The 67,454-nt window shown below is 43.2% G+C and overlaps 7 protein-coding genes, 1 long non-coding RNA gene, 1 other non-coding gene and 1 pseudogene across 11 annotated transcripts; 3 read left to right on the forward strand and 7 right to left on the reverse strand.

Moving 5' to 3' along the window:
• Positions 1-8,250: 8,250 nt before the first annotated feature.
• Positions 8,251-9,091, reverse strand: LOC144707842 (uncharacterized). The gene has a single exon (XM_078581090.1). The coding sequence runs from the start codon at positions 8,674-8,676 to the stop codon at positions 8,251-8,253; it is 426 nt and encodes a 141-aa protein (XP_078437216.1). The 5' UTR covers positions 8,677-9,091.
• Positions 9,092-10,100: 1,009 nt separating this feature from the next.
• On the reverse strand, positions 10,101-12,570 carry LOC144707512 (sucrose-phosphatase 2-like). Of its 2 annotated transcripts, none has more exons than XM_078580649.1 (9): positions 12,368-12,570; positions 12,202-12,266; positions 11,822-12,121; positions 11,641-11,742; positions 11,359-11,553; positions 10,974-11,267; positions 10,641-10,827; positions 10,491-10,537; positions 10,101-10,407 (listed from the first exon to the last, which is right to left on the reverse strand). In XM_078580649.1, exons 1-9 carry the CDS (start codon positions 12,507-12,509, stop codon positions 10,318-10,320), a joined length of 1,422 nt encoding a protein of 473 aa, XP_078436775.1. In that variant the 5' UTR covers positions 12,510-12,570; the 3' UTR covers positions 10,101-10,317. The 2 variants fall into 2 exon arrangements, with proteins under 2 accessions (XP_078436775.1, XP_078436774.1); XM_078580648.1 differs by having other exon boundaries at positions 12,202-12,269.
• Positions 12,571-12,621: 51 nt separating this feature from the next.
• Positions 12,622-15,882, reverse strand: LOC144707510 (pentatricopeptide repeat-containing protein At5g06540 pseudogene; annotated as a pseudogene).
• A 3,312-nt stretch (positions 15,883-19,194) lies between these two features.
• LOC144707545 (transferring glycosyl group transferase) lies at positions 19,195-21,498 on the reverse strand. The gene is made up of 2 exons (XM_078580716.1): positions 20,204-21,498; positions 19,195-19,574 (listed from the first exon to the last, which is right to left on the reverse strand). The coding sequence occupies exons 1-2, from the start codon at positions 21,496-21,498 to the stop codon at positions 19,325-19,327; spliced, it is 1,545 nt and encodes a 514-aa protein (XP_078436842.1). The 3' UTR covers positions 19,195-19,324.
• A 132-nt stretch (positions 21,499-21,630) lies between these two features.
• Positions 21,631-22,522, reverse strand: LOC144707546 (uncharacterized). The gene is made up of 2 exons (XM_078580717.1): positions 21,862-22,522; positions 21,631-21,795 (listed from the first exon to the last, which is right to left on the reverse strand). Exons 1-2 carry the CDS (start codon positions 22,468-22,470, stop codon positions 21,631-21,633), a joined length of 774 nt encoding a protein of 257 aa, XP_078436843.1. The 5' UTR covers positions 22,471-22,522.
• Positions 22,523-26,532: 4,010 nt separating this feature from the next.
• On the reverse strand, positions 26,533-34,067 carry LOC144707983 (kinesin-like protein KIN-12G). Its single transcript, XM_078581272.1, has 20 exons — positions 33,785-34,067; positions 33,252-33,407; positions 33,085-33,168; positions 32,672-32,791; positions 32,360-32,473; positions 32,066-32,158; positions 31,429-31,518; positions 31,195-31,265; positions 30,695-30,769; positions 30,515-30,602; positions 29,907-29,965; positions 29,748-29,811; positions 29,607-29,672; positions 29,285-29,449; positions 29,108-29,212; positions 28,641-28,876; positions 28,330-28,540; positions 28,160-28,222; positions 27,971-28,050; positions 26,533-27,892 (listed from the first exon to the last, which is right to left on the reverse strand). The coding sequence occupies exons 1-20, from the start codon at positions 33,992-33,994 to the stop codon at positions 26,650-26,652; spliced, it is 3,393 nt and encodes a 1,130-aa protein (XP_078437398.1). The 5' UTR covers positions 33,995-34,067; the 3' UTR covers positions 26,533-26,649.
• LOC144707985 (uncharacterized) lies at positions 27,863-28,621 on the forward strand. Its single transcript, XR_013582610.1, has 3 exons — positions 27,863-28,003; positions 28,154-28,246; positions 28,363-28,621. It is a non-coding gene; the product is annotated as an uncharacterized LOC144707985 (long non-coding RNA).
• Positions 34,068-34,144: 77 nt separating the features above from the next.
• Positions 34,145-34,216, forward strand: TRNAG-UCC (transfer RNA glycine (anticodon UCC)). The gene has a single exon. It is a non-coding gene; the product is annotated as a tRNA-Gly (tRNA).
• Positions 34,217-34,390: 174 nt separating this feature from the next.
• Positions 34,391-37,324, forward strand: AMP1 (Peptidase M28 family protein). 2 transcript variants are annotated; one of them, XM_078581273.1, is made up of 8 exons: positions 34,391-35,471; positions 35,549-35,791; positions 35,879-36,031; positions 36,111-36,212; positions 36,285-36,372; positions 36,455-36,538; positions 36,618-36,706; positions 36,793-37,324. In XM_078581273.1, exons 1-8 carry the CDS (start codon positions 34,482-34,484, stop codon positions 37,243-37,245), a joined length of 2,202 nt encoding a protein of 733 aa, XP_078437399.1. In that variant the 5' UTR covers positions 34,391-34,481; the 3' UTR covers positions 37,246-37,324. The 2 variants fall into 2 exon arrangements, with proteins under 2 accessions (XP_078437399.1, XP_078437401.1); XM_078581275.1 differs by having other exon boundaries at positions 36,111-36,182.
• Positions 37,325-56,262: 18,938 nt separating this feature from the next.
• On the reverse strand, positions 56,263-57,285 carry LOC144707843 (uncharacterized). The gene has a single exon (XM_078581091.1). The coding sequence runs from the start codon at positions 57,283-57,285 to the stop codon at positions 56,263-56,265; it is 1,023 nt and encodes a 340-aa protein (XP_078437217.1).
• Positions 57,286-67,454: the final 10,169 nt, after the last annotated feature.

The raw sequence follows: 67,454 nt of genomic DNA on the forward strand, positions 1-67,454 counted from the left end.
TGGCATCTTCGTGGTGGTTGAAGACAGTACTCCCACCCTCGACGAGGGAGGGGACTGCACCACCATCATTTCATCGGATTTAAGTTTACGAAACCGATCGTGTGGATTTGTGGTCAGATTTTTCCCTCCCATTCCCAAACCATTCCCGCATCCCCCACCCATCGTCGTCCATCCCGTATCCTTAGCCGTCAGCACCCATTCCTCTTGTTGTCCTGCATCACTTTTCCTCGTCAAACCATTGTTTTGTATGTGTTTTATTTTTGTGTTTTAAGAGGGGCCCCTATGCTAATGGGCCCTCTCTTATGGACCCTTTGTTAGATAGGGCCCATCACCATCCCTATATAAGGGATGGAGAGGGTGCCCTAAATTTCAAGTCTTGTTGAATTTTTGAAAAAGAGTTCACGATTGTGTGAGAAAAGAAGAGGGAGAAGAAGAAGAAGGAGAGGGAGGAAGAAGGAGAGGAAAGGAAGGGGAGGCAGCGCCGCCGACCACCACCAGCGCCGTCGCTGCGCCGTTGCCCATCGCTAGCTGCCACCACCGCCGTCGTCTCCTCTGCCCGCGCTGCCGCTGCACCGCCGATGCGCCGCCATCACAAAGCCCTGCCGTGTCGCTCCCCTTCCTCCTCCGCTCCCACGTCACGACTCCTGAGCCACGACAATGCTGCCAGTCAAGCAACACCATTCCCGTCTCCAGCTCAGCCCCAGCGACTTCGCACCGGTTCTTGCAACGACAAGTACCACGACTCGGGGACGACGACACCGCAGAGGTACCTTGCTCCCCTCGCCCGCTAGTTAAATTATCTTTTGTCGTATATCTTTCAATTGCACTCCACCGCACTCGGGTTAGAATAGGTGAGAGGATAAACGGACACGAGAGAACCTACCAAGTGTTTTCCCTAGGTACAGGACGAGCTCGTCCGTTACGTGAGAGCACCCATAGACTCAGTACCTTCGGCACCGTAGACACCGTCCTCGCTCTGACGAGGGTCAGGAGGTCATCGTTACCATCATCGCTTGCCCACCCCAGAGCATGGAGCTTGGCGAACCCCACGAGTCGGGGCCCGCACGTACATACGCCTAGGAGTCTTCGCATCACTTAGTCGCATCTCCGTAGATCCAAACCTGATGGAAGACGTCTTCGATGTTGTTCGCAATCACCCCAATATTTTAACAGCGCCTCAATACCCGATCGGATGAGGTCCGGCATCACACCGGTATCCAAGCATCGCCTCGGTACCCTCGAGTGGATGTCACCAATGTCATCCTGCATCAGATGAGTAATTCAGATTTTATCATTTCTGACAAGCAGCAGAGTTGGAGATGGAGTATGTGATGTGAAAAACTTAGTCTACCAATGACGATAATCTAAAAAAAGGACAAAGATGCGAGTCCAAAAAATATAGAGATCACAACAATCTCACCATCACGTAGCAAATGGGACGAGTGGTGATTTATATTCATGAAAGAACTACCCTCAAAATGTTTCACTCAAAACTCCTTCTAGATCAATACATATCTTCACTTAAAGTTGCAGTAACCTGAGCCATTCATTCTCCTTTCTCCTCGATCACTATGGTGGATTGCCAGCATGGGACAAAATTTTAGGAAGATCAGAAAAAGTCAAAATACCCATTAAAAATATTGAATAAATTCACAATTATATTAGTGTGATAAAATCATAATACTGCCCAAAATTGGGGAAAAATATAAATGCATTTTAAAAAATCCAAATATATATTTTATGACTCATGAAATTATTTTATTAATGAATTTAATATCATAAAATTCCAAACATAATAATTGGGAAAAACACAATTGGATTCTAAAAATATAATAATAGCCTAAATGTATTTTAATAAATCTAAATATGTATTTTATGATTAATAAATTACATTATTGAGTAATATACTTTCAAAAAGTTTATAAAAGTACCACAAAATTTATAAATATATGTTCATTATAAAAATATTATAGACCCCAAAAATATTCAAATATATCTTAATTTAGTTTTTTAATTTTATGAAGTCCTTTTAAATAGAATAAAATTAAGAGAACTTCAACTTTATTATAAATTTAATAAATCATTTTATGCTTTAATAACATGCATTAATGATCATTCCAATTAATATAGAAACATAAATACATGTAATATTATCAAAAGTAGCATTTTTGTGATTATTAATGAGATAGATGTGTACAACAGCTCAGCCTGTATTCAAGCGGATATGGCCATTTTTCTGGTGAAAGATAAAAAGTGAACACTTGTATCCAGAGTTGAAAGTTTTTCAAAGGTATTCATATTGGTGTCAGCAATGAGTACACCTCTTGGAGAGACTCTCCTCTAACAATCATGTTGTCGTCAACTACAAGCAATGTTGTTTGAGAGCAAAGCACATCAAGATACTAATGTTGAAGTGTTAGTGATGAGGCAAGGATAACATCAACAATGATACTAAGCAGTAGGACAAAGATAGTGATGAGGAGCCAAGGGTTTATTAGCTTGTACATTTTTTACTTAAAGATAATGAACGATTTACACCCTAGTTTCTTTAATGATCGGGAAACGTGATGCAATAGCTCAGCTTTATTTATGTAGAGGTATATTTAGAAATTCATTTATGTCATGTATTTCTAAAGCTTTATATTTTTTTAATATAAATTAAAAAATCATTTCAATGTATTATCTCATGTTTATATAAATATTTATTAAAATATTAGTGAGAATCAATACTTAACTTTTCAACCTAAGAGGGGAGTGAATTACATTCTCTACATATATTTTTTATTTTTTTAATTAACCTAGGGTTTTTCTGCCAAGGAAATGAGTTAGAGGAAATGGGAGACACAATTACTTTTTTCAGACAGCTTAGGCTAATCCGTAATGCTGTTTAGGGCTATCTATCTTGAGGTGATGATGTACTCTAGCCATGTTTGTATGAATGCCCCCAAGAAACTCACTTGGAAATAGGGCTGAGCGATGATACCAAAGAAAGGAAAAAGTTGATGAGGCTCTGTCATCCTCAACCACCAAAGTCTTCCATGGAACGACGTTGCTTGACCTACTTCAACTTGGCCCCCAAAGCCTTAACCTAACTGACCACAAAGATATAGCAAGAATAATATATTTCTGAATAATAAATTCTCCTCAACAACACTTAGTATAACTACACCTTAAGTAGTATTTAAAATAGGGCCTAATTTCATGTATTTCTACAGGAATATTTTTAGATCAGAAATTTATTACGTCAAAGATAAAAATTTGCAAATGTAATTATGACTTCCCTGCATAAATACCTCCATGTTTCTAGGCATTATTTCCTCAAGTCCTCTTCTCTTTCACATTTTTATTTAGATGAAATGCCTTGATTCATATTTGACCTTTGGTACTTAAAACTAAGATATCTTCTTCATTTTTATCACAAGTTTGACTTTGTGTAAAATTTGAAGGCCCGGCCTTCTTTCTTTTGAATTTATAATCCACCTATTCCATAAACCACGATTCCAAGTTCTACGGACTTGTATTTATGTCTGAAACAAATATACTCCTGAAGGAATGCTGAAAAACTTCTTGAAAGCTGCTTCGGGGATTGAAAGATCTCTATAGCTTTTGGACTGCTGTTTTCAAAGGGCAAAGAGAAAGGGATATTGAAATTAAGGCTCAAAACAGTATATATGGACTTAGAAATCTGTAAGGGTATAATGGTGATTTTTCAACAGTCCAACAGTAATATGTATTGATTATGATTAGACAATATGAAACAGTAATCCCTTTAATTTTAATTTTTATATTTACTATTTTTTCATAAGGTCAAAATACATCTCTAGTAGTAAGAGTAAAACCTAGCCATTATGCAAATGATTTCAGCTTTAAAATAATCTGAAACTCTCAGGTATGTTTATTACACTATTCTAATCAATATATCACTATTGGATAGTAATAATCCTATTTAATTAATTTTCATTAAATCATCAATGAAAAATTCAGACGTAAATACCTGAGGGTAGTAATTAGGAATTTGAATAAGTTGTTAAACCAATAAAATGAAGTCAAATTATAAAAATATTTTAAGATTGTTACAGAATATGTGTATCTTCATGTCATAGAAAATACAAGCTCTAAATACATAGTTTGACTAGTTCACCGTAATGTCAAATTAAGTAGCCTTTTAATATAACTACGTGTGTTATTTTCTTCACTTACAATCAGTCAACTAGTTGACTGAGGACCTATTGTGATTTTTCACAACCCCTATTGAGGCAGGCATCACTTTGAATGTTCATCAAAACACATATTGACACATTTCACAAAAATTCCCTGAACACTTAATCTTCAACATGAATTATTATCCACAAAGTGGTGGTGGATCTCAACTATTATAAAGGTAATATCAAAATTTAAAGCTCTTATTATATGATTCATTTCTATGTAAAGCCTTACTTTAAAGCTATTAAATATTTACTTACACATTTTTTATATTTCAAATATTCATTATTATGTACAAAGTGGAGTAAGTCAATACTTGTGAAATTAATTTCAAATTATCAGTATAATATAAAAAAATGTGTGTCTATGTAATATATAATGCTTATAAAAAAATTTAACATTTTTATAATAGGAATAAATAATATTAATTCTACTTTAAAGTCGAATTTTAATAAATATAATTTCAATTTTTCACTTAAATAAATTATTTTTGTAATTTGCAGTGAAATTTTACGTCAAAAATTTGCACCACACATCACACATGACAGTCGGTGCAATTGAATTATTTTCCATTGCAAAATTTTGCGCACTTAATGCAAAATTTTCCAGTGCATTGCACGATCATCTCTGCTGGAACTTTCATGATATGAATAAAGGTATAATTAATACTGATGAATATGTGAAGCATTTTAGATCAGTTGTTGAATCTCTTGAGCTAGTCCTTCAACTTTTAAGTAAAGCATCTATGATCTTCATCTTTTTTGGATGACTTGGGACCAAGTGTGCCCCATTCGTAACATCAATTCTCTGAATTTTGATGAAATTGTGAAAATATGATGTTCCATCCCTACAGCCAACTATTTCCACAATTTGGATACATGGATAAAAAATGTCATCAAATATTTGCAAGAAAAATCCAAATCTGGAAGCATGTAAATCAAATAGAGCCTCAAATGTTTCAACCCCGCACTCTACCTTGATAATTTGGCAGAACATAAAATCAAAATGTGATAAATCTGCATCAAGTCTACCATGTAAATGACCATCTTCAAATTGGTAATGGTAAAGGTTTGAATAAATCATTCATTCTTTATTCAAGAATTTCAAGTTTTGATAAAAATTATTAATCCATTAAGTTTTGCTGTTTATAGGATATTTAAATAATTACATTTGGCTTTATCCTATAAAAAGGATAAATGATCTGTTGCATACTTCTATAGAATTTCAAAAGTGAGTAGAAAAGTGACTCACCTCTAGAATTCAATACTTAAAATTGGATTAGGGTGGAGAGTATCAATCTCTCCATGCTGACCTCAGTAAACAGGCCATAGCTCACAGAGTGTCTTTTCCACACACACCTGAACAAAAGGGAACACCCCCTTACAAAATAAATCACCATATGAAGTGGTATTTACTATAAACCTGATTACTCCCTGCTAAGAAATTATGATTGATTGTGATATCCATATTTGATATTTTATTCTCAGCGCAAATTAGGAGCAAAATATTAATTTTTTTGTTTTTGGGATATAGTTCTTACAAGTTTTTTAGTTATTGACGTGATATTTTCAATGAAACTTTATTCCCATTCTCTTCTATTTATAAAATAAATTAAAATATTTTTTGGTTCGGATCCCATCCTAGAGATGTATCATGAAACATTTTCATAACACCTGAAGATTTGATTGACAAAATACAACTTTTATTGAATCAACCTATCAAAATGTTGACTCAAGGTCATGTGGCCACCATTCTACTTACGATTTCTAACATTCACACATCTATGTCTATTCAAACACCTACTCCTGGTCAATCATATTATTTAGAAACATCATGAAATTCACCCATACCCATGCCTACTAGAATCTGATCAAGATATACACGCTGCCCAAGATCCATATCTATAACCACGGATTATCTCAAAGCCCAAAAATCTTCGAGATTTCTACTTTCAATAGGGTTTAGTTCTTTAAGTCCTGTCAGAGTCAGACTTGTACCAGAACTGAAAAATCAAAGTCAAAATTGTTTACATACTTTTCTGCTAAATGTCCTCTGACATATTGCCTTAGAGTTAACAAATTGAGCATGAGTAAACCTACTTCATTTTGTATTGCATAAAAAGTAAAATAAAAACTATGAATACAGAGTTCAATGTTTTTGACAGAATAACACATCAAATTTGGTTCCTAGGAATCCAAATTTTCAAATTATAGGATGAAATGGGTTCATAATTTAAAGTGTAAAAACAAAAAAAGTGACATTAATAAATAAAAAGAACTAATGGTTGCAAAAGTATACAATCAATAAGAGGGATTGGACAATTACTCTTTATATACTTAATCCATTTATTAAACATACTATTTTTCGGCTATTACTCTTTATAGCTATTAGTAATGAATGGAAATTTCATCAGCTAGATGTCTCAAATGCCTTCTTACATGAAGGTAACATGAAACTATAAATGTGTAACATCCACCTGGTTTTAAAAATCCAAATTACCCCAATCATGTCTTCCATCTCAAGAGATAAATATATGGTCTAAAACAGTCGCCTAGAGAATGGATCACAAAAGGTAAACTCATGCTTTCTAGCTCTTGGTTTTGTTAGATCAAATACATATACATATTTTTTAAAATGTTCATTATGTTGATCAAAGTATTATTTTTATTCCTGGTGATAATATCTGGATTATATGTTCAAATTCTTCTGAAAATTAAAATTCTGATATTAAAAGGGCTCCATGTTATTTCAATCAATTATATCTCCTCAATATTACACAACCATGGAACATTGCAAGTCATCAGTCACTACATGTGCCTTATCAATATCTTCTGTTATTCATGATACTTTAATTTATTCTACACACTATACGAAAATCGTTGGTTCACTTCAATACAACTCACACTGACTCAACCAGAAATAGCCTAAGATGTAAAATTGAGTCAGATAATGCATTCTCCCGCCAGCAATGACTAGAAATCTTTAAAACATTTAATTTTTTATTTAAAAGGAAGCATCCTAAGAGGTTTACTAATTTATAAAGATTCAGATTTATTCGTGAATGAATTTAGAGATGCATATTGGGCAGGGGATCACATGAATAGTCCATCAATAAAAGCATTTTTAGTATAAATTGGCAAGAATATCATCTCCTGAAATTCTAGGAGACAAAAAACAATTGAAGAGTTGAACACAAGGCCTTAACCAATACTGCTTCCGAAATCCTCTGGATGTAGTCTTTGTTGAGGAAAATCAAGATGAAGCTGAATCATAACCAATTCTATGGTGTTTCATGCTAGAAGGAAACAAATCAATATTGATTTTCAGTTTTTCTGGGAGCAGGTTGCAGCAAACTTTCAAACTAGGTTTGTCACCAGCGAAGGATGCTCTAAAAAACCACACTCCGAAGGTCGGTTAGCAATAATCAGAGAGAGGGCAAAGAAGGAGGGGGGGAAGGAGAGAGAAGCATATTGAGGAGTCCGTAAGTAGGAACACAATCAGCAATCCACTCAAAAACTGTCTCGACCAATAGGATTTAATGTAAAAGATTAGCAAGTAATGAATGAACTTGTACCCTATGCTCGTTAAGAGAATAGGAGGCCAGGATTCAATCGAGGTTCAAATATAGTTAGGATTAAAAAGATAGATGGTCAAGATTCAGTCTAGATAGGATCATAGGAAACACGTAGACGCTGAGGAATCAATCTAAAACGTAGTCATTTGAGATGTCATTGCGGCAACGATTAATTCACGGAAAGTTTTTTTGATTTACCTACTATATTTTTAATAGGAGCACGAACATATATGTCATGAAACTGTGTGCAGAATACAACGATCCCTTAACTGTCTCTCTCTATCCCGACCTCTCCTCCCCTCTTCTCTTCTTTCGTTGTTCTTCTTGAGTCTGTTTGATTCTTTACAGAGCTTTCTTTCAGGAATATATATCTGCGGAGCTTCTCTCTCCTCACAGTGTCTCCAGTTCTCCACCCACAAGGGAATGAATAATTGCATGAAGGAAGAGACGAGGGGGAAGTCACTTTGGGTCCGCTAAGATGCCCGTTGAGACGGGCTTCGCCAGAACCCTCCTGCAGTGAACTGCCCCCACATCTTCTTCTCCATCTGCGAGACCTCCATTTCAGGCGTGTTCTCCGTTTCTTGTTCCACGTATTGGCCACGGCTCACGAGGCCTTCTTTGTGGGTACTACTGCCTTGCTTTCCGCCATCTCTATCGCTCATCATCATCTTCTTCCTCTGTGTCTGCTGACGGCTGAGGAAGAACCGCCGGTAGAGCCGCGTCGGCAGCTTCACGGTAACGAGGGCCACGAGGCTCAGAAGGCCGCACGGGCAGCAGCAACAGACTGCAGCGCAGTCCGCCGCCGCCCGGCCCGCCATCTCGGCGCACAGAGCGCCCCCTGTCACGACGGCGCCGCCGAGAAGCGCCGTGCGGCGCCGCCCGCGGGATGGCAAAGACATGTTGGGCAGCGCCTTGAATGGTCGTCGGAGAAGAAAAAGTCCGTCTTTTCGCTGCTTGGATATCCAAATTTACACAAGTAACAAAACGCTACAAGGGAGAGGAGATTGCGCACCGGCAAAAGATCGCAATTCTTCTTCTTCTTCTTCTTCTTCTTCTTCTTCTTCTTCTTCTTCTTCTTCTTCTTCTTCTTCTTCTTCTTCTTCTTCTTCTTCTTTGCCGTTGTTAGATTTTCTCCCTGTTTAGGTGACGCATATCGTCAAAGGAACCGCTCGCTCCCTCTGTGGACTTCACGACGGTTTCCCGATGCCAGTTGCAACTTGCAACGGCACTCCACAGACGAGAGAACGGACGTCACTGATATTAGATAAATACTCTCGAAACAGATATGAGAGAGAGTGCAAAACGGTGTGTCTGGGCGTTCGTCTAGCGACGTGTCTAGGTACCCATTTACAAAAAAATGGCGCGGCTAGGGTACTTAATTGTTTAATTAATACTGCAAGCTTTCTAAATCTTCATGTTCCGTTACAATATCTTATTTGGACATAAATTCACAAAACCTAGTTGACGTTTCTTTTAAAACTTTAGGTTTAATGTTATTTATCCTTTTTTTATTTGTCACTTCTTTATAATCTCTTCATTTGTATTTTTTCATCAATATTTACAATATTGCATAATTACATTATTACTCACCTGTATTGTCTAAACTTCTTTGAAATATTTTATTTTATTATTTATTGTTTCATTCTCATAGGGTTCTCTTTGTTTTATAATGTTGTGACGGTACCTTTATTATTATTTTATTTCATATATTTTTATTAAATAATTAACAAGTACAGAGAAATATAGCAAGCGAGATATATACAGAGTGAGAGTAAGAGTGAGAAAGAGAGTCATAGAAATAGAGAAAATGAGAGATAGAGTCATACAGATAGAGAAAGGGAGAGATAGAGAAAGGAGGAGAGAGAGAGTCACAGAGATGGAGAAAGAATGCGAGAGAGAGTCATAGAGATAGAGAAAGAATGCGACAGAGAGTCATAGAGATAGAGAAAGAGACAAGAAGAGAGAGTCATAGAGAAAGAATGCGAGAGAGAGTCGTAGAGATAGAGAAAGAGTGAAGGGCGAGAGAGTCATAGAGAAAGATTGCGAGAGAGTCATAGAAATAGAGAAAGAGTGAAGGAGAGAGAGTCAGAGAAAAAATGCGAGAGAGAGTCATAGACATAGAGAAAGAGAGATAGAAAATGAATGAGAGAGTCATAGTGATAGAGAAAGAATAAAAAGAATCATAGAGAGAGGAGAGCGAGATAGAGATAGAAATAGAGAAAGATAGAGATAGAAATACAGAAAGAGAAAAGAATGGAGAGAGAGAGAGAAAGAGAAAGAATAGAGAGAGACAGAAATGTTAGGGGCGGTGGCGGTGGCGGTGGAAGCGTTAGAAAGGGACATCTTCTCTTCCTCAACTCTGGAATATGATTGTATAATGCGGTAGAGAGAAATCTAAACGTACAGAGAGAAAGAAGAGATACATAGAGAAGGCGAGAGAGAGAGAGAGAGAGTATATGTGTGTGTCATAGAGATAATAGAGAAAGAGGAGAGATTGATGGAGAGAGAGAGAGAGAGAAAGACAGTTGCGGCGAGGAGGCCTAGAAAACCCAGGCGGCGCCGGAGGCAGCGCAGCCGTCCAGCCACGTCTGGTGCAGGTGAACCAACTCAAAGCCGCGGGCGCTCTCCGGCTGCAGCCAAGCAACCACGCCAATATTGTAAATAGGGACGAACCGCGAGAGATGTGGCTAGCTAGTTCAGACAAGTAGTGTACCTTGGCCCTCAGCAGCGCAGTCACCACGCATCCACGCCGCTCGCCGCCTGCGACGAGCCCCACAAAAATGTTTTAAGGGACTTGGCACCGCAATAAACCACGAAGGTGAACGCTCTGGAATTAAACAAGGTGGGCTTTTCATAAAACTACCGGAATAGGATTCCCACTTGTGGAACTTGGCCAGCCAGGAGTCTGCGCAGATTTCCGATAGCGAGAGCCTGTCCACCCACACTCGCCGCCCTCTATCCTCCGCAACTTCTCCTCCTTTCAAGCCGTACAGCGCTTCTTCAAAGCTCCTCTCTCCCCCCGACGGATAGACCATCGACCCAGATGGATACTATCCCAAGCCCCCCCAAAAAAAATGAAATTTTTAGACAAGACGAGAGAAAATAATACACGGGTAATTCCTCTTCTTCTTCTTTCTCTTGGAGTTACTTGTCGTTGAATCTTAAAGAATGATGGGTTTAGAGTGTAGAGACTTACGCAGATGTCTTTCAAGACGTGGGCGAGTCGAGAGGAGTCTTCCTCTCCGCGGAGCCATCGCTCGTAGAGAACGTAGAGCTTGACGATTTCTAGACCGGGGCTGAAGCTGCTCTTCTTCTGCGCCTCGGCGCAGAGCTCGGCGACATCCCTCGGCGACAGATTTGGGCCGAGATTGAAGTGGCCGATGGCTTCGATGATGCCGGCGGCGCATCTCCCCGACGCGTGCACTAACTTGGGGTTGCTTCGCCCGTTGTCGGCGTACCACTGAAGCAGCTCCTTCTGCGCATTCTTCACCTGCAAATCGAAATCTCGCCCTTCAACCTCACACTTCGATCAAAAAAAAAAATCGCTTCAAATCACGCGGGTTGGAGCGAGTCGCTCTCACCATGACGCCATGGACGTCGGGGACGGTGAAGAGCTCGGCGTCGTTGCCGGAATCGCCGCACGCCAGAGTGTTCAAGGGCGCCCGCCCGCTCGCCTTCAACTTGTTGAGAAGATAAGCGAGCGCCTGCCCCTTGCCGGCCCCCTTCGCCAGAACGTCCAGGTCTTGACCCCCGCTGTAGATAATCTTCACGTCCAACTTCGCCCCCGAACAATAATCGATCACAAATTAGATCACTTGCATGAAAGGTAACGATAGCAGAAGCTGGCGACGGCCTGTGATTACCCCGTGATTCTCCAGAGAGAGGAGAAGAGCTCTGGTGACGGCCTCGGCGTCCCCCTCCTGAACGTAGAAACTGACCTTGTGGGGACGCTGCTCCGTCTCCGGCTGTCGCAGGAAGAGAAGAGTTAACACCAAGAGAAGAGAGTTTCTCTTGGTAAAGAAGAAGGAAGTTGAGGGAAAAGACCTGCAGGGAGAGCTGGGGAAACCTCGCGGTTTCTTGAACGACGATGTTTCTATCCCAACCTCGGTTCAAGTACTCCTCCCAACCCTCGTCCACTGCCATGGCCTCGCCGTAAGCGATCTCCGTGCCGACGGACATGATGGTGATATCAGGCGTGAGGAGAGGCTTCTCCCGCCTCAGTTGTTTGTACAGCGTCGGGGATCTTCCGGTGGAGAACACGAGCAGGGAGTCATGGCGGTACTCGGACTCCCACAGCGCGTTGAACCGAAGCAGCGACGCGTTCTCCTCGTCGTGGTGATCCACCTGACGGAGAAAAAGACCGTCTTCGATGAAAGGGCGAGCGGATTTCCCCAATCCACAGGGCGATCGAGGTCGTTACATACCATGGTGTGATCGAGGTCGGAGACGATCATGAGACGGGGCGAGCCGCTGAATCTGTCCATGGCGGCTGCTGCAGATCAAATCAGAAGGGGAATGCACCAAGAAGAATTGAAATGGGGAAATGGGTATGATCAGGAGAGGGAGTAGAATCGGCGAAGAAGGGGTTACCGCGTGGAAGAGGGGCGAGCGTCCAATGCGGAGAGAGTGTGCACGAGAAGGGGGAGATCGCGCAGTTATAGGCAGGAGAGGAGAGGCCTCGTCTCATCTCTCTTGTAACGACTCGCGCCGAATCCTGTGCCGCATATCCCATACCTCATCGGGGCTTCTGTTCTCGACACGTGGCGGGCATCGGCGAAAGCTGCAGGAACTCGCAGCCCACGGCGGAATTGGGGACGTCCCCCCCCCCCCCCCACCCCGCCAAAAAAGAAAAAACCCATCTTTTGGATGTCGTTTTTGGGTGGCGTTGGATTGGCGGTGGTCTCTTCTAGTCGTCCGTCTGCAGAGCGCTCTGTCCGGGCTGCTTGTCGACTCCCCGCCGGCGCATGGCGGCTCTGAGCTCGGCGGCGAGGTCCCAGCGCTCGGCGCGGGCCAGAATGTTGGAGGCCAGGACAGCGTGCCCGCCGGGGTCGGCGGGGAGGTGAGCCAGGAGCTTTCCCGCGGCGGTGGAGTCTCTGTGGATGGCGCAGGCGCCCAGGACCGCGCCCCAGACCGAGCCGTCGGGGGCCATGGGCATGCCCAGCGCGAGCCGCTCGGCCTCCTCGACCCTCCCGGCCCGGCCGAGAAGGTCCACCACGCACCCGTAGTGCTCCCTCCCCGGCTCGAGCCCGTGGTCCCTTCGCATGCTCTCGAACAGCTCCAGGCCTCGATCGACCAGGCCGGCGTGGCTGCAGGCGGAGAGCGCGGCGGTGAAGGTGATGGGCCGGGGAGCGATCCCGGACCGGACCATGGCGGCGAAGAGGTCCAGCGCGTCGCCGGCGCGCCCGTGCGCGGCGAGCCCGGCGATCATCGTCGTCCAGCTGAGCCAGTCCCTCGCCGGGAGCCGCTCGAAGGCGGCGAGCGCGGCGCCGATGTCGCCGCACTTGGCGTACATGTCCACCAGCGCCGTGCCGAGAACCCGGTTGAGGGGGATGTTGTGCCGGGCCATGTACTCGTGGGCGCGGAGGCCCTCGCCCAGCGCACCCAGGCCGGCGCAGGCGGCGAGAACTCCGACCATGGCGGACTCGTTGGCCTTGACGTTCTCGCTCGTCATGGCGCGGAACAGGTCCAGCGCCTCCTTGAAGCGCCCCTTCTTGGCGTACCCGCAGACCAGGCAGCTCCAAGTGGCGGCGGTTCTCTCCGGCATTTCGTCGAACATCTGGCGGGCGGCGACGAGGTCACCGCAGTCGCTGTGCGCCTGCGACATGGCCGTGAGGATGACGACGTCGGGGCGCGGGATCTCACGGAAGACTCGGAGGGCGGCGGCGGCGTCACCGTCGCAGCGCGCGTACATGCGAAGGAGGGAGCTCTGCGCGAAGGGGTCGGCGGAGAAGCCGCGGCGGAGGAGCTGCGCGTGGGCCTGGCGCCCGGTTAGGGCGGAGGTGGACGCGGCGCAGGCTCGGAGCACGAAGGGGAAGGTCAGATTGTCGGGGCGGAGCGCGCGGCGGAGCAGGCGGCGGAAGAGGAGGAGGGAGCGGCGCGGGTCGGCGCCGTGGGCGGACCAGCCCCTGATCAGGGCGTTGTGCATGAACAGGTTGGGCCGCTCGACCTGGGAGAAGACCCTGTCGGCGTAGGCCATGAGAGTCGGGCCGGTCGCGGCGGCGTCGTCGGGGGAGTTGGTGGGAAGGGGGTCGGCGCAGAAGGCGAGGAGGCGGCTGGCGCAGAAGACGTCGGCGAAGAGGTGGGCGCGCAGCATGTGGGCGTGGATGGCCTTCAGGTGGGAGAAGGCCCTGCAATTCTCGAGGACCAGCAGCAGTCTGGGGCTCTTCAGCCCCAGCGCCCTCGCCACCAGAGGGGAAGAAGAGGAAGACTGGTTCATTAGCCACTCACATCCATTGAGGAAGAAGAAGAAGAAGAAGCGTGAGGGAGAAACAAGTAAAGTTCCGGATCGTCCGAGACGTTGACAATGGACGGGATGAGACGAAGTTCGTCTAAATCGTCGGTTCGTCCTGTCCCATTTTTCGTCCACGTCCCGGCCCGTCCGAAACTGTTCAGTTCCGGCCTGACAGGCTGATGGACCTGTCACGCTCATACTATACTCCCACAGGACAAAATAACCATCCCGTCCCCCGTCCAAGCCCCCCGTCCGTGGACGAAGCAATCATCCCGTCCAGGCACGGGCAGACAATTCTTCGTCCCATACATAATCCGAAGCCCTGGATGGGATGATTTTTTTCATTATTGTGAGCAAATCATAATGCCCCCTTAATACATTAACCCTACTGTGCACTCATCTACTAGAGATGGGAGATTCCTTGTTCAGCGGCAAACAATGAACTAACAGGTCAAAATCAGCGTTCGTGCTCTTGTTTGATTAGATCATGTTTTTTCGTACGATTCGCAAACGAATGAAGCTTTTTCCCATACCTATTGACAACTATTATTGAAAAGATGATAGATAATATCCTTGCTTGGTGCTAGTCAATGAGGTCAACGTCCAACAAGGAGATGAGAAAGAACAAGAGACGCCATTGTTGCGAAGGATGTAAAGGCCATGTTGCGAAGGATGTAAAGGCTGAGAAAGGTCAAGAAGCTGTCAGTGCCTCCGAAGTGTCAATGTCTGAATTTCTTCAACTCAAAGAAGAACTCGAGAAGTTGAAGAATATGAACTCTAGTGCACCGAGTTCATCCATGGCATGCTCTAGTAAGAGCTTTGCACTCCTTGGATCTACTTCTATTTTTCCGAAATCGAGTTGGCTTTTAGATTCTGGAGCATCCAGTCATATGACTCCTCATCGATCTAAATTTTCGACATATTTTCCTAGAAGTAACCTACCTAAAGTGTTTACAGCAAGTGGTGACGGATTACCCGTAACAGGGATAGGCACTGTTTCTATTCATGAGTTGGGAAAGATACATAATGTTCTTCATGTTCCACAAATTCAAGCTCAACTTTTTTCTCCTCAACGCTATGTGAAAGATACACCAACTATACTAACTCTTAGTTCTGATGGTTGTTTTGTATGGGACAAGAAGTTGAACCGAAGGATTGGCTCAATTGAGGAGCGAGATAGCCTGCTTCACGTGGCAGATTACTCACCTACTGGATTGGCTGTCCGGGAATCGCACCTGTCGAGCAACACTGAGCTGCCAGTGTGGGAACAAGTTAAACTATTTCATTCTCGTTTGGGACATCCATCTTTTGATCTTTTGGGAAAGATTTTTTCATGTTTTGCGAAGAAGTGTGACCTTTCTAAACTAGTCTGTGACGCTTGTCAATATGCAAAACATCGCCGAACAACTTTTAATCGCCGCAGTGAGCATCAAAATGTACCCTTTGGATTAATCCATAGTGATGTTTGGGGCCCAAGTCCTACGACTTCTCCGAAGGGTGCACGGTGGTTTATTGTATTTGTGGATGATTGTACTCATTACGCGTGGGCATACCTGTTGAAGCACAAATCAAAAGTAACTGATATAGTCAAAAGTTTTTGCATCTTAGTGCAAACTCAATATCAAACACAGGTTAAGATCTTTCGATCCGATAATGCCAAAGATTACTTCAACAATAGCCTCTCGAAATTCTTCAAGGAACGTGGTATAATTAAAGAATCATCGTGCATGAAAACACCTCAACAAAATGGTGTTGCAGAATGCAAGATTGGTCACATTGTTGCTACAACTTGTGCTCTTCTATTTCATCAATCGGTGCCTAAATATCTTTGGGGTGAGGCCTTATCAACTTCCATTCATCTTATTAATCGCCTCCCATCCAAGGTGCTGGAATTCAAAAGCCCAATTGATCTGATGTCCCAAGCATTACCTAATGTGACGTTTCGTACTGGACTCAAGCCAAGGGTCTTTGGGTGTGTTGTGTTTGTCCATGTTCATGATCCGGTAGATAAATTAAGTCCAAGAGCTTTGAAGTGTGCTTTCATGGGCTATTCCTCTACACAAAAGGGATATCGATGCTATCATCCTCCCACAAAACAGTTATATGTATCTCTTGATGTTACATTCCAAGAACAAGAGAGCTATTTTGGTGAGTCTCCTCTATTAGATGAGTGGTTAGTAGATACAGAAACTACAGACCAGCCGGTGAATAAAGACTATCAAGCTATAAATATAAACTATTCAATTCCATACTATTCAATCGAGTGCAGAAGCTGAAGTCTCACCTATTCAAGCACTACCGGAAATGGGTGCCCGGATGGGAGATCCTCCTGGGGGGGAATCAAGTAATTCTACTCTTCCTAATGAAACGACGGAAACGACTCCGTCTGACAATGTTTACCCTACAGGAGAGGAATTGACTGATCCTCTCATCTCTGGCGAAGATCTAGAATCAGATTCGGGATGGCCTATAGCTCTCCGGAAAGGAAGACGAGCATGTACTCAGAATCCTTGATATATATCCTCGAACCGCGTCACCTATGAAAAGATACATCCTGAATACCGAGCGTTTCTAGCGGTAATTGATAGTGAAACCATTCCAGAGATGTGGAGTGAAGCTTCACGTGACTCAAAGTGGCGAGAAGCCATGGATTTGGAGATGGAAGCATTGCCCAAAAACCGGACATGGGAGATGGTGCAATTGCCGGATGGAAAGGAACCAGTTGGATGTAGATGGGTATATACCATCGAACACAGGGCCGATGGATCTGTTGAGAGATATAAGGCCCGCTTGGTGGCAAAGGGATACACCCAAACGTATGGGGTTGACTATGAGGAGACATTTGCGCCCGTTGCAAAGTTGAGTACTGTTCGTATTCTTGTGGGGGTTGCAGCTACCTACAATTGGAAGTTACATCAGTATGATGTTAAAAATGCTTTCTTACATCGAGATCTAGAGGAAGAAATATACATGCAAATCCCTCCGGGATATTATTCTAATGCCCCAAAGGGGTAGGTGTGTAAACTCAAGAATACATTATATGGGTTAAAACAGTCACCACGAGCTTGGTTTTGAAAGTTCTCCCAAACTATGTTGAAGTTGGGATATGAGCAAAGCAGCGGGGATCATACACTCTTTGTTAAAGCTAATGCTAACGGAAAACTTTCTGCCCTTCTAGTATATGTTGATGATATTATTATCACAGGAGATGATGAGGCTGAGATACAACGATTAAGTCAGAAGTTATGTGAACATTTTGAAATTAAATCTCTTGGACTGCTCAGATATTTCCTGGGTATTGAGGTAGCTTACTCTCCTGAAGGTATCTTTATTTCGCAACGCAAATATATCTTGGATATCTTACGCGAGGATGGAATGGAAGACTGCAAGCCTTCAAATATTCCTATTGATCAAAATGTTGTGTTGGGACTGTGTGAGGATTCACCTCTGGTTGACCCACTAAGATATCAAAAACTAAATGGGAAATTAATTTACCTGAATCACACTCGACCAGATATCGCTTATACTGTTAAACTATTGAGCCAATTCATGCAAAGTCCTCGAGAACCTCATCTGAAAGCTGCCCATAAACTGTTTTAGCATACTTGAAGGGGACAGCTGGACATGGCTTATTATTTCGCCGTGGAGGGAAACCAGTCTTGGAAGCCTATACTGATTGTGATTATGGTGGTTCCGTGGTAGACAGTCGATGTACTGGTGGATATTGTACATATTTTGGTGGAAATCTTATTACATTGAGAAGAAAGAAACAAAGGGAGGTATGTCTTTCAAGTGCTGAAGCAGAGTTTCGAGCCCTACTTAAGGGAATTTGTGAAGTTATCTGGGTTCAAGGCATATTGGAATATCTTCATATCCCACAGAAAACAGCTACCACAATCTGGTGTGACAGAAAATCAGCAATCGACATGGCTCATAATCCTGTAGTACCAGATCAGACAAAGCACATGCGTATTCGAAGACATTTTGTTCGACAGAAAATCGATGACAAGGTTGTGCAGATCAAGCATGTTCCATCGGCAGATCAAGCAGCAGATATTCTTACAAAAGGACTATCTGGATAGATTTTTCAGCGGCTATTCTCCAAGCTGGGGATGTGGAGCATCTACTTACCAGCTTGAGGGGGGGTGTCAGCCGCCTATGATTATATCTTGTATCTGTATTTGTATCTTCTCGTGTGGGCTGTAATAACTTGGCCCACTAGTCGTTTTCTGTATACTTATGTCCTTATCGGACATAAGTGAAGCGGATCCAGGCTATCAGGTCCACGATAGCCTGGATGCCTGCAGCGCCCAGGATACTTATAAAGAAACCCTAGGGCGCCGTCTAATGTAAGGGTTCCGTGCCCCTTTTTCTAATGAGAGACTTTCCTCTTTGTTCTTCCTTTCTCTACCCCTAAATCGGGATTAGGGTTAGGGCTTGACAGTAAACTACCAATTTAGATTTATAATTACCAAACCAAAGAACTGACAAGATCTGAGACCCTCCGTTCCATCGAGACCTATCTAAAACCCCATTACACATAATTCGTCTTCCCTCCAGAGTATCCTCTAAGTAAAATTTACTATGGTTCATCTCATCTCTTTACTAAAACCATTCGCAGGATGAGTTGGACCAAGACAGCCAATCCCACTCCTTGCACATATACCAGTTAAAAGCTATAGATGATAGCAAGGCCGTTACTTTTCATCTTTAAGCAGTATGTTGCATTTCAACACCTTCCCCTTGCTACTTTTCATCTTTAAGCAGTATGTTGCATTTCAACACCTTCCCCTTGCTACTTTTGGCCCAAGCTTGCAGAGTATTGTTACTGGGATTTAAAGGGCCTCCTACCTCTGATACCATGTTGGATTAAAGGGCTTACCAGCTGCACTAAAAGCTAATTCTCACCTTTATTTCAGCTATTTCAACAGATGATTATTCACTGTGTGCTGATCCTCATTAGAAATGTAAAAGCAGTAAATATAAATGATAATAGTAATTCAAAAAAAGGAACATTTACTAATTACGAAGTGGGCAGAAAAGAAGCTCTTCAACCCATGAAAGGAATACAGAGAGAGAGAGAGAGCAAACTTGGGTCAGGCAGAGAACTTGAACTTGAAGCCTCCAGTGTTAGCATCGGAGGCGGACTCCCAAAAGGTCGTCTTCTTCGCCTTGGCTGCCGCCTCCTCTGCCGCCTTCTTCCTGAGCTGGTCGATGGTTCCAGGGAGGGCAGCCTCGACGGCGCTCCTGAATTTCTCATACAGATTCACTCTGTCTTTGGTGCCCGAAACAAGCTCGCCGGCGTTGGGCCGCCGCAGAAAGTCCAGCACGTTCAGCAAGTTCCTCCTGTTTCATCCACACCTTGTTGACGATCATGAAATATTGTTGGAATGTGGCAAATCCCTCAGCCCTATGTTACGGAATTGAGGGGATTGACTTGGCACATGCAATATTCAGTTGCAGATCCTAGAAAATAAATTTGTGACTACTTTCTAGGATCGTTTCTTGTTTTTAAGGGGCTGCAGAGGCCATTGGTTGTTCCTATAAAAGGGACACCATTCTTCTTCTTTTAGACATGAGTTCTTCTTTGGAAGCTCCTTTAAACAAGAAGCCTCTCTCTCTCTTCATTGGTGCAAAGGGTGTTCTCCTGATGGCGATGACATGGAAACGAGACACGGCTGACAACAACATCTCAGGTGATGATCCATTCATCATCATCATCCATTGATGACCAGTTGATCATCATCCATTGATGTCCAATTGATCATCATCCATCGATGACCAATTGATCATCATCCATTGATGACCAAATGATCATCACCCATTGACAATCAATTGATCATCACCCATTGATGACTAATTGATCATCACCCATTGACAATCAATTTGATGACCCATTGATCATCACCCATTGAGGACCAATTGATCATCATCCATTGATGATCAATGGGAGGAGGAAAGAGGAGAGAGTGGACCTGCTGACATAGTTCTGGGTGATGGCGATGGAGTCTTCAAGGTTGAGGACGAGATGCCACCAGCCGTTGGGCACGAAGACGACCTCGCCGGTGCGGCAGACGCACTCGACGGGGCGGCGGGGGCAGTCCTGGCAGGCGGCGTAGAAGTTGATGAACCACTCGGCGATGGAGACGGGGCAGGCCACCTCGGCGCCGTCGGGGCTGGGATGGACCCCCGGCGGCGCCACCTCCGGCGGGAACATGACCCACTTCTTCGACCCCCTGATCACCGCATTCCAGGCCGAGGTCGAATTGGGATCAACGTGGAACGACGACCCCGACCCGGCGGCGCCGACAATGATCCAGCGGTAGTCCGGCCGCTCCTCCTCCCCCAGCAGCGCGAACAGGTCCTCGGAGAACTGCTCCGGCGGCGCGTAGTCGGCGCCTAGCTGGGGGACCTTGTCGGCGAACTTGGGGTCGAACAGGTAGAGGGGCCGCTCCTCCTTGGCGGCGTCGGCGTAGCGGAAGAAGCTCGCCAGCTCCATCTCCACAGGCCCGACGGCGAACTTGGCGGCACCGCCGCAGATGCGGAGGAGCCCGTCGCGGTCCCACTTGCGCATCGCCGGCCAATCGTCGAGGCAGCCCTCGAGCAGCACCGGCCGGTTGGGCTCCTCGAAGCAGGCCACGAACTCCGCCGCGGAGAGGCCGCGCCGCCGGGTGATGTTGTCGGTGCGCAGCCACTCGGGCTTCATCTCGAGGTTGGCGCAGAGCCAACTCTGGAAGAGGTAGTCGGAGTAAAAGCCGGTCACGCGGATTCCACCGCCGGCGGCGGAGGAGGAGGAAGCGGCGGAGAGATCTCCGCGGGCGGCGAGGTAGGTCCGGCGCCAGGAGCCGCCGGAGAAGGCGAAATCGCCGCCGAGCTCGCGCAAGACGAGGGCTCGCCAGAGGGGGTCTTGGGTGGCGAAGACGTAGAGGGACTTGCTGGCGGCGGCGGCGCGGGCGAGGTCGGCGGCGGGGAGGAGGGCGAGGACGTCGAGGAGGAGCTCGTCGGAGAGGGCGCGGAGGCCGCCGAGGCCGCCGTCGCGGATGTTGTCGGAGAGGTCGCCGCCGAGGAGGAGCAGGTTGCCCAGCGGCTGAATCGGGTGGTTCCGGTACGACGCGCAGCTCTTCAGATCCAATCCCGTCCCTCCATCCTCCTCCCCGACCGCCAGAGCTCTCTTCTTCTCCTTCTTCTTCTTCGTCTTCATCTTCGTCCTGTTCTTGCCGATGACGGAGTTGAAGAGCCGGGGAGAGAGGATGCCTCGGAAGGCCGGCATCGGCGTCGACCAGAGAAACCCTCGTCGCCGCCGCGGAAGGAGGCTGTTGGGTTTACGTTGCTCTGCCTGGTTGGGGTTTTTTTGAAGTTCCGATTCGATAAAAAATGAGATTTTTATCGTTTTTTATACCCCTTATTTCAGCGAGGAAGTAGCGCGCCGCGCCGCCCGGCGGCCGCGGGAGAGGCGGACAAGGATGGCAGGGAGGAGCAGAACCGCGGCGAAGGCGGCGGCGGCGGCGGCACCGCCCGTCGTCGTCCTCGCGCCGGCGAGCGAGAGGACCCATGGCGGAGCGAATTCCTGATCCACGGCGGAGAGAGATTCAGATTCGATCTGAGTTCGATGGATCGGATTTCGACGACTCACCCGGATACCACGCCGGATCGTGGCCAGGAAGGCCGCCCAGGCCATGCCCGCCGGCGGCATCCAGAAGATCCTCCGCCGGCGAGGATTCCGCACGGGAAGCCTCGTCGCCTTCCTTGGCGAAGCCGAAACTGTATCTTCTTCTTCTTCGTCTTCTTCGTCTTCGTCGTCGTCGTCTGCGAGGCGGCGGGAAATCCGGCGGACCTCCCGTTCGAGGGCCTGCACCCTTCTCCCCAGGCTCGCTGCTGGGTCGTCTTCGTCGTCGCCCGAGACGGTGGCGCGCAGCGCGAGGGAGAGGGAGCGGAGCTGGTCTTGTTGGTGGGCGATCTTCTCCTCGGCGGCGCGGCGCAAGTGGCGCAATTCCATGGCGAGGAGGCCCTTCTCTCGCTCAAGCCGCAGGATCATCGCCATCGCCTCGTTCGCCGCCGTCGCCGCCGCCGCCCGCTCCTGCTCCAGCTCCGCCCGCAGCGCCGCCGCCGTCGCCGCCGTCGGCGCGCCACCGTCGTTGTCGTCGGGCTCCGATGAATCGAGCGTCAGCCTCCGCTTGGAGGGCCGGCCCGCGTTGCCGAGCAGACACGGCGTCGCTCCTCCGTTGTTCGCCGGACCTTCCATCGTTCGTTCCCTTCCCTGCTTGCTTCTTCTTCCCCGCGTTCCCTGCTCTTTTCTTCCCATTGGCCCCATTGCCCGCTGACCGAGCTTACAAATTTTGACCCCAATTAGTGCGTGTCAACCCTTAATGTTTTGACCTCAAATTATCCCAACTATCCCAATGTATTGTAGTATGGTTTGAATTTATGTTGTTTTTTTTATCATAGTCGATTTTACCGGTTGGATGACGTGAGGAAGGGTCGTATCTTGGGCTTATTAAATGCTGAGAGAAATATATTATACATTTTTAGAGAGAAATTATGAAGAAAATGAAGTTCATGACATGATAGTGAACAAAGTTATGACTCGTCAAACAGAATTTTGTGGGGACTATCCGAGGCTGAATTTGAGTTCTTGCGCTTCTGTGCTAATGATACGATTTATGAATAAAAATAGCTTGTTTTATTTGAAATAACTAATTATGTTCGCCTAATCCAGTTATTTAAAAATTATATTATTTCATTTAAATATGCCCTTAAGATATTAATATCAATGAAATCAAGCTGATATGGTATTGCGTTTTAGAATTCATAAATTCCCTAGAGTGTAGTGCAGGCTATATTAAATTAAATAAAACTTGTATAAGTTTGGAGTGTATCTTGAGTGAAATAATTATAAATGCCAATTATACTCTATCCTTAAATAAAAAAATGCTCAACTAAATGGGCAATCAACACAAACCTGTCTGCTTCCCTCCTTGGAAGCTAATAATTTTAATGCGCACATTAACTGAGTGGAGTGAAGATTTCTAAACTAACATACACCCACAATCAATTATTGATGGAATTATTTGTGGGCGGTAAGCCAATCACATGTTCCATATTGTATTCAATGTAAATTAATATTATGGATTTACAATCATTCAATTGTGATTATTATGATTGGACTCCAATAATATATATAATGATTAACTAAATTGTGATGGTATCGTGATAGATAATAGTGGTGTTTAACCATGTATCGCTAGAACACGTATTTGAAATGATACTTAAAGACGAAAATCCAACTCATGGAATTATTAAAATATATATTGCCCGTAAGCCACACATTCCATATCTCATTCATGTTCATTAATACGATGTATTCATCATAGTGCACGTGTGTTGCTTATCATGAAGTCCATAAATACATGATCTACCTTAGTAAATTATGATGAGATTGTACCATATATATCACTAGTATTTAGGCACGAGTTCTAAATATTCCAATTCAGAGGAGACTCAAGAAACACATTAAATATTTCGAATAAAATAACACTATCTCTAGTCTCACTCGTACGTTGGGTATGGTTGGTATCCATAGAAATAAGTGCATTTACAATTTAGATAGATAGGGGTACTCTGTAGTTAAAAGATTTGTCTAAATTAATTCATACGAATCCCTGGATGATATTATACCAAACTATCAATCATATTGATTCACGTCGCGGTTGTGTGAGTGGTCCACAGGCCTGAGACACCAAAGTGAGCACTTTGATTATGATAGCTCGAGGAAGATGATGCGATGAAATCCTTACCCAAGGCAATAAAAAATCCGTGAAATCACGATACTCTTAGATCTCCATTTATTCTTCTCCAACTATCCTCAAAGACACTCTCATTGGTTTAGAAAATATATGAGAATGGAGAAAGGGGCTCCCAATTTTGGCTAGCCGGGGTGCTTGAAATGAGTTCCCCTTTCCTATTTTTATTTTACTTTAGTTTTTCTAAAAAATCCCACAAAGTAAAATAAATCCACCAATGCCCTTATGATCTTATGCATTAGACCCTCTAGGCCCAATTATCATTGTAGTTAATAACGTTAGTGGCCCAATAATAATTATTGGTCAATCTTATTTATGAACTATATCAGCATATGGATTAATTAACTAAGAATATATTTAACCCAATCGATAGGTTAAGTTTCTAGCCATTGCGGTGCCCAACAACACCTTGTGCTCTAGAAGATACTGAGTAGTGTTTGAACTCTTTCATGGAACCTTTACTGTCATTGGTTACCATATATGCATAATCCATCAATCATGTAAGACTCTAGAGTGATTTAGGGTATGGTTGATCGTCAAACCCTAATCCATCATTCGATTAGCACTGATGCATAATGGGGATCATTGAAGAACACCTTCTCCAATATCCTCACTACCCTAGTTAGTGATTTGCTGCATCATCTTCCTTGAGTCAGTATCCTCTTATATAGAGGGTGGATAATCATGTTTTGACCACTCAATCACCTTTGCAAGCTTCTTACTACATCTGAACTATTAGTTGTTTGAATCCCATGATTAGAGACTTGTAAATCGTAGTCAAAATGTGGTCGACAATCTGTGAAATGTCCTCATTGTCTCGGGTCAATAGATCACTTATATAATTGGGACATGAATCAACCTAATTGACATTTATGTATAATACTATTCATAGATTATTCGGATCAATTCGGTGAACTCTTTATCCAAAGAGCACCCACTATCTATTCTTTGTTTCGCTGCACTAATAGCCACAATTTTAGCTATACGTATCGTACGAGTATGATCGTTATTTGTTATTTTATCCAGTTAATTTGATCTCCATTTCGACTATCTATCGAATATGAATATTTAAAATATATAAGACTATATTTCCCTGTATTAGGATCTCATCATAATACAATAGGTCATTGCATGTATTCATGGACTTAATTATAAACATTACGCTTGAATAATAATGAACATAATATTTAATTCAATGAACTTAAATAAAATATGGTGGCATGATTTGGCTTGACGGCCACATAATATCTATCAGTATTTAGACACGAGACACCAAATATATCTTATGGTTAGACAGTGGTGCTTTGAATACATCCTACAAATGAATATTTATAGAATTCTAAATCATCTTAGCTCGAATACAATGGAAAATTTAAAAAATGTTGAGTGAGCAGTCTAGACTTGATTGTGAGACCTTTAGTAATGAAGATGCATATAGACTCAATGAAGAATATGCAGTTAAGTCCATAACCAAAGTAGTTAATATATTGAATAAGGCATTCTTTGATGATTTATCCATGTGTTACAACTAATTAAAACAACCTACTCGGATTTGATGATTAACATACATGTCGATATAACACGGTAAATGTAACACCATAGAGTTGACATACTCATTTGTATTTTTAGAGTTCGGCTAACAACTCAACCTATCAATTGGGTTAAATCTAAAATTGACTCATTAACCTAGATGGGGATATGAATCAAAAGTAGAAATTAAAACTTAAAAAACATAGATCATGTAACATTTGGAAAGATCTAGTTCATGCTATGTTGGTTCCTTTAATGAGTCACTTCAAGCCATTCAAAAGTCCAGCTTTTAGATTTATCCACACAATCTTAAGAGTATGGGATATCCTCTTTCTTCCCTTTTAATTGCACTCACGTAAATCCGATTTTGTTCCCATCTGGTCTCATCGGAAGCAACACTCGTGAAGAGGACGACAAGAAAGAGGGCAGTCAATGACGACTCACATGGGTATCAAGAGAGAGAGTCACCATCTATTTCTACTCTTTCGGAAATTTAAGCAAGCATCATTTGGAAATTCTATACAAGTATCCATCCAAGGAAAAAATTATTAACTCCTATAACATGTGAGCCTCTAAAGCCATGTAATGGTTTGGTTAATAGTGTGAACTGCCCAAAGGCTAGATAATTTCAAGAAGACAATATCAACGGATTTATACACGGGAAACTGCAATATAGGACATATCAAACTTCTGATGGACAGACGGTGCTCTAATTACTGCTACCCTCAAATCGGGCCAAGTGAATTATGGGTTGGAGGTGTGATGGATAGGGCAAACGAGGTTAAACCTTTCAATGGACCTTCAAGGATCTGTCAATTGGAGAATTACAGCCAACCCACGTACACCACTATGAATTAGTTGTTTAATACTACCCTCAAACGGATCTCTATCTCTCTCTCTCTGTCTGTCTGTCTCTCTCTCTCTCTCCTTCCACGAGTCCACAATCCGTCTATCTCTCTCTAAAACGATCCTCGTACATAAAAACAGTCTCGATATAATAAAATTAACACAGAAATAAGCTAGTCAATAAAATTTATATAGTTTGGGAGGGCGATAAGCAATCGCCGTGGCAAGGGCAGGTCAGCGTCGCTTCACGCCGCACCGCCGCCGTCTTCCCGTCGGCGGCAGCGGCGCCGCTCTAGCACGGCTCGCAGGCGGAGAACGCCGTCGCCGCCGTCGCGCGCGCGGTCCGCCAGCTCGTCCGCGCACAGCCGCTGCGCCTCCGCCGCGGCCGCCGCCTGAAACAAGCTCTCCTGGTGCTCCACCGCCGCCGCCCACACCTCCGCCGCCACCCCCTCCCCCGCCCGCAGCCCTGCCGCCGCCGCCTCCCGCTCGACTCCCACCGCCTTCAGCGCCGCCTCCGCCGCCGCCTCCGCCTCCGCCGCCCGCCGCGCCGCCCCCTCGGCCGAGCCCACCTCCCTGCCCAGCTCCTCCGCCGCCGCGCGCGCCGCCTCGCTGGCCCGCTGCGCGGCCACGATCCTCTCCCTCAGCCGCTTGATCTCGACGGCGAGCCGCGGCAGCTCCTCCTCAAGCTCCAGCGCCTTCTTCAAGCTCGGCGGCGGCGCCGCCTCGGCCGGGGGGCGGTTCTCGACGGCGAAGAGCACCTCCTTGGACTCCCTCCGCTTTGCCTCGGCGGCTCGGTAGGCGGCCTTCAGGGCGGCGAACTCAGCCCGCAGCCGAGCCTCCTCCTCCGCCGCCGCGCGGCAGCCCGCCGCCGCCTTCTCCCGGAAAGCCACCAGCCGGCGGAGCTCCGCCGCCGTCTCCGCCGCGAGCTCCGCGCGGAGTCTGAGCTCGCCCCCGGCCTGCTCCTCCCTCTTCTCCAGCGCCGCCATCTCCGCCGGGCCGACGCTTAGTAAGTCAATCGCCGCGGCCCTCCGCAGCGGCAGGAGAAGCCTCTCCTCCGTCGTCTTCCTCCTCTCCTCCGCCGCCTCGCGCGCCGCCCGCAGCGCCGCCGCCTCTTCGACCCGCAACCGCACCTCCTCCCAGGCCCCGCCCAGCGCGCGGATCGCCTCCTCCTCTTCTTCTTCTTCTTCTTGGTCTTCTTCTTCCTTGTTCTTCTTCTTGTCTTGGAGCTGCTGCGAGAGCCGCATGGCCGCCTCGTACAGACCCATCAACCTCTCGTTCTCCTCCCTCAAGTCGCGCAGCTCCTCCTCCCTCTCCTTGCTCTGCTTCCTCTGCTCGGCTTGCTGCTCCGTGGCCGCCTCGTAGAGCGCGATGAGCTGGTTGTTGTCGCCGACGAGCAGCGCGACTTGGGCGCGCAGCTCTTCCCTCTCCTTCTCTTCGCGATCGCCGCCGCCGGCGTCGTCGAGCCGCGCCGCCAGCTCGTCGACGCGCCTGCGATGGTACAATTTGTTATCACAACGGCGCGGTACACTGTTAATTCGTGAAGAGGGGGGCAGGGCTGGTGTTCACCTCTCGAGCTTCTCCTTGGCTTCCATGCAGGAGGTGAGGTTCTTCCGCAGGGCTTCTACTTCGTGTTCGTTCTGAATGGCCTACCGCGTTATAATGTAAATTCAGTAAACGATGATTGTAAGCTTTATGTTCTCGTTCATGTCGATGATAATCAACAATGATGAGGTTTTTTGTATGTCTCAGGCGTACCTGCATGCGGAGGAACTCGTTTTCCTCGGTCAAAGAAGAGTAATCCCCAGACTGCGACAAACCCTGAACCAGAAGCAACAACGGCGAGTAAGGTTTACTTATTTCTTTTTTTTATTAATGTTGAACAGTCATTTTTTTTTCATTTTCGGAAAATGAGGAGAGCCGCCAACCTGAAAGTCGGAAGAGTCATTTTCGTGCATTAGTTTCCAGTCCAGCGCCTCCAACAGCTGCGCAACAAGATTCGAGGAAAAAGGTAGGTGAGCTTCTCCCGCAAGGATTGGAACAAAAAAGAAAAAAAAATTGACGTCTACCTTCTCCTGCAACTCTCTTATTTGCTCATCCAACATCTCTCGCTCCCCCTCCTCCACAAAGGACTGCAACCTGTTTATTTAGCATCCAACCGTCAAACAAAGTGTCAATCGTGGAAAGAATGAAGTTAATGAAATGGGATTTTGCGAGGAGGATGAAGGAAAGGAATTGCCTTCTGAGTTCTTCCTTTAGCCGGAGATTCTCCATGGCAAATTGAGTTACTTTGGGGTTGCAGTCCACCAGGCTACGAAGAAGGTCAATCTCCTTTTGGAGTTCTTCCTTCTCCTGCAGAAGGTGCGACTCCGCCGAGAGCTTATTGGCAGCAACTGCCTGAAGCCTTTTGATCCCTTCTTCTCGGAATCTGAGACGCATTTTGAGACCCTTCACCTCGTCCATTACTTGGTTGGCCTGTACCGTCATTACAAAGCACAGAATGGGAAAGAGAAGAGGGAGAAAAATTGAAAAACTTAACCATCCACCGAAAAACACCGACAGCAAACAACGAAAATAAATACTATGAAGTGCTATTTCAGATGGTACAAACAACAAAAAGACAAGCTATTTACAGAACATAATAAGGGAAAAACATAAATGCCAGACGTACTACGTTAACTCAGTTATCAATACCTACATTCTTACCAGTTGTTCAGCAGTCTCCTTCTCCACCGTCATTGCGCTCAGGGCCATTTCCAAATCTTTATCTCTTCGAAGAGCTGCTGCCAGGGCTGCTTCGAACTCTTTTCTCTGACGAAGAGAAACAAACCAACGGCTCATGTCAGAAACTTGTCGATGCAAAGCACAAAGAAAAGAACATGCCTTGGTGGCTTTTCTATCCAATGCCAACGGACTAGACGATCCCTGAAAGTTTTCCCACTTGAAGGATCCAGGAGATCCCGAAACACGTGTAACCCCATCCTCATTTGACAGGTTTTCAGAAATTTCGTTCCTGTCTGCTAAACTTTTCAACCTACTGACCTCTTGCTGCATAAAACACAAAATACTTCAATATTCTTTAAGAAAGATACCACATTAATTCAAATCAGTGCATCAAAACGGCAAATAAAATGTGCAGTGAAAAGATGAAGAAAAACAGAAAATAACACCCAGAAGACTATCAAGGCAGGGGATCAGATACTACCTTGAGCTGCTGAATCTGCAGCCTCATGGTCAGGACGTCGCCTGAAGCTTCTTCATTGATCACGGCCTACAATTTCATGAAAAGAAAGGGTAACTTAAGTGACGAATTCAATTTACAAGAACCAAATTCATAGGTCCTCACGTTGTTTCTAATAAACTTCGCGCGTTGAGCGAATTTCAGTGTGCTCAGAGTTTCCAATGCACAACTGTAGTGGGCAAGAAAAAAATTAACGTCCATAACCAAATGTTTGAACCAATGAAAATGGAAGAAAATCTTTATAAGAAGGAGCGGGCATAAAACCAATTTGAAGGGCTTATATTCGCAATAATAATAGTCTTTGAATTTCCCCCCAGAGAGTCCTGAAAAAAGAAACAATATATTAGGAAAAGTAAAGCTAATAACATAATTATTTTGCGATTGATGTGAACTAATCGGCCAGGGTTAAACGAAGCAAATCAATAAGTCGAACTTTGAGACAGCTGCTCAGCACAAAGCCCGGCAGCCATCTCAAGGCCACAGTGATGAGCATCAGATAGGAAAGAAGAGACGCATAAAATGATACTGATACGTTGCAATCAACTAGGAAGAAGATTAAAACAAAGAGACTTTAAGGGATCATCACCTAGAGAGATAAGAATGCTACTGATAATAACTCAATCAGATAGAGGGGCGATGAGAATTCTCTTAAAAAGGGGCAGAAACGTTAAACAATATTATTTTTAAAAATCTCTAACACACTCTAAGATTGACAAAAAAATGGAAGGTTCTATAGAATGAAGAGAAGCATTTAAGTTACTATTTAACAAATTCATGAACGTTGTTGATCGAGTCTAATAATCATCCATCTCCATTAACAACAAACAATCAAAAGAAAATCGAGGATAATCTAGAATTAGAAAAAAAGCTACCTGAAGAAGAAACGTTAGCTTCGAATCTCGATATGGAATGTGCAGAGACTTCTTGTTGGATAGGCTGACAAGGTTCATAATCACAAGCCTGAAGGGCATTAAAAGGTAAGACCAACGAATTTTACAACCATTGGCTGATAATAGTCTGACATGCTATTAGATGTGATTGGATTCACATACCCCAAAGTGGAAAGTGACTTATTTATGTTGGTCGCTTCTTTAAGACGTTCTCCCTCAGCACCTGAGCTCTTCTGCCTGAAATTTCATCATTTTCCATGTCCCATTAGAGAATGAACTGCCCGTGCCTCGGCTTTGCTTTCCAAGTTCCTAATCATATTTACTATTATAAGAAGTTATGAACAGAGAATTATTGGATTTTCTCGTGATTTGGCATGTTGAATGTTTCGTGGTGCTTTCTCTTCTACGCAAATCATGGGGGTTGTTCTTGGAATATGCAAGCAGAAACGTTCTCCACACCAAGCACAATTATTACAGGAATGGAAATGCATAGAACTCAGGAGGCTTTTTTAGAAGACTTCAAAGCGAACGAAGAAAATATTAGCTATTAAGCTAAGAAGGCCTCGGTTGCAAGGGGTGTCCAGAAAGTAAACCAGAATCCGTTACACTAAGAATCATATTGTCATCTGAGTTTTCCTCAAAACAACTCTAACACTTCTTACCTTTCAGACCCTGCTAAATCGACAAGATTGAGCCGAGAGAATCTGTGGTGAGTTATTCCTTGCGACTCCCACTGTTGAAAAATGATCACAGAAAACATATAATAAACAAAGGGCCTCAATGCAGAAGATTTCATCTATGGGGATTTCATATAATAAAACGTTCTCCACAGATGTCTAAGCCTTAAACCCAGAAAAAAAACTTCAACTTTTACAAAAGAAAATGTCTACACCAACCTTGCTCTCGATGACACAGGTAAAAACACTGTGCGATCGACTACTCGCTCTATTCATATTTGTTGAGGCGACCTTTCTGTTTGCCGCACCCTATGGAAAAAATTTCCAAAAAAAGAGAAATATATAAAAGGAAACTTAGAAAGACTGTATCGAGCCATATAATTAAAAAAACTTCCAAAAAGAAAAAAAATCAAAATAAACCAATAGAAGAACTGTCTGACCACGATAAAACGAGCCATAATTGTTCAACGGTGCACAAGCCAGCATGAAAGAAAACTTTAAAACAGAAACTCTTTTGAACGAAATAAAACTTCCACATAATATATCAAATAACCACATCGTTTGCGCGTCTGAAGCAGAAGTATAGAATCTAAAAGAAAAACAGATGGATTCTAACATAATGGAGACAAATTTCAAAGAAAAACAATAGAAGTATAAAATTCAGATCTCAGCCACCATTAAACTTAATAACCTTTTTCAGTGTTCCAATATAAGGAACTCTTATATTACTCCAATGCCTTGAATAAATACATGCGTCGTTGAAAATTCATTTAACATCGTACGTCCGCCATTTCAGGACTTTGCCCATAGTTGCTTTAAAAGACTCTATTTGGAAGTAGCATATAAGATGAGCTACCTGAAGAAGATGTTGAATAACATCTCTTGCACATGCGACCTCGAATTCTGAGAGATTCTCCACATAAATACCTTTTTTCAAGTCCTCCCGAATCTGTGCTCAGAAACATGGAGTCAGTTGAAACGAAAAAAGCTACGGTAAGAGTAAATGGGGAAATTCATGAACTTAAAAACTGAAAACAGGGAGGATCTGATTTTATCATTATATATTCCCACAATAAATGACTATTGAAAATAAGGCGTTTGAAAGAAAGTAGACGAGAGTGAAAATTTGTCTAAGTTTTCTCTGGAATACCTGTAGATTTGAAGAAGATGGATCTAGAAGATCAAGTATCTGCTCATTGTAGATCTCCAGAAATGAGCATTTACAAGTGAATTGGAGCTTTTCTTCTCGTCGAACTTCCTTTTCCTAAAGGCATTACAAATGACCGAGTTAAACTACGTAATTCAGAAATAGAAATAAAAATGCATCAGATATGTACAGTCAAATACATAATAAAAAAATGCATCAGATACCGAGAATATTGGCGATTTGAACAAAATAATATAACATAGCAAGAGACGAAAACATTTCCCTGGGAAAGGATAGAAAGCTACGATGACTTGCCTTTTGGATTTTTGAAAATAAGTATTCAAAAACACGGGGAGTCATTCCACAGTTAACACTATGCCTTCTAGTGCCTCCTTCTATCTCCCCAAGCATTGTGTGCGTTTTCCCGCTCCCAGTCTGACAAAAAGTTTGTTAATTTTCTCTCTCAGTAAAGGAGAAATTCCAGAAAAGGTATATCCAAATATGCATGTATCAAGCACTATGAATCGAAGCTTCAATAAAACATGATTTAGGTATGAAAAAATTGTAAAGTGGGAATAGTTTATAAAGAAGTAAATTTCGAGGGTTTCTGTTTGGAAAACCCAGACTTAAATAAATAGGGGTTCAAAGAATAGGACCTAAGACTGATCCCAATATTTTAAGAAAGTGAAAACTAGATGAAAAAATTAAAGCCAGCGTCGAGACTTCACCTGTCCGTATGCAAACATACAACTATTGTACCCAGAAACGCAATTATCAACCATGGGTACCCCCGCAGCTTTGAAAAGTTCTTCCTGTCAAGTGGAAGAAGCTGCTAATGATGGACAAGTTGAGGAAAAATAAGACAACACATAGAAGGCCACAAGAGACGGAATACCTGACTGACGGCTTCATCGGCCACATGATCAAATGTGAAACGTGATTCTGGCTGACCGATCCAAGTGATAGAGTCGCTTGTGTCTTGTCTGACGCATCGTTTACCTCCCTGAAGTGATAACTCTGTGTTGTTGAGAGGTCGGACTCTGATGATAACCTAGAGGCGAGAAGTGGTAGAACGGTCAGCAATCCCCTTGCTCCTAATAGCGTTTCAGAACGTGAAAAAACAATCAAAATGCCGTAGCTAATTCTCATGTTATCATTCGCAGATAAAATTTTCACCGGAATTGCAAATGGTAAGACTAGACAAAAATTTGTTTCCATCTAATAAGCCGTTTGATCATACAAAAAATATGAGGCCGCACACATCAACAGAAAGAAGAAAACGAGTAATCAATGCCGATGGTTACGAAGAACCTCATGATAGTTTCTAATGAGATACTGATTTCGGAAATTTGTACAGCCAATCATCCACTTCGACTGAAGAATACATGGACAAAATATTGAAGATCAAAGTGTAAATGATCTGCTGACCTGGACATTGTGATTCTTCCAGAAAGATTCATCCTCGACCAGCTCAAATCTCTTGACAAACTGGCTTCCGGGACCCTCCATACCAACAAGTTTCGAGTCGTCGCGCGTTGTCTCGTGGCTCTCTGCGGCGACGGCGTCGTGGTCCGACCCTCCAGGTCCCTGGAATCTTCCCCCGCGACCTTTTGAAGGCGTCTCTGCAACCATCGGCATGGCCACAGCCAAGATCACAAGAGAACGATAGCCGAAGTAGAGGAACGTTGGTATCTGCAGTTGCAGTCGCAAGATAGCCCAAGTAGAAGTATAAATTTGAATACTAATTATATAAATATATAAATTTATATTTGTTTCTCATCACAACCAGCGTTTGTAGTCCAACGGTTAGGATAATTGCCTTCCAAGCAATAGACCCGGGTTCGACTCCCGGCAAACGCAAAACGAATTTTTATTGCCCGTATAACTTTTTTGTGAAGCGAGATTGGCCTCGAACGTGGCAAGATAAGAATTAGGGGTACTTCCGTCTATTCACAGGGTAGCCGCCTGTCACGCATTGGACGCCGTTTAAGGAGGCAAGTGGGCAAACTAGTCATTCGCTCCCTTGTCGTTTTATCGTCGTCGTCGTCCTCGTCCTCGGTTGGATTCGAGTGAGCCCAACAACGGCTGTCGCTCGGCCTTCCATTCTCCTTCACAGCGGCGGAGAATGCCGCCGCCTCCGGCGAGGCACCTCTCCGACGGTGTCCGCTTCTCCATTCCCTGCCTCGCCTTCCTCTCTCTCCTCCTCCTCTTCTTCTTCCTCGCCCTCCGCCGGCCCTCCTCCCTCCATGAAAAACCCTCCTCCATGACGCACACGGCCGACTACTTTCCAACTCTCTTTCTCTCTCTGACCTCGCCGGACGGCGGCGGCGCCGCCAATGACAGCATATCGGAGCACCTTCGAGCGCTCACTCTCGGCCCGCACCTCGCCGGAACGCCGCCGTCGAGCTCCGCCGCCGCCTACGTTCTCCGGCACCTTCTCAACTCCGGCTTCAGAACACGCGTCCGGGAGTACCGCGTCCTGCTCTCCTACCCCGTTCGCTCGTCTCTGTCCCTCGTCCTCTCGGCTGGCGGCGAGGCCCACCGCCTCGACCTGTCCGAGCCGAGCGAGACGGCGGCGCCGCCGGGGACCGGCCAGGTCGTCCCCCCGTATCACGCTTACTCCCCCTCGGGGTCGGCGCTGGCGCCGCCGGTCTACGTTAACTACGGCCGGCGCGAGGACTACGAGAAGCTGGCAGCGATGGGAGTCGACGTGCGGGGGTGTATCGTCTTGCTGCGCCGCGGCGGCGGGTACCGCGGGGCGGTGGTGCAGCGGGCGGCGGAGAGGGGCGCCGCCGCCGTCGTGATCTTCTCCCCCGGCGGCGGCGGCGGCGTGGAGCGGGGGACCGTGCTGCTTGGCGGGCCGGGCGACCCGCTGACCCCGGGCTGGGCATCGGTGGGGGAAGGGGAGCGGCTCCGGCCCGACGACGATGCCGTGGCGCGTCGCTTTCCGGCGATCCCTTCCATGCCGGTGCCGGCGGCGGCGGCGGCGGCCATCCTGCGGGCCATGGGCGGCCCGCCGGCGCCGGCCGAGTGGTGCCGCGGGCTCGCCCCGGCGACGCCGCTTGCCCGGGTCGGCGGCGGCGGCCTCGACCTCCTCCTCAACTTCTCCTACGAGGTACGCCTTCCTTCCTTTGAGATAGATAGATAGAGAGAGAGGGAGATTAAGAGAGAGGTGGGGGAGGAGAGTTGCAGGGGGAGAGGAAGATGCGGACGATAAGGGACGTGATCGGGGAGATTGGCGGGGAGAGGGAGCGGGACCGGTACGTGGTTCTGGGCAACCACCGGGACGCGTGGACGTTCGGCGCGGTCGACCCCAACAGCGGCACGGCGGCGCTGCTCGACGTGGCCCGCCGCCTCGGCGTCCTGCTCCGCCGCGGCTGGCGGCCCCGCCGCTCCATCCTCCTCTGCAGCTGGGACGCCGAGGAGTTTGGAATGGTGCCCCCCCTCCTCATCATCTCCAATCATTCGCATACAATTCATAAACTATATTAATATTATCACTCTATGGGGTGATGATTGCAGATCGGGTCCACGGAGTGGGTCGAGGAGAACCTGCAGCTGCTTCGGTCAAAGGCGGTCGCCTATCTCAACGTTGACTGCGCCGTCCAGGGCCCCGGCTTCTTCGCCGGCGCCACCCCCCAGCTCGACTCCCTCCTCGCCGCCGTCACCCGTAAGGTCGGCCCTCTTTCTCTCTCTCTCACTCTCTCTATCTCTCCCGTTGACGTTGACCTTGACTTTGACCTTTTCGATCCAGGTCAAAGACCCCGACTCGGACGACAAGACCGTGTACCAGACCTGGGCGGCGCGATCCGGACAGCCGCCCCAGGTTAGACGAAAACACGCCGTGTTCGTCAACGTGAGCTGAGAGATCATCACGTTAAAGGATGACGGTTGGCGACGTTGACGGATGCGGTGTGTTGTTTGGCAGGTGGAGAGGCTGGGCAGGGCGGACTCTGATTTCACGGCCTTTCTTCATCTCGCCGGGGTGCCCTCCCTCGACATGTACTTTGGAGAGGGTAAGCGGATGATGATCATAATCATGGTGGTACACGTGTTTGATGGTGGTGATGATGAAAGGAATTTCATTTGTGTTTGCAGAGTATGCGGGTTACCACACTGGCTTTGACAACTACGAGTGGATGAGCAAGCACGGCGACCCTCTCTTCCGCCGCCACGTCGCAAGTGAGCGCCGCCCCCTCTTCTTTCTTCTCCTTCAATTCTTAGCTTTGGCTGCGTAAAAAGCCTCTGGTTCCGAGCGCAGTGGCGGAGATCTGGGGACTGGCGGCGCTTCATCTGGCCGACGACCCCGTCCTCCCCTTCGACTACCTCGCCTACGCAGCCAATCTGCAGGTCAACGACGACGATGACGACTCCTCCGTGGGGGAAAACCCAACAAAGGCTGACTGACTGTCTCTCTCGCTGCTCCGTCAACGCAGGAGCACGCCTCGGCCGTCTCGTCCCGGCTGGGAGACGCCGCGTCGATGGGGCCGGTCAACGCGTCGATAGAGGAGCTGGCCGCGTCGGCGAGGGAAGCCGGGGAGGAAGCGCAGAGGCTAAGGCAAGAGGAGGGGGACGACGCGGCGGTGGAGCTGCGGCGGCGCGGCTTCAACGACCGGCTGATGCTGGCGGAGAGAGCGTTCCTGGCGGAGGAGGGGCTCGGCGGCAGGGCCTGGTTCAAGCACCTGGTCTACTCGCCGCCGGCCGAGGGGAGCTCCGACGGCGGGCTGCCGCCCTTCTTCCCCGGCATCGCCGACGCCGCCGCGCGGGCCATGGCGGCTCGCCCGGGAGAGGAAGAGGACGGGCCGTGGGCGCCCGTCCGGCGCGAGGTGTGGCGGGCTGCCCGAGCCGTCTCCCGCGCCGCCGCTGCGCTCCGACCGGACCTCCTCTGAGACCCCCCTGCCCGTCTTCGTCGTCGATTTTGGAATTCGGAATTTGGAATTTGGAGTTTGGAATGGGGGGGTTTGTTTAGACTGCGCATCTAGAAGCAATAGTGTATAAAAAAGATGAGCTGAGCAATCTCTAATTTTCAAATTGAATTGGTTTTTTTAAAGACACCAAACATTCACCTATACCTGAAGTTGTGAGTCATTTGAATGAAACAGGCCTCAGAACACAAGCAATGTGTACAAGAGGTTATCAAAGATATCAAAAGATTATAATACCAAGCAAGTTAAGAGCCTCACATTAGTTGCGCGATGAGTTTCTAGGGTTATACGATATCTTAGGTACTTCAGGCTACTCTTCACCCACTGCCAAACTGGTATTTCTTATTTATCAATTGACTTTTATCCCATAAAAAAGAGGTAAACGTGATTATTCATATGCAACTAGTACATATATTTTTTTCACCTACTGAATACCGGAAATTAATGGATATAAACACTATTCTTTAAGAGGCAAAATCAGTATTTTTTAAAACATGGCAAATAAACTCATCGAAGGCACCCAAAAATCATGGACACACTATCATCAGAAACAGAGAATAGATTGAATCTTGCAAGTTGTATGTTCATAATTTTTGAAACCTACCTTTGAGTCTAATGGACGAATGCAAATTCAAATGTACTTTGTTAGTTCATCAATCACAAGGTTAATAAAAAAGTAAATATTTTAAAGTTTTGTCAAGTGACTAAGAACAAAATTTACCAAGAAATGAACCCACTGTAGAATAATGGCATAGAATAAAATCTTATTAATTCAGTTCATGAGTAAAAAATACAAGATCCAAACATACTTTGATTCTACATTGAAATCAATGATTTCCACATAAATAAAAAAATTAAGTTGAAGGGTGAATTGGATCATTGCAGTATAAATAAAAATATTATCTTGATATAAGTCAATGAGAAATAAACAGATTTATATTTTCATCCATGTACATGCATGTGTTACTAAAAAAGTGACCTAATACATACATTATTTTGTAGGCATTCAAATATAAGTATAACTCATATCACACCCACAGTTTGAAACAATTATGTGAGTTTACTATAATATTAATGATACATTTAATGGGAAGATTTATTAAGTAAAGCATTCACATAATACTTCTGTGTACATTAAATGCAAGGGAAATTTTGAGAAACCCTTTGGGAATATTAATTATGACACATAATTATCACATATTTTATACCATATGTCATCCTTATGCTGGATGAATAACACACTACTTCAGGCATATAAATTTTATTGTGAAAACTAGTTCTCATTTTTTGTGATTATTGCTGAGTTCTTAAGGTATTCTCATATCTGTGTGCAATTCAGTTCCTTCTGGATGATCCTGACTTTGATTATATGTTTTTGAGTTTTGGATAAATGGTTACATGAAGAAAGCCCTATCCATATCTTATCGAGCTGATACATTTCAATATCTACATGACTATCTTTTATCCAACTATCTATCTCACTAATTATTCCTCTATTTATTTATCATCCTATCTCTCTATCCATATTGTACCTATCTGTTGATCAATATGAGAATTTATGTAAGTTTTTAACTAACCATCGATATATTATCGCTATATCTATGTAAGTGCCAATTATCTGTCTATCTATTCACAAAGTTATATATATATAATTGCCTATAAATTTTAATTGTCGTTGTGAATTTGATTTGCCTACAATCAAATAAATTTGATAAAATATATAAACGTACTCAAATGTATCATGTGAGTAAGGTCGTCTCCACAGGGACTGGCCTTTAGGTATATATTTAAAAAATGATTTGCTAGTTAAGATATAATAATAATACTAAATATAGTGAAGAAAAGAGGAATTAAGTAATTTGTAACTGTATGGAATATAAGTTTAATAAGATAGGTATAGAAGAGAGAATATTAGATATGTACATATATTTTATAGCTACTAATAATAATTTGGAAGTAAGCTATTAGCAATTGTAGTTAAAGATGATAGTAATATAGTTAGTGAAGAAGTAGATTATACTTAATAAGATTAATGAGTTTAATAAGACTGAAGAAGAAGAATAGAGTTAGATAGATAGGTATATATACTAAGAGAAAACAAGACGGGTTAGAGAAGTAGTTATATATGAATCGAGAATATATATAAGGAGAGGGTATTAAGTAATTATCAACCTATAATATAATAAGCAAGAGTTTATATAAGTAGAGAGAACTATTAAGGAGTGAAGAGGTTGTACTAAAAATCAAGAAGTATTTATATAACTATAAGATAGATTTTAGTTATAGAATACTACTTATATAGGTAAGATATTTGTTATAGGATTAATATAATTAGTTTATAGGTTTTTTTATGATTTTTATATTTTCTTATATATAGTTTTTATAGTCTATTTAATGAAATAATGGGTCGATTTAGTAAAACACCTGAGAGGTTTTCGACCAAATGCACGAAAGGAGGTAAAAAACAGATAGAAGTATAATCTAATTACTTATGCTATGATTTTTATAAGTATTTTATATAGGTTTTATAGAGGAAATCGAAGGTAAAGGGGTATTTCTGTCGAAGGCCCTTGAGGTGTTCGACAAACTGGCCGATAGAAGACGTGTATGAGGTATGTATTTATATTTTTAAAAATTTTATAAGGTTGATATAGTAGAACTTAGGTAAATCAAACGAATAATCATCAAACACACGAGGTGTTAGATGAAATGCCAAACATAGTCCACGATACCAAATTTCAGTGAAAAATTGATCACGATATAGGTTGAATAAGAAATTAAAGTGACTAGAGTAAGTGAAGACATGAAAATCAACCGAAGAAACTCATAAAATAACCTGAATCGCCCTTATTTGAAGAACTAGAGTGGCGGCGCCGATCGCCACCCCCAAACTTTGGTTTAGGGGTTCCCTATCTCTTCTCCTCCGTCCAGGTGCGAATCCAAGCTTCTTCAAAACTTCTTCGGCTCCTTCCTCGCTGTCCATAGCCGCTGGCACTGTCACGACGCCGAAGCTTGCTTCCAAACGCGGAATGGATCTCTGCCACCGCTCTTGGGCTTTAGATTGAAATATAGGATAATTGGGGGCCTTTAGAGCCCCTTTAACGGCTTGGGACAGACCTCCCAGGGCGTTCGATGGAGGGGGACGGCCCTCTGGGTCCTCCCTGGCTGTTGGATTGCCCAATGGTCCCCCCTCGCCAGCTGAGAACAACCTCCGGCCGACGGTATCAACATCCAGGGGCGCGAATGGACAGAACTACCCCCTGGCCGTCCAATTTTCCTTATAAACGTCCAACAGCTGCAATTAAACCGTAGCCGTGGACCCTTCTTATGGTGCACCCCCATAATTGACACGTCAGTGCCCCATCATCAGCCCACGTCAATGCCCTCTCTTATTATTCGTCCACCAACGGGTCCCGCATCCACGTCATCCCCGATAGCCAATAGGACGCCCCAAAGAAAAACATATTAAAAGTGACGGGGAAGATCCCACTGTCTGATCTTCTTTAAGAAGATCGGATGGATGAGATCATATCCGTCTTTTAAAAGTAGCCTGAAATGACACGGGCTTTGGGTCAGATTGGCTCGAAGCCCGGTCTCAATTTTATTTCATTTTCTTTAGACGCGGCCTGTTGGGCTGCGATCACATTCTTGCTCTATGGCCCAGCACGCTGCGATTCTAAAATAGATATGATTTAAATCACATATCGGAAGTTTCAAAAAATGAGGCGCTATATAAATGTCAGCATATATTACCTAGCGAATTGAAATGCCATACCTCCCTTGTGTACTGTGGACTCAAATTCTCTCTGTTGGTCTGAATAGGCCTTAGTTGGGCCTCTCTCTTTGCCTCCTAGTATGACCGGCTAGGCTTGCCTGCCAATCGCCACCCCTTGCTGGCTGCGGGTGGGCTTGAGCGCCCTGCGTGCTCGTCTGCCTGTGGCTGGCTGGGCGTTGGTGAGCTTGGTTGGCTCCATAGCCGGCCTAATAAACAAAAAAAATTTAATTTATTTTTAAATGTATATATTAAAAAATATATACATTTAGTTATGTCTCTTTCTTTTTGTCTATTTATTTCTCCAACTTTGTTTTCTTTCCTGTAATAGCATAGATACATCCTAAATATAACATTAGAGAATTAAAAATATCTTAAATATATTTTTAATAAGAAATACTTGAAGTTGTAGAACATGCATAAAAATGACATAAAAATGTATTATTTCATTACTTGCACTATTTAGTGCGTGAAATGTAAAATTCTTATAAAATTTTATGAAATACACATGAAATGATCCCAAAATGACTTTAAAATATGTATAATTACAAGACACATTTTGGGTCTATCAATATCCAACTATGAATCTATCTATCTAATGACCCAAATATATCCATCTATCACCCTACCTACCTTTGAATCCATGTCTCTACGTATGCATGTCTCTATCTTTCTAATTATGTTTTTTTGTAATTTACTCCTTTTGATATATCGATCTATCTATGACCTTGAATATCTATCTGCATTTTCAAATTAGATATAACAATAAGGACATATATGTGTATCTATATGTTTGTATTCACACCTACCCATATATGTACCAATGCGGTTATCTATCTAATGGCCAATCTATACATCCATATATCTATCACCCTTCCTGTATATGTCTATAGTATGTATACAGAAATGGAATCAAAACAACGTTAACAAATTCATTAAAATGAATCATCTTGGCAAAGATAACATCCGTGATTCCTTTGATTCTTGAACAAGTTTTGTGGAGTTGCTCACGCGTGCAGCCTCTAGAAGTGTATGTGTGATCCTCGACACATCAAATCTCCTCCTTCGCCTTGACAAGTTCTATTCACCCTCTGTCGTCGTCACTATGCCATCCTGATCGCATCAAGAATGGAGAGGAGCTAAGGGGAGAAGGGCGAATAAAAGTAAGGCCCCTAAATAATTTGGGTCTAGGTGAATCTCATTTAGGCCCTTCTCCTATTTATACTAAGTGGATATTTTTCATAAAGACCCCCAATTTTTAATTATATCTTTCGACGTCAAAAAGACCATTTGAGTGTTACCCTCTAGGTCCATGTATCACTCTAGTTAGCGACTCTGGTCGCCCAATAACCTTTATTGGTCTTCCAAATTAACTTACTATATCATCATGTATATTACTTAATGGCAGATTGATTTAACCCAATCGATAGGTTGAGTCTCTAACACGTGGGTTGCTAAGCTACACCTCGTGCTCTAGAAGATACAAAAGGAGGGTGTATCGACTCACTCATGTAACATGTTCATCATTGGTTATTTTGTATGTATAATCCCTCATTTTTTGATACTCCTAGGATAACTTGGGTATGGCCAACTGCCAAACCTTAATCGGTCATCTGAATTAGTTCAAAATCATTGGAGAAATCTTCTCTAATATTTCACTGCCTTGACCAAGGACTTTATCACATCGTCTTCTTTGAGTTGCCATCTCTTATACTGAGGGTGCACGATCCCATCCTAAACACTTTATTGTTTTCGTGAACTTCTTGATTAAAAACTTATAGGTCATAGTAAAAGTACAACTATCCATCCACAAGATGTCTTTGGTGTCTCATGCCTAAGGACCACTAATACAACTATGACCTGAGTCAACCTGATTGATAGTTTGGTATATACCATTCAGGGATTTGTACAAATTAATACAGTGAGCTCTTTCCACTAAAGAGCGTCCACTATCTATCCTTAGTGTCTCCATAATAACAGCTACGGGACCAGTCATACTCATCAATGAGTGAGGCTAGATAGTGTTATTCTATCTGAATACTTCATCAACCTGGATTATAGCCCCACCAATCGTAATATATATTATTAAGCACCCATTTTATGGGACTTGAAATATCCAATCATAGTTTGGTCCCCAATGCTTGTGCAAGCTGGAGTCTACCCCTACAAACCATTAAGTTTGATATAAGCAATACCTTTGTTACTTGACAGAAATTGTCATACATTAGTATTTACTCCTACCTTCCGAATGGACTCTACCAACCCAACTCAATGAGCAGGACCACGAGTGAGTTTGTTGCTCTCACATTATGGCTTAGAGTTTAATATAAGGGGTATAAATTTTGGTATCTACTGTCATGAGGAGCATTATGTAATATCACATATCACATGTGTCTTCATCTATATCATATGAATAATACAGATGTATTGTGAGTGGTACAAAGATATAAATGCATCTTGACTATTAATCATAGTCAAATTTATAAGCTTGACATCTCATTATAATTGTCAACCATACCCTAGGAATCCTAAATTAGGTCCATCTAGATTTCTCTAAGTTCTCATTCCATCCAATTTTTCACAATAAAATATTTCAACTCATAAATCAAATAAATAATTTAATATTAAAACTTTAATCACATTAATTAATTGCTAAATTTAAAGCCTGAAAAATCATGTAAAATAAATCAAGAAACAATAATTTAAAATGATTGTAGGAATTTTATTGAATATAATAATTAATTCTTAAATTATTACATTTGATTTTTTAAAATTATGCATACTCTAAATTAAAGAATTTTATTGAGATAAAATAAATCACCTCTTAATATCATTTTGATCAATAAATCAAATACATATTTTTCCTCTTTTTTGTAGAATTTATTTTCCATTAAATAGTTTAAGTTTTAAATTATTAAACTCTAATAAATAGAAATATAAGTTTTCAAATATATATTTCTTATTTATTTGATAACAAATAATCCAACTATTAAATTATTCGTGTCAAGAAATCAAAAATATAAATTTCTTGAATTTTCTGAATTTTTGGAATTAATTTCACGCCCAAAATAATGTATTTATAAATTATTTTAATTCAAAATAAATATTCCACTTAGATTGGATGCTCAGTATTAACGAGCTTACCCCGTGTCCTTGACTTTGAGAGTTCAAATCCCACCAGGCGCAAAAAATATTTTTTTTATTATTTTTGTAACCAGTTGGGCATTCCCCAATGGATGACACCTAGGTGGCGTAGGCCACACAAGATGCCTCCCTAGTGTTCACTCACCATAAGGACACATGCCTAGGTCACAGCCCCCATGCATGACACTCACCTAGGTGATGTTTGCCACATGGAACACCTTCCTAGGTGGCATTTTCCAGGCATTTCGCAAGCCTACATGGCCCTGCCATGCAGGCCCACATCACAACAAGGGGGGGATTGGCTATCATGGATTGGATCTGACCCGGCTCATGCCAGGTGGTGCCCAATCAGCCCTAGGCGCCCGACCACATATTTTTTCATCAATCTTTGGTGTCCGATAAGACACATTTTTAGTAGGTAAATCTGACCATATTTACATGTTTATTTGAATTAAATTTATTGTATCAAGCTTAAAATAACATTGTGAATTTACACATTTTATGTATTTTTTGGGATTTTCTGACAACATATTATGAAAATAAATAAATTTTGAGCCAAAGATGATTTTTTCTGAATTTTGGCATTAAAATTTTAAATTCAAAGATGATTAGGGAGACAAGGTCTAGTAGTGGTCCAGTTTTACCAAAAACCTAAACCTAGACCTGAAGTTTGGTCTGGTCTCTGTCTTGCCCAGTCTCAATTGGGTCAGGTTGGCTAGTCAATGTGAAAGTCAATGTCAGGTTGACTTAGTCTACTCACTGCATCTAACTAGACGCCATCTTAATGTCACCTCGAGAATCATAGCAGTGTTTGATAATGAGAGAGTGAGAGAGGGAGGGAGAAAGAGTGAAATGACTATAATTAGAGTGAAAGAGTGGGAGAGTAAAAGGGGGGAAACAATTAGAGGGGAAAATGGAGAGGGAGGGTGAGAGGGAGATAACGAGAGAGTGAGAGAGGGAGAGAGCAAGAGAGTGAAACACGGAGAGAAGGAGAGCGAGACAAGGAGAGAGTGGGAGAAAGAGGTAGGAAGACTGAAAGATTACGTCTGAGATAGTGCAAGATGAAGAGAGTACGCCAGGGAGAGTGAGAGGGCAAGACTAAGAGAGAGAGTGTGAGCGTGAGAGAGGGAGAGGGGGAAGTGAGAGGGAGAGAGTACCAAAGGAAGGGACTATGAGAGGGAGAGAGGGAGAAAGAATGAGTGATATTGAAAGAGGGAGAGGGGGAAGTGATAGGGAGAGAGTACAAAAGGAAGGGACTATGAGAGGGAGAGGAGGAGCGAAGGAGAGAGGGTGAGAGTGAGAACAGGAGAAGAGAGAGGGAAGGGAGAGGGACATAGTGAGAGAGGGAAAAAGTGCAAATGAGAGGAGAGAGTGAGAACAGGAGAAGAGAGAGGGAAGGGAGAGGGATAGAGTGAGAGAGGGAAAGGGTGTACACGAGAGGAGAGAATCAAGAGGGAGAGGGTGAGAACGGGAGAGAAGGCGAAAGAGAGAGAGATAGAAGGAGAGAGGAGAGAGAATGAGAGTGAGAATGGGAGAGAGGGAGAGCATGAGAGAGAGAGAGAATGAAGAAGGGAGAGAGGAAAGAATGGGGGAAGAATTGAGGAAGAGCGTGAGAGAGGGTGAGAGGGGGTGAGAGAAAAAAAGAGAGAGACTAGCGAGAGAGGGGAGGGAGAGAGGGAGAGGAGGAGAGGGAAAGACATGGAGAGAGAAGGGTGAGAGAGGGTGTGTTAAAGTCAACTGTCATCATGGCAGTCAGCAACTACAACGACACAAAGGCAATGGCACCTGACACCAGATGGTGTCAAGCTTAACACCGTACAAGTGTTTGTACAGACTGCCTAGACTTTGAAATGATTACATCAAAGAATCTTTCGACCCCATTTAAACTTCCTCAATACATTTAATCAATTCGCCCCTATAAATACATGTACATTTTATCACACAAATATACAGAACAATTACATCATTTTGTTCTTCTAACTTCGTTTTCTTTTTTTTTATCACACAAATACACAGAGAGAGAGAGGGAGAGTGAGAGGGGCGAGAGAGACACAGAGAATGAGAGGGAGAGAGGAGAGTAAGAGTGGGGAGTGAGAGAGGGAGAGAGTGATGTGCAACATGAAAGAGGAATTCATGAAATTGATAAATGAACACCAAAACAATATTAATTAAGTATTCCTTGAGGGTGATCCAAATTTAGTTTAATCTTGTAGAAGGGGACCAAGTCGATGGAGCAGGGATTTAACAATGATACTTAGGCAATACTTATGATATTCCTAACTTCATGGAAGTAGGAGATTCAAAATGATCAATCAAAGTTTAGCACACAGATTTCTAAGGTAAACAACTGCTCAGAGAAAATCAACAATTATCATGGACCAACAATAATCTCAAAGTTAAGGTGTCACAAGGTACCTCAGAGATGGTGGCCAATAGCTTGATTGTTCTGATGTTTAATGGACTTGATTGACGTTGATCTGCAGCTCCTCAAGCAGGTGTGAATAAAGAGAGGAGAAGGTGTGGGAAGCAGATAAATTGGGAGTGTAAGATTTGGCCAACAGGAGAAGATATTGATGTGTAATGTGAGAGGGGTGGAGATGAAGTGTGGAAAATGAACTTACACGGTGGATGTGATAAAGCATGAGAATTGATGACGATAAGAAGAAGGGTGACAATGAGTAACAAGGTGGAGATGATGGAGTGAGATGAAGGGCTATGTTCAATGAGGTCAAGGGTAAGATAATAAGAAATTGATGGAGATGATAAGGTATGGAGAAAGGGAAGGAGGAGCCCAAGATGAGTTGATCGATGTTGAAGATGAGAAGTCACCGTAGTTGCTCTGTTGCCATTTTCACCACAAAATCACCAAAGAATCACTCTTTTCTCACAAAACAACTTCACATTAATTCTGAAGCAAAAGTGTCCACACAAACAGGCTCATGGCCCTTTTAAAGGAAAAGAAACATGCAGCTACAAAGAAAATAAACCGTCGACAATTTAAGAGAAAGTGGTAGAGAGATTGGTGGTTCACGTGGAGAAAGTTGTGGGGAAAGGTGAGGGAGAGAGGTTATGAGAAAAGTCAATTTGGAAGTTAAAGGGAAGAGAGAAAGAAAGAAAATTAGAGAGGGAAGAGAATGGTGGAATAGTCAACAATAGTGGGTGGTTAAGAGTATGAGCGAGCATATAGAAAGAAAGAGAACAGGTGGAGAAGAAAATTCAAAGAAAGGACTGAGTGAGGAGAGAGGGAAAAAGAACTTGAGAGAGAGAGAGAGAAAGAGAAGGGAGAGAAGAGAGAGGCAAATGCCAAGCATTTCCAATTAGAGAGGAGGGTGAGAGGGTGAGAGAGAGAGAGAGAAAGACAGGGAGAGAGGAGGGTGAGAGGGGAGTGGGTGAGAGAGAGAGGAGGGGAGAGAGGGGGAGAGAGAGATAGAGGGTGAGCAGGGTAGAGGGTGTGAGAGAGGGACAGAGTAAGAGAAAATGAGAAGGGGAAAGAGGAAGGGCGGGAGAGAGGGAGACGGGAAGAGAGGTGGAAAGAGGAAGGATCGGAGAGAGGGAGAGGGAAAAGAGGAAGATCTGAAGAGAGGGTAAGAGATAAAGGGAAAGAGGAAGAGCAAGAGAGAGAGGGAAGGAGAGAGAGAAGGAGAGAAGGCGAGCAAGAGAAAGAGAGAGAATGGGAACGAGAGCCAGAGAGAGATTGAGAGAGGGGAGAGGGAGAGGGTGTGATCTTTGGTCTGGTTTGACCTGCGAACTGGAACTGGAACCGAATGTTTAGAAAAGGCTGACCGATGGTCCCGTTCGGTCCAGTCTAACTAAGTTTCGGTCAGACCGTGAGATACGCAACAATTCTTCTCCAAACAATACCAAATGAAGAAAAGGAAAGACACGTGTGAGAAGACTCAACATTGACTAAGCATGTCCGAGATTAGTTATAAATAAAGGGAAGCAGGAAATAAGAGGATTCAAGCATTTTTCAAGAATTCAGTTGCTGGAGCAGGAAGAGGGCTGGGGGAGCAAGATTGGGCCTGCCATCCAGATTGGAGAACTCGAGGAGATCTCCATGAATTCTTCTTTTATTCTTCTATTTATCTTCCCTACCCATCTCTAATTCTTCTTATGAACAGTGGACGAGAGGTCAATCAACAATTCAATTGATCTACATTGCAAGATTTACGACGTATTGCAGATAGATATCAACCACAACTTGTAATAGGATCTTGGATTAACATCATTGTGTCGTTCCCTAGATAAGATTTTTCTAAGTCGACATACATTTTTATTTATAATCTGTAGGCCTTTACTTTACTAAATATGTATTTTGGAATATTTTTAAACCCTTTTATTTTGGCAATGCTCCATGTCGCTGTTCAATTTGTCCAATGGCAACCAACCAGCGGTAAAGTTTAAAGATTAAAGATAGCCAATCATTAATGTAAACCATTATGGCCTCATGATTTGTAGTTTCTTAATGGCATTTAACGACTAACAATTTATTTGTTAGCTTTTTTAATGCAAGATGACATGGCCTAATAAAAAAGACACCCTTTGCAATAGATGCTATGTGGAGACTGAGGATCGAGAACGTAAAAAAATTGTTTCTTGTAGATGAGTCAAAAGTTGTGGTTGCACTCACGTGCCACAAGACACATGGCTCCATGTGTACACATGACATGCATGTGTCACCATATCATTCACAATATCATTGGTCGTTAAAGGGGAGCATGCTGAGGCATACTTATCAAACAATATATTTTATTATTTAAACTATTATCATTTAATTAGGTGACACGTGGTGGAACGAGAGCCACCAATCACAGATGACGAGGATGAATTTGAGCTAATCATCGCATTAAATTTCATGATAAGGTAAAGCCCTAACAAAAAGACTTGTCAGCACTAATGGGGCGAGGAGAGAGAAATCTCTGGATTATGTCATCTATCCGTCCATACTGTTGGATCTATAAATTGAGCTCCCAATCTTTGTAATAAATAATCTTTAAGCTCACTTTCTCCTAGAGAGGCAGATTGAAAGAAAGTGAAGTTTTAAAGGTCCATCAAAGTTGTTTTTGGTGTCTTTAGTACTTAAAGAGGATCAACAAAAAAGTGAGGAGGCTCATCTACTTTAGGAAGATGCCTTGATCTTGATGGAACATAGGGATCTAAGGTTAGCCTCTTGCTTTACATTGATTCATCTTCAAAACATTTAGGTAGATCATCTAGCACTCCCATCCATCAGCAACATCCATCCTCATCCATCATCATCCAACCTATCATTACCCACTGTCTACCTCACGTACCACCATCTCCGTTATGATCTCGTCATGTGCCCCTCTCCATTTTTTTTAAGAAAACATATAGCTCTATCTACCACATTTCATTCCTCACTCTCCTCTTTGTTCACTACCCTCATTATTGCATTCCATCCCACCGCTTCGTCCCGTCTCGTCTTCCCATCCTCCTATATTCTATTAAACCTCCAGTTGATCGATGTTAAACCTCCAATTATTAAGTCCCAAAGTAGAAACTTATTATCATTAATTCTAATCTTGTCTCACCACCACCATTCACTTCTTCCTTCACCCTAAGCTCTAGTCCTACTTGCTTGATAACAATCCATTACTAGTAGGACACTTGTCCCATCATCTCAAATTACTACTACCTCTGTCATTATTACTATCTTCTTCTTTCTAGAATTTACCCTTCGAAAGAGCTATTTCCCTAAGATCTGTTCAATGTGGAGACAACCCGTGAGCATCGCTATGAAGATAAATTATTCATAAGTAAAGGCTTATAATGTTATTGGTCAAACTCAAATTCACAAAGACGTAAAATTTACCCTAAATTTATGTCTATCATTGTCTCAATTCTAAGTACAAATTGATAACATTTTGGTATAATTTACGAATTTATATGGGCCATTTTAATGAACTCTTTGACCAACATAGCGTTGAGGTGAAACATACCAACTCAGTATAAATAGGGCCCTTCCGTTCTCCCTATTCCCAATTTGATCGAGACAGTGTAATGATGATGGATCGAGAGTGGGGCTCATCAGGCTGAATGAGGAGATTTGACATTAAGAGGATTGCTTATATATGAGCTGCTCAAAATCACAAATGTGATCCATGTCCATGTGATTCGATTCAATGTTTTCATTGATGCCATTTCGATTCCATTTGAATATTTTGATGTGACTTGTTCTAAGTTTTTATCTAGATCATGATCCTAGAAACCAACATGATCCTGCCTTTGTAATATATAATAATTAACTACATTCCAGATTAGGGAAGGTTGTGCAGTGTGAACTAAAAACTCACATATGTGCAAAGTTTTGGTCACATCAAAAACCTTGTGTGATGCCCATTGAGAATTTGTGAAGATATTCACATTGTGCACCACATAACTTCACAAAAATGATTGCCCTCGCCATGATAAAAGAAAGGTAGAGTCACAAAGACAACTTGCTGGGTAAAGCGACAATAGGGGGTGGCAGTGCATTAGAGAATAATATTGTTGGGAAGGGGAAGCTTGACGATGGTGGCCAGGATTGCAAGAAGAACTGGAAACACCATGGAATCAACAAGCTCAGCAGTCGTGGGGACATTATTAGTGGAGGTCCAAAAAACAATGGCCAGATACCAAAGGCCCAGCCGATGAGCCACAACACCATGGTGGCTCAAATGGAGATCATGAACCTGCCATGCGATGGCGGTCATATGGGAAACATGATGATCATAGTGATGGTGGTGGCACCATCAGTGGTGGTCCAGGGCCAGCTGGACGATGGTACATTGCCATAATACTTCCTAGTTACTACCATGCCTTTAGATGTTTATGGTAGCTAACCCCTACCAGCTGCAATATGCAGCAGCCATGATGCAAAATAATATGATGGGGATTACTGGCCAAGAACCTGCGTTCCACATGATGATGCCCCATGAAATAGAAATTATGGTTATAAATATCATTTAAGGCATTTGGTTTAAGAGATAATATTTATAAATTTCCTTACAAGCACATGGCATGCAACGATCAAATAAAAAAATACCAGTTATTGAATAAGCAAAATTTTAGCTTTAATTTATATTTTTATTTTAGTATTTAATTTAGAAATTTAACATGGACTTATAAAATCAAGAAATTGAAATTTAATTCCAAATTAATCTAAAATGATTAGGGACTAATCGTCCGATTTAACTAATTTATAAATGAGAATTTGTGTTAAATAAGTCATTTTAAGGCTCTGATTTATGCAACAGTATTTATAAAATTTCCTTAGGATAGGGTAAGGGTCGAACCCACGAGGAGTAGGTAATGAGAGGGTAAATTAAAATTAAAATATATATTTTAAAATTAGAATTTTAGGTGATTTTGTAATTTTCTGCATTTTAACGTATTTTCTAAATATAAAAATCAACGAAATAAATGGAAACTAGCCAAAACTATTTTAAATAAATGAAATACATATTTATTTAGTCTTAGATGAGCTCTAATAATTAAATCTGGTTTCTAGGAATTTTGGGGGAATTTTTAGGGCAAGAAATAAGATTTAATGATAAAAAGAACCTTTGGCCGCAATTTGCGGGTGGCAACGCTCTACTCAGCAAGAGAATTGGGCACCAATGTGTACTAGATTAAAAATGCATAGAATATGTTGGAAAGATTGAAATCTAAGTTATCCATTGGAATTTTACCCAGAAAAAAAGTTAAGAAAATTCAAATTGAACATTTAGGAGATCACACAAACCTTGTTGTCGATTCTCCCAAGGGCTAAGTGGTACTCTTTCTCCAGTAATGTCGATCAACCTTGCACTCTCTCTCCCACACTCGTGTATAACAATAATGAATTATAGAAATCTAATCCAGTAGGCCTCCAACAACAAGTTGGACCAGAAATCCAATATAATATACAAATAGAGGGGAGAAAAGATTAAGTAGAAGTAACCTAACTCTCCAAGCGATTGGATTTAATTCCAAGGGTTTGGAGGGCAATAATTATTTGATTTCCAGACTAGATCCACATTCCATCCTTTCCATATTTGAAAACAGGCCTTTCACATTCAAGTTATGGGTTATTTCTACAATTCTTGACTTTAGTTGACCAAGTCCTTAAGAAGGTTTTAATGGGCTTCTAGAGTGTGTTTCTTGTGTATGGGCCTCTTCTTGTTATCCATTAGATGGCATAGGTTTCTAACTTCCTCCTATTTTTATCTCAGATTCCCTATTGTATTTACCTAAGTCCTGTTTCTCAAATACAAACTCCAAGAATATGTGAGCAATCAACTGAGTAAGCTGGGGTTAGTCATAGAAATCAATTAAATATATAAAAAATAGAGCGTAGAAAAATAAATCATATTTTTTTCGTCCGGCGGCTCAACAGCGGCTCAGCGGCGGCCCGCGCCTGCTCAGGCCACTCCCCGCATTATCTGGCTCGGGTTTGACCCAATCCAGTAACGGCGCGGCCCGTGTGGGCAGGATACATCCGGGACGCGGACGAGATGATTTTTTCATCCCGGGATGAAGAAATTGTCCCGTCCAGGGGCTTGGACGAATCAGTGGACGAAATTTCATCCTACATATCATGGACGGGACATTTTCCGTCCCGTTGGACAATAAAATCCGTCCGTCCGGAATACTCGGACGATGGACGGACAATATATGGACGACTTGGTAATAAATATTTGAAAGAAATATTTATTTACATTTGAAATAATCGACCAATTTTTCACCATTTTTTTTTTGAATTTAGAGATGAGGCTCAGACTTTATTTAGATTAAGCAAGAAGTCTGGATTTCTACATTTTTAAAATGATGCTAGTAGATTTTAAAGTTTATTTAAATATTAAGCATGTTGAAGCAAAAATTATAGACCCGTTTCACTCACCAAACATTTTAAAATTTCAGAGATGAGGACGAGGACGGAACATTTTAGAGGGGAGACCGACACTAACTTTTTGGATTAATCAAAGAATCTGGAATTTTACAATTTCCAAACGATGATATTAAAGTTTTAATTTTCTTAAAATGTTCAGCATATTTGAGTAAATCTTATTGTCCCGATCTTTATGTAACTAAAATTCTAGGGAGGGTGATGAATTTCACTTCCCACATTTTCTACCGTCCGAGATAAAAGCGATTTCGTACGAGGTTGTAGTCCTCATTTGAAAATTGCAAATGTTTTACATGATCATTCAAGAGTAAACTGTAGTCTGTGTGCTATCAGACTAAAAGAGGGGGAAAATATTCAGAGTATGGCTTGACGTGGGGAGGGGATTTTCATGCAGCTGTCCGTCCAACAGGCTGAAAACCACCTTCACTTTTGCCGTAGAGTGTCGGTGTTGCGATGGCCGTCTGACATCTCGCACATTTATTTCGTTCACACTGAAATAAAATGAGGAAATAATTCTTCACAAGTTAGTATCATTTTTCCAATTCATTGAAGTGAAAATTACTAACCATCATTTTTCAACAAAAATATTTTCCAATTCAAATATGGGACGCAAAGCAACATAACAGGATTACTCTATATCTTGCAGAAGTGAAATAAGAAAAAATGATGGACCGTACATGAAGAATACAAAAAAACACGGTCCAAATAAAAAATTCCTCAAGAGGTCTCCTGCCATGTGCCAATACTGACCATCGGTTTTTAAAAAAGAACTTTTCCACCTTAATGGTGGGATGTAAATTAACATAACATTATTGTGCAATATCTCGCAGAAGTTTAATATGACAAAAAGAAAAAACGTAGAGGAGGAAGAGTGGAGAAAACAAAAAAAGGGAAAACAGAAAAAAAATACAACGTACAAGATTCGATAAAAAAAAGAAGAAGAGAAGAAGAGCAGAGTAAACGTGAAGACGAATAGAAGAAATAAGGTGACAAATTGATGAACTAATGACGAAAGAACAGGCCGTCAGAGAGTCAATATAAATGTGCAAAACTTCACAGGAGAAGGACACGGAAAAATGCAAAGTACTGTAAGAAAATAAGAGAACAAAAAGAGAAGGGAAGATAAGAGAGGACGATAATTAAAAAAATACAGAAGTGGAGCCAAAAAATATGAAAATCGGAGGTGAAAGGAAAGGTAAGAACAGAATATAGACAGATATATCACATTCAAGTAGAAAAATAACTTACAGTAGGGATGTAAACCCGTCCACCACCTTCTTGTTTTGCCGCTGTTACTGATGCCGGATGTCGTCAAGACGATGTCCGGTCGAAACCGAGGGTAGCGGCTCGGTATCGACTCAGGGTCTCGATCGGACAACGACGATCAGCGTCGTCCGATAATGCTGATGGACATGTATAAATGATGACGGAAATGCGTGAAAAGTCCTACTGTAGTTCGTGCGAGTGCCGAAATGCGGTGTTGCCGTTCCAGGGATTGACGGGATTTATTCTGGTGAGGTCAAACGGACCTCCTGACCCTCACCCGAGAGGGTCGAGGGCGAGTACGTCGCCGAACGGGAATATCCCGCTAATATGCTCACACACGTCAGGAGGACCCGACTCGTACTGGGCAGGTAAGACTCTCGTATAGATTGTCGTCGTCGTTTTCTCAACCTGTCTCACTCTCACCTATGTCAAACCTGAGCGCGGAGGAGGAAAATCGAAAGTATACTGAAGAAAGTAAGAGACGTAAAGAGCAGTAAAGAGGGGTACCTTCGTCGCGTCATGCGACGGTAAAATCTTGTAACATGGGGGTTCGGGGGAAACAGAAATGCCGAGGGCGCTGGCGTGGCCTTCAGTTGGTGGGATGGTGTGTGGTGCAAGGCGAGAGAGAACCCTCGGTGCACGGCACGGCAGTCGGCCGAGGCAGCGAAGGGCGGTGCGGCGTCAGGCACAGCGCAAGGCGCGGTGCAGAGCACAGGGCACGGCGCGGCTCAGGGCGTGGGACGCGGCGCGAAGGGTGCGACACGGTGCAGCCAGGTGCGGCAGCACGGGGGCTTGCACGGCGCCAAAGCGCGGGTGCAGCGCTGGAGTGCGGCGTGGCGCGTGCAAGGGCGCGACGCGCGCGCTGTGCATACTCAGCACTGGCGCGCAGCGCGGGCAGGGATGCGGAGCGCAGGCCGCAAGCGAGGTGCGGGGCAGCAGTAATCGGCGCCGCGTGAGCAAGCACGGGGCGGTGGACGCGGCACGGGCGTGGGTCACGACGGTAACGGCGGCGGGCGACGTTCTGGCCGTCCCCGACGGTGGCGTCATGAGCGGCGGGCACGACTGGATGGTGGCGAGCTGGCGGCGTGTAGAGGTGGGGAACGGCGGCGGTGGCGGCGGCGAGGAGAACTGCTAGGGGAGGCGAGGAAGTTGCGGGTGGTGGTGCGATCAGCGGCGGCAGCGGCGTGAACAGTTGCGGGTGGAGGCGTGTAGAAACGGCGGGTGGCGGCGATAACGACGCCGGTGGACAACGGCGCGGCGGCGTTCTGGTGGGAGGGCGGCGATGTCGGCGGCCTTCTCTCTTCCCTCTCTTTTCTCCTTTTTCCTCTTCTTCTTCTTCCTTCTTCTTCTTCTTCTTTTTCTTCTTCTTCTTCTTTCTTCTTTTTCCTCTCCAACGTGGGTGACTCTTTGACTTCCAAGCGTTATATCTTTCAAAAGGAAATTCAAGAGTGTCTTGAGGGAGCGTCCTCCCCTCCCTTTTATAGGAGAGAGGTAAATGGGCCCCCTTAACTACAAAATGAAAAGAGAGAAATGAAAATAAAGAGGTGGTTTATGAAGGCCCACTAAGGGGAGGGGAAGGTATCCTCATGCGGGAACTTCCCCTCTCTACATCGTGGATGAGGTGGTCGAAACTACGAAAGGAAATAAGAAGCGAGTAAATAAAACGATCTGAAGGTGGCGTGTCGTCACGCCGAATATCTGAACCCAGGTGTACGCGTGTCGGCGGCGGGCTCGATGACGGTGTGGGCTCCTCGATCGACGGTCCTGCGGTGTCGGACGGTGCCGCGCCATCAGTTACTCTGTTACGCGGAAATAGAGCGAGTTAGGCCAAAATAACATGCACAAGCAAAGCTATGAAAGCGACATAACGTAACTCATCATCAGAAGAGCTGTCGTCCTCGTCAATGTCATCCTAGGAGTCAGACGAGCACTGCTCTACGCGACGGAACCATGCACGGAGCATCATCCGCGTCTCTATGTTGTCTACATCTAGGCGTCCTCTACGGTACGTGGTGATGCCTCGACCAATTGAAAAGAGCCGCTCCGCCGGTGCACTTGTCGGGCTTATGGCCAGAAATCGGGACGCAATTTTTGTCAAGTTCGGGAAGTACCGAGTTCCAACATCCTTCCACCAGCTTAGTGGACGGGCTTCCTCCTCACTGCACGGGATATTCAGATACTTGTCTAGCTCCTGCCTAGGTGTTGCGCGTGGGCGTCGAGTCTTGCACGGATGGGTATATTGTCGCTTGGTGGACACAAAGTGATCTGGACGACGTCTTCTAGATGATTCGTCCTGCTCTGAATCACACCCAATTGCACTCGTGTTACACGTGCTGTCTAGAAGACCGCCGAGGTAGGAAAGCACGTCTTCACGATATGACGGATGCACGACACCTATCTTGGAGAATGGATCCAAGGTCCCCGCCGTCGCCACTGTGTGATTGCCCCAAATGACCTTTGCGTACTGCATCAACTTGTTATACATGGCACTACACGCCGAGCGCAATGCTTCCCTCCGCTCTTCATCCAAGGTAGCCCTGGCACTGTACATAGCCTGCTCAAGTTGGGACATCAGGTCCGAGAACAACGATGTTACCTCAGTGATTGGCAATCTCTTTGCAGAATAGGCGTAGTAAGAACCTTCACACAGTGGCCCCAAGATACTGAGATATTCTTTAATTAAATCCCAGTCCTCCTGACATAGCGCGTACTCCTTACTCGATGTGGAAAGGAACCTCACGGCCATATGGTCGAGTACCTCTCTCTTCGCAAGAGCACGCTCTAACATCCTGAATGTGGAGTTCCAACACATCGGGCAGTCCACTTTTATCTTGATTGAGTTCGGAAGCTCAACCATCTTGCACATATCAACGTATTTCTCCATCCGCTGCGTGAAACGGCTACTCCCAGGGGTGCAAAAGTCGTTGAACTGCATTCGTCGCCTTGCGAGTCGATTGGTTCATCAGTGGTCAACGCAGCATATGGCTGAAGATCTCGACCTTGTACAGTACAAATTTCTGGTGCTTCAGGGTTACGTATGATCCTCAGTCTGGACTGGACTACAAGGTTGAGAACATGTGCAATTCACGATACATGTCTATCCATAGTGAATTGTGGGTTTACAGTCTTCAACTGATCTACAATTGACGCCACCATGGTTCTGTTGTTAGACGCGTTGTCCGTCGTGATGGCATAAAGCTTCGACTCTATTCCATATTCATATGCAACCTCCACGACGAGCCTCACCAAATTGGTGCTGCAATGCGATCCCTTGATCCGCCGGATAGAAAGTAGCAGATCACAGAGCTTCCAATCGCCGTCAATCCAATGGGCGGTTACACCTAGAAGAGAGAGGTTATTTCTTGACGTCCACGCGTCCACTGTCAGAGAGACGCTATAAATGTCAGCAAACATCTCTATTAGTTTCCCTCAAACTTTTGTATACATGGTAGAAGCTGTAGCTTTGACCGCATCAGGACCAGGGACATCGCTAACCACCTTTGTCCCGTAGAACCATAATCTTTGGAACGACTTCTTCTTCACAAGTTGCCACGGAAGATCGTTGTCACAAATGAATCTGACGAACTCTTCCTTCGTACGCTCCTTGGTGATGCCGCGTAAGTAAAGCTTGGGGGACAGAAAGTCATAGTGGGTTAGCTTCCTCTAATTCGTCTGGACGCCCTTCAGTTCATCATGATACTTACGATCTTCTTTCTCTATATGTCTCCAGAACACATTCGTGCTCCTATCCTTATTCCTCCTGATGATGACCTTATGAGTGGGGTTCTGCGCTTGACAAAGCGTACACTGGTACTCGTCCAGGCCGAGTACAACAAATCGATCTAAAACTTTTGACCGCTTGCGTCTAACACTTCGAGATGACACATTCTCATCGACCTCTACCGCGTAGCACTCCGCAGACACTGACTGCGTAGCCCTAGCTGTTGACTTGGGAGTGGTAGCGGATGTGGACTCCATATCTATATCATAATTAATCACAATACATATTCGTTCATATGAATCACAAACATAGAAATTTTAACACGGTACTAAAGTGACACTGAAGTATGATTAAACAAATGGAGACTTTAATAGATGTGTACAACACTCAACATTCATAAGGATTACCGATGTGGAAAAATTATTCGGAGATGACTGTGGATATTAGTCTCAAAACTCGTACCGACGCAGTAATAATATATCGACAGACCTATAACAATTCATGCGGACTCAGAACCGGTAATCACATAGCACATGCACCGTGTATTAATACACAACTAGAAATCTGTCGTGTACAATTCGTGACCAGGTGAAATATACGTACCTCTTCGGGTCGCCGACAAAGTAAGCTGCAGAATAGAAGCTCTGAGGAAGACGTGTCCAAATTATATGAAGAACACATGAAATCAGCAAAATTAAACTTAGGTAGATAAGATAGATAGATAGAAAGATAGATACATAGACAGATAGATAGGTAGATAAGATAGATGGATAGATAGATACGTAGATAGGTAGATAGATTGATAGGTAGATAAGGTGGATAGATAGATAGATAAACAGAAAGGTAGATACATGGCAAGATATATAGGTAGATACGTAGATAGATAAGGTAGATAGGTAGATAAGATAGGAAGGTAGGTAGAGAAGGTAGACAGATTGATAGACACGTAGAGAGATAGATAAGATAGATAGATAGATAAGATAGATACATAGATAGATAGGTAGATAAGTTAGATAGATAGATAGATAAATAGGCAGATAGGTAGGTAGATAAGATAGGTAGATAGATAGATACGTAGATAGGTAGATAGAGAGATCGGTAGATAATATAGATAGGTACAAAGATTCGTAGATACAAGGATAGAAAGATAGGTAGACAGTATAAACAGATAGATAGATAGATAGATAGATAGATAGATAGATAGATAGATAGATACGTAGATAGACAGGTAGAGAAGATAGATAGATAGATAGATAGATAGATAGATAAACAGGTAGATAGATAGGTAGACTGGATAGATAGGTAGATACATAGATAGATAAGATAGATAGGTAGATAGATAAACAGATAGATAGACAGATAGACAAGATAGACAGATAGATACGTAGATAGGTAAGATAGACGGATAGGTAGATCACATAGATAGATTAAATGGTAGATAGATAGATAGATAAGATAGATACATAGACAGATAGATAGGTAAGATAGATAGACACGTAGATAGATAGATAGATATATACATAAGATAGATGGATAGATAGATACATAGATAGATAGATAGATTGATAGAAAGTTATTTCGAAAGTCATTCTATCCTTATATTTTCCCTCCACCAGCCCCCAAAAATGATACCCTAATTGGATTGATCGACAGTGAGTTAGATAGCTAAAAAGTGAGAAAGTTGGATCAACAGAGAGATAGGTAGATAGATAGATAGATAGATAGGTAGACATTGAGATAGATAGGCAGTGAGATAGAGAGGTGGACATTGAGATAGATAGATAGCCAGTGAGATAGATAGGTAGGTATTGAGGTAGATCGGTCGAGAATGAGATAGTCAGAACAAGAGTGAGATTGCGAGATAGACAACATACCTTGCTGGCGGTGGGACATCTTCCTAACGGTGAATCCCCACTATCTCGCGCACAGAGGGAGGAAGAGCAGCGGGACGCCACTGTCTTGCCGGCGGTGGGACACCACTATCGTTCGAACTGCGAAATGGGGCTGGCTCTTTCAAAATGAGGTTGTAACTTGTAAGTCACCTATTTTCGGGATACATTTTTCATCCGGGACGATAACGTCGGACGATTTTTCCAATGGACGGGACGAAAAATCATCCGGGAGATATTGGACGGGACGGTTTTTCACTCCCCAGATGAAAAACCGTCCCGTCCTTCGTCCTGGGGAAAATTATGGATGGCAGACTGGAAGGAATTCGTCCCATCCCGCCCATCGTCCCCGTCCGGGACGATCCGGATGTATAGCTAGCAGCCACCTGGCACGGACGGGATCAGACCCAATCCACAATACGCGGGCCTGTCCACGTTCAAAGGTGGGCGGGTGTCCCGCGTGACGCCATGTGGCGGGTGCCACCTAAGGGGGGCATCCCGCGGGGCCCGCGCCAGCTAGGCGAGCCGCCAACGTGGTTAGCGCGACGTAGGCGATCCCACCCGCGTGGCCAGAGCCAGCTAAGCTGGCATCCGGCTGGCCCGTGCCTTATAGGACTGAATCCTACATGGCGAGCGCCACCTAGGTGTCGTGCCAGCGTGGCGGGCACCAGCTAGGCGTCGCGCCAGCGTGGCGGGTGCCACCTCTGCGGTCACCCGCGTGGCATCCGCTAACGGGGTCCGCACTGGCTAGCTGGAAGATTCGAATGCAAGACCTCTCCCAAGAGTTTAGAAGCCCTTTACCAAATGGGACACTCTAGTTTTTGAAATGAGATATAGTTTGATTATATTTATTCCCTTAAAAATGGGATATTTATTTTATCTTAAAATAATTAGAAATAATTATTTTAGGCGTGAAATAAATTCTGAAAAAATCTGGACAATTATATTATTGATTTCTTGACACAAGAAAAATTTAAATGTTAAATTTTAATGTCAAATAAATCAAAATTGTAAATTGGAAATGTTGATTTCCCTTTATTTGAGTTGAATCATTTAAAAGTTAAATTATTTAATGTCAAATAAATTCCAGAAAAATCAGGAATAATATGTATTTGATTTTATTCATCAAAATAAATTAAAAGTTAATTTATTTGATGTGAATGAATTCCTTAACTCAGGGAATACATATATAATTGGAATATTTGAATGAAATAATTTAAGAGTTAAATTATTAAATTCAATAAAATTCCTATAGCCATTTTAAATTGTTTAAATGGTTATTTCTTGATTTATTTTTCATGAATGTCATGATTTTTAAATTTAGCAATGGTTTAATATGATTAAATATTGCTTTAATTTAATGTGATTAAATTTGGCTGTAATATTGCATTTATTTATTTGATTTGTTATTTGCAATATTATATTGTGGAATGGTGGATTGAATGAGTACCTAGAAACTCTAGGTGGACCTAATGTAGGATCCTTAGAACATGGTTGGCCAATATGGAGAGATATTGTGCTAAGAATTTTGATGGTCAAGATACATTCACGTCCTTACACCATACACGACGCATATGTATTATTCATATGTGCTAGATGAAGACGTGATATGAGATATTAGGTAAGTGCTCTTCATGATTAAAGAGACCAAACCTAAAATCCCTCAAATTAAAATCTGAGCCGCAACGCAAAAGTGACAAACTTAAGCGTGGTCCTCCGTCGTTATAGCCTTAGGATCCAAGTCGGTGGGGCATACTCCAGGCCTACTTCGGGAGGAGGAACTAAGAGCTAGTGTGTGACACGAGGTTGAGATAGAGGAACCATGTAGTTTGGTGGGGCATACTCCAGGATTGTGCGCAAATCTATTTTTGACAAGTAACGATGGTATTGCTCAGACCAAACTCAGTGGCTGGTGGGGCATACTCCAGGTCGCATGAGCGTTGGGGACCAAAAATATGATTGGATATTACAAAGAGTTGCAAGTCCCATGAGATGGGTGTTCAAAAATGTGTATTATGATTGGTGGGGCATAGTCCAGGTCGTATTACATGTGTTGAAATTATGATCCCCACTAGGAGGTAGTCGGTTTCTCCGCTTCCGTACACTTGAGGGTTATATGGATTGATAAATTTTACTGGGAGCCCTTATTGATGAATAGAATATCTGCTAAAACTTTATAGGTCTTTCATTGACCTAATCTCCGATAAATACTCGTCGTCAAGTAGCCCATTAGATTGCATGTATGATGCAACTCATTGACAAGTTCGATAATTATGATGTGCTCATGGACTTGATGAGAGTCTTCAAGTCTAAAATGTTAGTTTATGTCCTTACAAATAATGCCGATAATGGTGAAAGGATGTGAGTAAAACATTGAAATGAAGAGTTCACTATGACATGGTTCAATGTTAACGCACCGTCAATCAGCTGTTAGCTATTGAGGTAGCATGAACGAAGAACCTAAGGCCATTAACACTATAAGATAGTTATTTGGATATGCAATCCAAGAGTCAATACAAGGCTCGCATGGTCGAGGGATCTTCTGCATATGAGGATATGCTGAAGATGATTGAAATGACAAGAGACTGATCTGTTAGGAGAATGGTTCTCTGTTCAGTTTATTGTTGATCTCGTCATTCAATTCCTTCATGATTCGAACTTAACTTGCTTAAGAATGTCAAAGGAACCTTTAGAAGGTACCATCCCTAGACACCTTATCTGGTATGACCAATTGGAAGGTATTCCGTGTTCTTCAGAAGGACAAAGGAACAAAGCATGTTAAGGTGTCCTAATCACACAAGGATATAAGCAACAACAAATATTTACATTACGGTCTGAAAGGTCACTAGAAGAGTAACTATACACAGTAACTCGTTAAGATTGCTCAGAGCAAGTTCAAGCATATGGATGTTTTAATTGCTTAACTTGTGGAAGAAAGTTGAGAAAAATGAAACATAAATTTGAGGTTACAAAGTATCGTAAAGTTTACGATGATCACTATTTGAATAGTGAACCTCAATTTTCACTTTGGAGATATGGTGTCTTTGGAAGATAATCATGTTCCTACCATGAATAAGAACATCGCACTTGTTATGAACAGATTAAGATATTCCCTAACTATTGAGAACAATAGTTGTTCAATTTATTTGATTGCTTTAGCAATGATAGAAAGGGACTAATCATAGTGGATGATTCTTACCATTATCTCAAAGTGATGTTGCTCCTAACAAGAGAAAGAACTATGTGAAGGAAGCTCATCTTTATGAGCATATGTAATATTGTCAAAAGGTACAGAATGTAAGATGCATAGGATGCATAATTAGAGCATTTGATTTTGAATCATATGCTAGATGCTATTCGTACCTTTTGGATAAAGTACCCATGTCTTCAAACTTATGAAGTGAAGAACATGTCAATGATGTGTTGAAATTGATACATATGGATGTACATTTCTACATACCTGAAAGAGTATAAAAACTTTTTGATATGATCGAAGAGAATAATACTGAGTATAGAGTTCACATATTTCATGCATGAAGATGTAACATATCTCAACTCAGTCATCCACTTGTGAGATGAATGGTTCATCAAAGACATAGATTTACACTATGTTGGACAAGGTGGAGTCCATGACGAGCAACTTAATACTTCTAGTGAACCCACGTGTATATGCACACATTTCAATTGCATAAATGCTGAACCTGTTACCCATTTAATCTGTGAATTCTATTTCACAAGAGTTGTTGAAAGAGAATGAATCCCAAGTTTACAAATGGGAAGTCTAGCCCATAAGATGAGGCTTGACTCAGATATGATGGAGTTGAGGACTATAAAATATGGATTTTATGGATATCCAAATTGGAAATTTTGGATACTAATTTAACATCCTAGGAAACAAAAGTGTTTTGTTGACTAAGGATTGTCTTGTTGGAGGACACATATCTTCTACGAGAAGATAGTGGGAGCCAAGGTAGTCTCAGAAGGAATTCCCGATCCATAAATATCATAATATCATTGGATGAGGAGTTAGTCCTAAACTTGTTCAAAAGTATACCAAAGAGGTTCATATGTTTGGTAGAAGTGGATAAATAACTCGATCATAATGTTGGACATCGTGATTTTGAGTTAATACTCTACCTAAGAGATGATGATCTCTAACATATGAAAAGGCTATTCTAACATTTGGAATAAGCGATAACATATGGATTCTGGAATTTGGTCCACACGTCTCAACCAAGTTGTGAACTTGGTCGACACTCTAAAGGGTACTATACCCATTATGAGTAAATAATCTTTTGATAAAGATTAGGTGCTGATGGAAGGATTGAAATTGTTAAAAGCAAAATTTCATAGAGTAAGGGTTCACACTAGCTGCCATGATACAGTCCACCAGAATCATTCTCGCCATACATGCACACTATGATTGCGAATCAAGAAATGGATGAAGGTGTATATGATACAACCTAAAAATTATACATCCAAGTGTGCAAGCTGCCAGAATCCAATTATGGATTGAAGCAGACATTCTGAAGTTAGAATTTGAGTTTTGATAGAGTGATCAAATCTCATGTCTTCATTGAGAATGAAGAACCAGCCATGCAAGTATACATGATGACCAGTGGGAGCACAAGTATGATCATAATTATCATATTCTTTGTGTGGAGTACATTCTAATCATTGAGAATGATGTAGGAATGTTATACTCTATAACATAATGACTGTCAAATATCTTCTCCATAAAAAAGATTTTGGAGAAGTAACCTATGTATTGAGAATACCGATCTATAGAGATAGGTCAATAAGGTCACTACTCTCCAAATCCATAAACATAGACATCATCTCCAAAAGGAGTTTTGGGATGTGGAACACTAAGAGAGGTTCATTGTGTTATGATAATGAGATTAATCATGCACATCATTCTGTGTGAAATAACTAAAGCGGCTTAAACTCTAATAGTTATGAGCACTAAAACAATATGATATGTGTTTTGGATGTCTTGAGAAGACAAAAGGAAATATTGCGTTCATGGAGAAGATGCGTTGAAACTCAAGGGCAACATAAAATTGAGTTTTCAATGAGATTCAAATGATATAAAGTCTACATTTTAAGTTATGTTGTATGAAAGTATAACCTATTGGAAGGTTTCCAAGTAGGTCAACTTAAAACTTGACGACAAGAGTGGAGTACATCATTGTAGTTGATGTTTACACAAGGAGAAATAGTGATTGAAATGTTCATCACTAACCATGCATTTATATTTGATCATAAACCCTATTCTATTGTTGTGTAACACCAATGGTGCTATTGCACGAGTGAAATAGTCTAGGTCTCCAAGATTAATGTAAACAAAAAATCATATGTACTGCCTGCCACAAGCGGGAGGTTCGAGAAGGCCATGTGTAATTGGTTAGCCTAAGATGTATTAACTTGTTATTGCATGATCGTATAAGAATATTTTTCCACTAATCGTTCTCAGTCAATTTAATGTACACAAAATACATTCTTTATACTTCTACTTATGGGACTAGTATATCTCTCCTAGTTTTATCGAACATAAATGTGACATGTAGCACTGGCATGCAAAAGTGAAAAAATGACAGAAAACGAGCACGCTACTTAAAAAAATCTAATCTCACATTCTCTTTAAACTTTGAGCTTTGGAGGGTACTTGAGATCTGCTTCAAGCGATGACGTGACCTCTGAATCATCACTGAGGTGGCGTATCTTATAGAGTAATTCTTTGTTTTTCTCGCTGTTGGATATTCTTTTATTGGAGTAACTATCGGAAAATTCTTTTGTTTGTATGCAGATGCCAATCAGAACCCCACATGTACAAATAGTTTGAGAAAATCATCTTGGCCAACGAGTCTCTAATCATGGGATTCTAAACGGTCTTAGTTCGGGTGCATCAAGAAGTACACGAAGGCGATTGAGTGGTCAAGATGGGATCGTCCACCCTCGGTATAAGTGGTGACAGCTCAAGGAAGATGATGCGATGAAGTCCTTGGCCAAGGCAGTGAAATATCAGAGAAGAGTTCTCCGATGATTTCTGAATGCATCAGTACTAACTTGGATGATCGATTAGGGTTTGACAGTTGACCATACCCTAAGTCGTCTAAGGAGCGTCAAGTGGATGAGGGATTATACATACACGGTAACTGATGACGAACAGGTTCCATGAGTGCGTTGATACACACTCCGTTGTATCTTCTAGGACACGAGGTGTAGCTTGGCACCCCACGTGTCGGAGTCTCAACCTATCGATTGGGTGAAATCGATACGACGTTGATTAATCTATATGATGATATAGTTAATTAATTTGGATGGCCAATAAAGGTTATTGGGCCGCTGGAGTCGTTAACTAGACTGATACATGGGCCTAGAGGATCACACGCAAATGGTCTTTTGGATGTTGGAAGATATACTTAAGTTTTGGGGGTTTTTATGAAAAATACCCACTAAGTATAAACAGGGGAAGGCCTTGAACGAAATTCACCCAGGCCAGAATTGTTCAGGGGCCTTTCTCCTTCTTCTCCACTCTCCCCACACCCCCTCTCCATCACTGATGTGACCAGGACGACGTAACGACGCCAACGGAGAAAGAAAGAGTCTCGTCAACGAGAAGGAGGAGATCCGACGTGCCGAGGACCACGTGGATACGTGTAGAGGCTGCACACTTGAGCAGTTCGACTCGTCTCGCTCCGTGATCAAAGAAATCACGAATGAGATTCTTGCAAATGTACTTCGTTTAATGGTTTTTTGTCGATGTCGTTCGATTCGCAAAAGTCTTCCGCTACACATCATTTTGTTCTGTTCATCCAGATCTAGGCCTCTAGAACCCAACACCAACGAGCGATAGAGTGAGGGCGAGTGGTCACAATTTTATCATCGCAGTTGTGATGGAGATGGTGGCGGATACACGCTGACAAGCGACAGAGTTGGAGATGGTATGTGTGATAACAGAAACCTAGGCTATTAGTGATGATAACCTAGGAAAAAGGAGGAAACTGTGAGTTGAAAAAAGATTAAGATCACACTAATCTCATCGTCACGTGCCCAACAAGTCAATTCATTCTAAAAGTATAATAAATCATTTTTAGTATTAATGACATGCATTATGATCCCAATGAAAATAAGGACATAAAATAAATGTACATGTTACGAAAATTAGCATAATGTTTATGATTGTTCAGCGATGAAAATACTTAATTCCGCCACATTGTGTGACAATTGAAACAAAGTTGGAATTGCACGACACAAGGTTTTGCACAATGTGCTGTGAAACTTACCTGCTAGGTGTTTGATGTGAGGTCCAAATTCAAACCAGACTGCACATCAGAAAAAATTTGATCCCATGACTTGAGAATATATTTTGATAAATTCTTAAAATCGGGCCTACCTTAGTCCAAATTAGTAGGATTGCAACATGTGGAAATACATGAATAAACCTAGATAAATTCTTGAAACACTTTAAATAATGCAAACATATATATT

Source organism: Wolffia australiana, chromosome 9, assembly GCF_029677425.1.
Source record: "Wolffia australiana isolate 7733 chromosome 9, ASM2967742v1".
NCBI classification, from domain to species: Eukaryota; Viridiplantae; Streptophyta; class Magnoliopsida; order Alismatales; family Araceae; genus Wolffia; species Wolffia australiana.

Bases quoted from the DNA above. Each gene is read 5' to 3' on its own strand.
- LOC144707842 (XM_078581090.1), bottom strand. From the start codon at position 8,676: ATGTCTTTGCCATCCCGCGGGCGGCGCCGCACGGCGCTTCTCGGCGGC.
- LOC144707512 (XM_078580648.1), bottom strand. From the start codon at position 12,509: ATGGGATATGCGGCACAGGATTCGGCGCGAGTCGTTACAAGAGAGATG. The intron at 12,270-12,367 runs GTAACCCCTTCT...TTTGATCTGCAG, and splicing joins GCTCGCCCCTCTTCCACGCG to CAGCCGCCATGGACAGATTC. The intron at 10,828-10,973 runs GTAAGTCTCTAC...GGCTTGGGATAG, and splicing joins ACGTCTTGAAAGACATCTGC to TATCCATCTGGGTCGATGGT.
- LOC144707545 (XM_078580716.1), bottom strand. From the start codon at position 21,498: ATGCCGGCCTTCCGAGGCATCCTCTCTCCCCGGCTCTTCAACTCCGTC. The intron at 19,575-20,203 runs GTCCACTCTCTC...TGGATGAAACAG, and splicing joins ACCCAGAACTATGTCAGCAG to GAGGAACTTGCTGAACGTGC.
- LOC144707546 (XM_078580717.1), bottom strand. From the start codon at position 22,470: ATGGAAGGTCCGGCGAACAACGGAGGAGCGACGCCGTGTCTGCTCGGC. The intron at 21,796-21,861 runs GTGAGTCGTCGA...GCCGTGGATCAG, and splicing joins CGATCCGGCGTGGTATCCGG to GAATTCGCTCCGCCATGGGT.
- LOC144707983 (XM_078581272.1), bottom strand. From the start codon at position 33,994: ATGCCGATGGTTGCAGAGACGCCTTCAAAAGGTCGCGGGGGAAGATTC. The intron at 30,603-30,694 runs GTATGTGAATCC...AATGCCCTTCAG, and splicing joins AAGTCACTTTCCACTTTGGG to GCTTGTGATTATGAACCTTG. The intron at 28,541-28,640 runs GCAATTCCTTTC...CTAAATAAACAG, and splicing joins CTAAAGGAAGAACTCAGAAG to GTTGCAGTCCTTTGTGGAGG.
- AMP1 (XM_078581273.1), top strand. From the start codon at position 34,482: ATGCCGCCGCCTCCGGCGAGGCACCTCTCCGACGGTGTCCGCTTCTCC. The intron at 36,373-36,454 runs GTAAGCGGATGA...TTGTGTTTGCAG, and splicing joins CGACATGTACTTTGGAGAGG to AGTATGCGGGTTACCACACT. The intron at 36,707-36,792 runs GTCAACGACGAC...CCGTCAACGCAG, and splicing joins CCTACGCAGCCAATCTGCAG to GAGCACGCCTCGGCCGTCTC.
- LOC144707843 (XM_078581091.1), bottom strand. From the start codon at position 57,285: ATGCAGTTCAACGACTTTTGCACCCCTGGGAGTAGCCGTTTCACGCAG.